This window comes from Argentina silus, assembly GCF_951799395.1.
Source record: "Argentina silus genome assembly, chromosome: 5".
Classification (NCBI taxonomy): domain Eukaryota; kingdom Metazoa; phylum Chordata; class Actinopteri; order Argentiniformes; family Argentinidae; genus Argentina; species Argentina silus.
Window position 1 is genome coordinate 18,834,375 of NC_139659.1, and position 72,089 is coordinate 18,906,463.

At 43.4% G+C, this 72,089-nt stretch overlaps 4 protein-coding genes across 5 annotated transcripts in view; 2 read left to right on the top strand and 2 right to left on the bottom strand.

Annotated features, from left to right (window-relative positions):
• Positions 1–727, top strand: part of LOC310805208 (polyadenylate-binding protein 1A-like) — a gene marked incomplete at both ends in the record, with an annotated part of 2,207 nt that extends 1,480 nt beyond the window's left edge. The window contains 3 exons of the mRNA XM_083670790.1: positions 1–105; positions 210–437; positions 519–727. The exon at positions 1–105 is cut by the window's left edge and continues 469 nt beyond it. Coding sequence (XP_083526916.1) covers positions 1–105; positions 210–437; positions 519–727 — 542 coding nt within the window. The remainder of the gene's footprint in view (positions 106–209; positions 438–518) is intronic.
• Positions 728–5,931: 5,204 nt separating this feature from the next.
• LOC310805209 (polyadenylate-binding protein 1A-like) lies at positions 5,932–8,217 on the top strand (the record flags this gene model as incomplete). The annotated part of the gene is made up of 4 exons (XM_083670791.1): positions 5,932–6,807; positions 6,940–7,594; positions 7,700–7,927; positions 8,009–8,217. The coding sequence occupies 4 exons, from the start codon at positions 5,932–5,934 to the stop codon at positions 8,215–8,217; spliced, it is 1,968 nt and encodes a 655-aa protein (XP_083526917.1).
• Positions 8,218–14,015: 5,798 nt separating this feature from the next.
• On the bottom strand, positions 14,016–34,911 carry ncs1a (neuronal calcium sensor 1a; the record flags this gene model as incomplete). The annotated part of the gene is made up of 8 exons (XM_083669491.1): positions 14,016–14,068; positions 14,466–14,582; positions 15,274–15,351; positions 16,188–16,276; positions 16,813–16,891; positions 18,073–18,211; positions 25,533–25,557; positions 34,848–34,911. 7 exons carry the CDS (start codon positions 34,909–34,911, stop codon positions 14,484–14,486), a joined length of 573 nt encoding a protein of 190 aa, XP_083525617.1. The 3' UTR covers positions 14,016–14,068; positions 14,466–14,483.
• A 6,395-nt stretch (positions 34,912–41,306) lies between these two features.
• gpr107 (G protein-coupled receptor 107) lies at positions 41,307–57,943 on the bottom strand (the record flags this gene model as incomplete). Of its 2 annotated transcripts, XM_083670376.1 has the most annotated exons (18): positions 57,818–57,943; positions 57,372–57,491; positions 57,050–57,100; positions 56,735–56,823; positions 56,481–56,653; positions 55,974–56,005; positions 55,696–55,758; positions 55,488–55,598; positions 54,733–54,866; positions 53,954–54,029; positions 53,794–53,867; positions 53,439–53,556; positions 52,889–53,019; positions 52,124–52,167; positions 47,830–47,879; positions 47,117–47,200; positions 46,901–47,025; positions 41,307–42,698 (listed from the first exon to the last, which is right to left on the bottom strand). In XM_083670376.1, exons 1-18 carry the CDS (start codon positions 57,914–57,916, stop codon positions 42,608–42,610), a joined length of 1,665 nt encoding a protein of 554 aa, XP_083526502.1. In that variant the 5' UTR covers positions 57,917–57,943. The 2 variants fall into 2 exon arrangements, with proteins under 2 accessions (XP_083526502.1, XP_083526503.1); XM_083670377.1 differs by lacking the exon at positions 41,307–42,698 and having other exon boundaries at positions 46,897–47,025.
• Positions 57,944–72,089: the final 14,146 nt, after the last annotated feature.

Sequence of the window (72,089 nt, forward strand, 5' to 3'; positions counted from 1 at the left end):
ACATGCCCAACACCATGTGTCTATCGGCTCCCAGGCCTCAGATCTTCAATGCTATGAAGGCCACACCCTCCCAGGTGCCCCGTATGATGACCTCTCAGCGCATAGGTCAGTATATTTAGTGAAGCAATGACGACACAATAGCGACACAATACCACAATGCCAATATTTGCCATGAATATTCCTTTGATTATGATGATCTTCCCTCTCAGCTACCCAGGCCTTGAGACAGCGCCCTGCCAGTGCAGATGCAGCTACAGCCAGGATCCGCGTCGTGCCCCAGAACAAGTACACAGCTGGTGTACACTACTCCCAGCAGCACATGGCTCCCCAGCCACAGGTCCTCATGCAGCAGCCTGCTGTCCATGTCCAGGACCTGGAGCCTCTGACTGCCTCCATACTGGCTGACCTTCCCCATGAGGACCAGAAACAGACGATAGGTGAGTCTGCTTGTTTGTTTCTATGGATCCCCATTAGCTGTTACTGTTACTGTTACTGATATTTATTCTCCCTGCCTCCAGGTGAGCGTCTCTTCCCATCTATCCACAACATGCACCCCAGCATCGCTCCCAAGATCACCGGCATGCTGCTGGAGATGGACAACTGTGATCTGCTCCACATGCTGAAGTCTCCAGAGTCCCTACGCTCCAAGGTGGATGAAGCGGTTGCTGTGCTGAAGGCCCACTGGGCTGAGGAGGCTGCACAGAAATCTGGCCACATCCCAGCTTAAGTTCCAGGCGGCTAATACATAAAAAGGAGATCCGGACATTGAAACCTACTTCACCATGAAAAAATATTTCAAAAGTTGTTCTGACCCTCGTCTTCCTCAGATTCCCCCGTCTACCTTCCACTGACCATTCCTGTGTTGACTACCCGCATGCCTACCTGACCCTGGACCGACCCTTGACTACTCGAATACCATTCCTGTGTTGACTACCCACCTGCCTACCTGACCCCTGCCTTTCTGACTACCCGCCTGCCTGCCGAACCCTGGACGACCCTGGACTACTCGACTTCTATTCCTGTGTTGACTACCCGCCTGTCTACCTGACCCCTGCCTGTCTGACTACCCGCCTGCCTGCCCCACTCCTGCTCGTCTGACTACCCCCCTGCCTGCCGAACCCTTGCTCGTCTGACTACCCGCCTGCCTGCCGAACCCTGGACCGACCCTGGACAACCATTCCTGTGTTGACTACCCGCCTGCCTACCTGACCCCTGCCTGTCTTACTACCCGCCTGCCTACCTGACTCCTGCTTCCTAACACAAAAAAAGCATATCCGGACTTTGAAACCTACTTCACCAATAAAAATATTCTTGCATTGAGAAAATATTGAAAAACGAATAAATGATTTCATTACAAAATGAAAATGATTGACTCAACGATGTCTAGAAAAGGGTAAGCTGTACCTCAATGATAAAAGTAAAAGACGGTTGGACCAGATAGACCAACAACAAGGCCTCCTAGACCAGAAATGCACATCCCAGCTGGGCATGAAACAGTGGATGTGAATGAACAACTAGATCATTAAACAGTTGTACTTTTATTACCCAGCTAGGCACATTCCATCAATTCCAATGTCATGATTTTGTCTTCACAGAATAATGTGAAAAGTATTTAGATAAATGTTCATAACTGTTAATGCATTAGTAAGGATATTGCGCCAATGCTCCTTTCTTGGTGACCGACTGACTAGGGACAAAAGTCCAGTTTTAATGACCAAGACTTTCAGGAAGTGAAAGTCAATATCGAGTCAAGGATAACTCTAATGCTATTGCCTGCGTGCGTGTGTGCGTGCGTGCGTGCGTGTGTGCGTGCGTGCGTGCGTGCGTACGTGCGTGCGTGCGTGCGTGTGTGTGCGGGTATGTGGGTATGTATTAAGGTCCTGGCTCCTGCTGATAACCTGTACTACCACTGGTTGGTGATCATCGCCACGGCCCTGCTGTACAAATGGTGCCTCTTGGTGGTCAGGTACGGTATCACACACCTATATCCCCCCAACCAGTGAATGAAATTATTTGTCTCCTTTTATGACATGTGTCTTCTGATCTAGAGAAAACCATGTAGTATTATCAGTAACCCTTAAATGACATGTCTTCTCGACAAAGTACCTCCATTACCCATAACCCATGATAAACAGCAGTAACCATAATCCATGGTAACCTAAAGTGAATCCTCAATGGATACTTTTTCCTATTGAAAATGGCTTAATCTGTGTTGGAGAAACTGGCCTAGGGTGTACAGAACAGCATTCCAGAGGGAATTTTAACATGTCCCTTTCTAACACAACATGGCTTGAGTAGTTACCATCTTGTGGATGAACCCCTGAATTTCTTTAGCATTGACATCTGACTCAGTGAGGGCTCACCAAACTTGTTGACGAAGGAGGCAGAGTAGTCCCAGATGCCACAGTTGAGGCCTGCCGAGTGATCTCTGAGCTCATACAGGATCTCCTCCATCTCAAACGCTGCCAGGACGTTCTCTATCAGCACGGTGGCCTTTATGCTACCCACAGGCAGGCCAATCTAGACAACACACACACACACACACACACACACACACACACACACACACACACACACACACACATAAGCAACAACAGAACAGGATGTACTTAAAGTTGAGCACAAAGTAAGAAACTAAATATTCTTAGGAACAGAGAGAGAAGAATAAACTCTTAAAGTATCTGACAGGCCTGCACTATAGTCAAACAAACCTTGCGCTCCGTCCAGACGAATATTTATTTTCTTCCATAGTCTTGCCTCCAGATAACCCTCAACCTGTCATGCAGCAATGGGAATGAGAAAAGGAGGCAGCTTTCCTCAGTGGAACATGAGGAGACCGAAATCAAACAGAGGGCCTGGAACCTCTTTTCCATTCACCTGCAGACACACAAAAGCATCACACACGCATCATCCATTAAAAACAAGCTGATGACTAGGACATACATCATTTGAGTCTATATTTCAAGCCAGTCAATATGTATAGCAGATGCTGAGGACTTCGGGTTAGAGGTCATCAGAGTTGGAACTCCAACTACCACCAAGTTGTGTTCCACCATGTTCCAGGAGCGTGGGCGGAGCATCAGCACAGGGGCCTGGGATATGGGTGGGACATCTGTCGGAGGGGTGAAACCACAGGACACACATTAATAATGTAGGCCTTCAAACAATCATCTGATCTGACTTTTGGATCAACTGATATAGCCACTATGCTTCCTCTTTTCCTCAATTCTATAAACAACTTACCCTGTTCTTGGCTGTCTGGTAGTATGGTAGTACATGTTTGCTCCTGTACCTGAAGGATTACCCACTAAACCAGGTCACCCTGGTCGCCCCCTCACATTCTCTATAGACCCCCATCTGGAGGGTAGGCACACCCCCCCACTCTGTACCTGTAGGCCCTGTGCAGGGGAGCTGAGAGCCTGGGCGAGGCGTTGGGCGTCACAGGGGGCCAGGTCCCCCACGTCCACATGCCTCCTCTGGAGCCTCTGAGTGACGGGGCGGACCCTCCAGGTGGGGTCACTCCCAATGGGGGCCGTGACCTCCGAGAACCATGGCAGGTCACCTGACACGTCCAGATGGGCCTTCCTCGAGATTCTGAGCCTCAGTATCTAGTATGACGGAGAGACACAAACCATTATGGTACAAGGCTACACATGGTGCTCTGTGGCTCAGTTGGTAGAGCATGTGCGCTGGTAATCAGGGTCGTCGCTACCATTGAGGACTTGAGGATATGACCTCTGTAGTTTTGAGCCATATTTCAACTGAGCCGATTGCGAGTTTGTGATGAATAATTGTCAATTCCACAGATTTCTTTATCGTGTCTCTCTCTCCCTCTCTCCCTCTCTCTATCTCTCTCGCTGTCTTGCTCTCTCTCTCTCCTTCTCTCCCTGTACTTTCACCTGCCTACAAATTGTGTAACATTGTGTGTATCAACTAGGTTTTTTGATGTTTTGGTTGACTATTTCAGCATGTACAAGCTTGCTTCTCTTCTTGAATGTAACCAGCAACAGCACCATCAGTATCAGTACCAGCAACACCACCAGCACCAGTACCAGCACAAGCCCTGGCCAACAGCTCCAACACCAGCACCAGCACAAGGACCAGGAGAGGAGCAACACCCCGCCCCAACAGGGAAGTTCACTGCACCTTCCCTCACACACACACTGCCTTACTAACCCCTTGCCTACACCGCCAGAGCAGCAGTGCACACACTCCACGACCCAACCCATCGACTCCAGATCAAGCCCCGGTCCCAGCCAGCATCACCAGCACCAGCCAAGGACCCTGAGATGATCAACACTTCCTTTCTACCCTGCACCTTTCTACACCTTCCCTACACAAGTTCCCTAACCCCCCCCCCTCCCACGATCTTACTTTTGCAGATCACCAACACACCAGCCACAGCCCAGGTTGTTTCCAGACCCAGCACCAAACCTTGACTCCCAGCCACAGGATCCAGTTCCAGCACCAACCCCAGGTTCCAGCCCTGAGACCCAACACCAAACCCGGCACCAACCCCAGAGTCCCCAGCTCCAAGACCCAAACCCGGCACCAATCCCAAGTTCTACATCCCCTGTTCCACATACACTCAGACACACAGTCCATCATATACATTTGCTGTACTGTTATCTTGATGACACTGTATCCTGTGTAAATGACACACCCCAGGGTGTGCACCTTCCATGTTTCCAGGTTGCAGCAGGATAGTGTTGGCGTCTGCGTGGTCCCCCCGCCCCCAGGGCGGCACTGACTGAGTTGCTGTCTGCTGTGATGTCACGTCAGATCGGGATGTCCCACACTCATCATGACAATTTGTATTTTGTACTTTTTACCTGCCCAAACTCGACATCTATTGCAAGCCTGACCGTCCTGGTAGGGGGATCCCACTCTGAGTAGCCCCTCCCAAGGTTTCTTCCATTTTTTATTTTTCCTATAAGGTTTTATTTGGGAGTTTTTCCTTGTCCTCTGCGAAGGTCTAAGGTTGGGGGGTGTTGTGTACCATCACTTATTGTCTTTCATATTCAGGCATTATGAAACCATTTTAGACTGTAACAGTGATTAAGGGCTATACCAATCAATGTGAATCGAATAGAACGGAACTGAATTTGATTATCTACGGCTTTCTATTGCACTATTGGTCCGTATTGCTTGGGTTTGACTTGAATAGTGCTTTAATTATCTATTACCATTGCTTGTATCATGTTAACATGTAGGCTACTGCTGTTTATTTATTGTTTTCCTATTTCACTTTTCTTCTATTGTACTATTGTTTCTCTGACTTTTTATGTACAGCACTTTGAGTTGCAGTCTCTGTACGAAAATGTGCTCTATAAATAAATGTATTATTATTATTATAAACCATAAAAGAGTAAAAGAAAAAGGGAAACAGCTAGAAGAAATATCTGAATGTTTGTCAATCCTACATCTGAAGCTCTATGTCTATACAGTGTTTGCAAAGTGTAGGAAAAAGTTATTTAAACATTTGACAATGTGCTGTATGTTTCTATGTTGAACAGTTGTTTAGAGAATCAACAAACAAATGTCTGTTAGTTCAATTTATAGTTATTGTTATGTTTTAAATGTTTCAACTTTTATCAAAACTTCCTATGAAATGATACTTTCAAAGAAGGCCCTGCCACCATGGTTGGACCCAGGGCCGTAGCTACAAAATGGACCCTGGCTGTGGTCTGTGAGGTAACAATGACTGAACTTAGAATTCTACTAACATATTACACACATCACATCCAGTCATTAAGGATGTCACAATTGACAATGTGATGACATAACAATGTAGAACATGCAGCTGGGGTTCTAGAATCCAGCTACAGTACTCCTGACATTCATTTACCTGCAATTCCTCTGTGTAGAGCAAGATAGGTAGATGTTATTTGTTCTTTTCACAACTTTTGCTGTCTGAAAGGGCCATCAGACATGAATCCTAGTGCGCCCATTCAATCAATGGCCTCCTTGTATGTAGGAGATCTCCACAGGGACACCACTGAGGAAATGCTGCATGAGAAATTCAGCCCTTGTGGTCCAATCATCTCTATAAGAGTGTGCAGGGACATGATAACACACCAATCTCTTGGGTATGCCTATGTCAACTTTCAACAGCAAGCTGACGCAGAGCGTGCCCTGGACACCATGAACTTTGATGATGTCAATGGAAGACCTATGCGCATCATGTGGTCTCAGCGTGACCCTTCTCTGAGGAATAGTGGGGTAGGCAACATCTTCATTAAGAATTTAGTGGAGACATTTGACAGCAAGGACCTCTACGACAGGTTCTCTGAGTTTGGGGACATCCTTTCCTGCAAGGTAGTGTCTGATGAGAATGGCTCTAAAGGCTATGGCTTTGTGCAGTATAATAGACATGAGGCTGCTGAGAGAGCTATTAAGAGACTCAATGGCACGTTATTAAATGACAAAAAAGTGTTTGTTGGACACTTCAAATCTCGCAAAGAACGAGAGGCTGAACTTGGATCCAGGGCCCGAGAGTTCACTAACGTGTACATCAAAAACTTTGGAGAGGATATGGATGACCAACGCCTTAAGGAGAGGTTTGAGAGATTTGGACCAGCCCTGAGCGTCCGTGTCATGACTGATGACACTGGTAAGTCCATGGGTTTTGGATTTGTCAACTTCCAAAGGCATGAGGATGCCAAGAGGGCCATTGATGAGATGAATGACCGGGAGATAAATGGGAGGCGGGTCTACGTGGGCCGCGCCCAGAAGAGACGAGAGCGCCTGACTGTGCTGAAGCGCCAGTTTGAGCAGATGAAGCAGGGCCGCAGGACCAGATACCAGGTGTGTGGATATGAAAAAAAGATTTTAAAAAAAAAGACTATATAAGAAAAAGAAGTTGATAGTCTTGGTAAACATTGTTGATGTATTTGAGACATGAAAAATATCTCACTAAACAGGGTTTCTCTCTACCAGGGTGTCAATCTGTATGTGAAGAACTTGCATGATCGCTTGGATGATGAGCAGCTGCACAAAGAGTTCTCCCACTTTGGAACAATCACCAGTGCAAAGGTGATGATGGAGGGTGGACGCAGCAAGGGATTTGGCTTTGTGTGCTTCTCCTCCCCTGATGCGGCCACCAAGGCTGTGACTGAGATGAACGGCCGCATTGTGGCCACCAAGCCCCTGTACGTGGCCCTGGCCCAGCGCAAGGAGGTGCGCCAGGCTCACAGAACCAACCAGCGCATGCAGAGGATGGCCAGCGCCGTTCGTGCCGTTCCCAACCCAGGCATCAACCTCTACCAGGTTGCTCCCCCACCTGGATTCTTCATGGCAGCCATTCCACAGGCCCAGAACTGTGCTGCCCCATACTTCACCAATCAGCTGGCTCAGCTGAGACCCACTCCTCGCTTGGCTACCCAGAGTGTGAAACCTCTGCACTTCCAGAACATGCCCAACACCATGCCCAACCCAGGCATCAACCTCTACCAGGTTGCTCCCCCACCTGGATTCTTCATGGCAGCCATTCCACAGGTCCAGTCCACCATGCTCAACACCAGGCCTCAGACCATCAATGCTATGAAGACCACACCCTCCCAGTTGCCCCACATGATGACCTTTCAGCGGATAGGTCAGTATATTTTCTGAAGCAACGCTGCTCATAGTGGTCTGACAACACCACTCGCCAAACATTTACCATAAATATCCCTTTGATTATGATGATCTTTCCTCTCAGCTACCCAGGCCTTGAGACAGCGCCCTGCCAGTGCAGATGCCGCTACAGCACGGATGCGCACCGTGCCCCAGAACAAGTACACAGCTGGTGTACACTACCCCCAGCAGCACATGGCTCTCCAGCCACAGGTCCCCATGCAGCAGCCTGCTGTCCATGTCCAGGACCAGGAGCCTCTGACTGCCTCCATACTGGCTACCATTCCCCATGAGGACCAGAAACAGATGATAGGTGAGTCTTTTTGTTTGTTTTTATGGATCGCCATTAGCTGTTACTTTTACTGTTACAGATATTAATTCTCCCTCCCTCCAGGTGAGCGTCTCTTCCCATCTATCCACAACATGCACCCCAGCATCGCTCCCAAGGTCACCGGCATGCTGCTGGAGATGGACAACTCTGATCTGCTCCACATGCTGGAGTCTCCAGAGTCCCTACGCTCCAAGGTGGATGAAGCGGTTGCTGTGCTGAAGGCCCACTGGGCTGAGGAGGCTGCACAGAAATCTGGCCACATCCCAGCTTGAGTTCCAGTCGGCTAACACATAAAAAGGAGATCTGGACTTTGAAACCTACTTCACCATAAAAAAATATTGCTAAATAAGTTGTTCTGACCCTCGTCTTCCTCGGATTCCCCCTTGTCTACCTTCCACGGACCTAGCCCATTCCTGTGTTGACTACCCGCCTGCCTGCCCGACCCCTGCCAGTCTGACTACCCCCCTGCCTGCCGAACCCCTGCTCGTCTGACTACCCACCTGCCTGCCTAACCCTGGACCGACCCTCGACTACTCGACTACCATTCCTGTGTTGACTACCCGCCTGCCTACCTGACCCCTGCCTGTCTGACTACCCGCCTGCCTGCCTGACTCCTGCTCGTCTGACTACCCCCCTGCCTGCCGAACCCTGGACCGACCCTGGACTACTCTGTATTGGATTATCCTTCTCTCTCCTACTCCTTTTCCCCTGTTATAATTAAATACGCCTTTGGGCTAAACCCCACCACCTTCTCTGTGTGCTGTCAATCTGGTTCTTCAGACGTTCACGGGTAACATGAGGAATGGTATGAAAGACACATGTTGGCATGGAATGGAATGATTACAATGAGCCCGTCCTCCAATTTCCACCTCTAGTCTCCACTGAGGTTATGGCTTCTCTGCATGTCTGTTCCCCAGGAGGTGGATCCTGTCCAAGACACCGCATGTGTGTGTGTGTGTTTGCCTCCAGGTGAGCGTCTCTTCCCATCTATCCACAACATGCACCCCAGCATCGCTCCCAAGATCACCGGCATGCTGCTGGAGATGGACAACTGTGATCTGCTCCACATGCTGGAGTCTCCAGAGTCCCTGCGCTCCAAGGTGGATGAAGCTGTCGCTGTGCTGAAGGCCCACTCGGCTGAGGAGGCTGCACAGAAATCTGGCCACATCCCAGCTTGAGTTCCAAGCGGCTAACACAAAAAAAGCAAAAAAAGCGTGTGTGTGTGTGTGTGTGTGTGTGCGCGCGCGCAGGCGGGCGGGCGGGCGGGCGGACATGCGGGTATGCGCATGTGTGGGTATATTTTCTACAACTTTAATATTACAGCGTGGTAATGCAATGCAGCAATAAACACAATTACATAGAGCTATGGATGCAAGGACTGACCATCCATCAGATAATTATAGTTTAAACCATGTTTTGAAGCTATACAGTGTTTGTTTACGATTGCATTTTTTACAACAATGAAGTAAAACAACATGAGGCTTTTATAAGTTACATTCTTCAAGAATAAATGGCTATATATCAACCATTTAAAAGTTCAAAAATAGATACATATACCCGATAGGCTTAAATTAGCTATAACATGTGAAATCCATACACCTGAAATGCCTCTACATGTGAAAAACATACCACTGATGACTCTACTAGCTCTGCTCTAACATGTGACTGCAACCAGAGATGCCAACAGCTCCAGTGAGAATCAGTAGAGGGACCCATCTCTGAGCCTGACGCTGTGTAGAGAGAGAGAGCAGCACTGCAGAATCACACTCACACCAGGCTCTGAAGAGGAGGACAATACTCTATTGTTGCTGCTGTGCAGCCAATCAAGAAACTCATTTTCATTTGACATGACTGTTCCCAGGTCGAGCAAGATACAACAATGCCAAGGTAGGAAATAACTTTAAGTTACGATCTGTGACCCTGGTAATCTGAAGAAGATGAGGGAGACATCTCAGAATGGGACCCTCTCTTGCGGGTCATTCACTGAAGCCGTATTCAATCACACCTAATAGGCCAGTGAGAGCTTTGCAGACGCTAGCCCCACCTTAGTCAATATAAGGCCCTGCATAGCCTGCACCTCCCCATTCTGTAAACTGCCTCTTACACGAGCTGTGCAAGACATTGCCACTCCTGATTCACGCCCTGGTTCAGCCTGCATATACAACTGGTAGAGGTTAAAGCATTGCAGACGCTCACCTAGAGGCTGCTTGAGGTTCATGAATCCACTGAATGTCTCTATCTGGTGGCCATGGCGGGAGGTGGTCCATGGACACTGGGGGGGGGGGCAAGTGCTGTCTGTCTTATTCCTGGAAAATCTGGATCATGTTACTCCAGGTTACAAGTTTAGATGAGCCCTGCACCATGAAAGTTGGCTTTGAGTCCAATTTCTGACAGAATAAATGAAATGCAGTATTCAACAGTCAGTGATGAAAAATGATGATGTATGCAGCTTTTTATTCAACAATAAGCATTTGTAACTGAGAACTTTAAAACAGTTGATATTTTTCACAGCATAGTGTCCATAAATGCTATGACAATTGCAAGGCAATTCTGACAAATCCTGTCCAATTAAATTATATTGAATAGACATAAAAAAATAAATCAATGCAATGCAAATAATGAATTCTAAATATGTTTCATTCATTAGGCATGCCGCATGCATGGGATTTCCCCAGGTGCATTATAGGAAAATACTGAATTACAAATCTGTGCAATTTGCGTCAATCTGTTATTGTGGATTAATAGCTAAAAATACCTGTGAAATACAACAGAACTGAGATGTAAACATTGTAATGTAAATTACAAATAAAAAATAAAATTGAATATCTCAACAGGTTAGCCAATGTATAAGTAAGAAGCCTGTATAATACAGCTGAGCAGAGTTTTTATAGTCTTGCATTAATGTGGCTTTCAAACACTTTCACCCTGGCAGAGAACTACCTCAAGAACATCTGTTTTTGTTGGTGTCCCACAATTTAATAAAATTACTGAGAGGGGCTTTAATTGCTTTAATTGGCTTTAATCTTTTCGTATGATCTTTTTGATCTCTGCCTTTTATCTGGTCTCTGAACATTGCTTTCAGAAGCCATCAACGCCAGCATTTACTGAAATTATCTTTGTGAAGGAGAACAATTTGTGTGCAGGAGAAAAATATAATTATTTAACTTCGGAAGTCATAATGGAATAACATGCAATTATGTCCTCGTCATTGTCAAACTGCATAGTCATTAAAATATGTTCATTATAGGGAGAGAAGGAGAGAAATAAGTTGTTTTGAGAAAATGCCAGTGTATCGTCTAAGAAGGGGAAATAGAAGAGCAGCAAAATAATTGGACAACATACTTACAAGCTGCTATACAAAAGAGAAGCTGCATGGCATACTGGACTGGACTGGGCTTCAGTAAAACAAGTTTTTGTGGTGATTATTACACTCTCAGAAAAAAGACTTATCCCTGTAGGAGAACCCTTCAAATAACCCCTTTTGATGCCATGTAAAAACCTCTCTGTGGAAATGTCTACATGGAACAAATAAGGGTTATTTAAAGGGCTCTCCTAAAGGGACAAGCTAAAGAACCCTATGTTTCTAAGAGTGTGTGGCAACAGAGCATTTAACCACCTCAGTAGATGTGCATGAAAATAATATATGTAATTAATTATGTATTTGAAAGCATTTGCAAACCCATCTATATTCTGATTTCCCAGGTTGTAAGCAACAGATTTCAAACAATGTTCAATTATGGTCCATACTCCATCATTCATTCTATCAATGATCCATCTTTCCTGTGTTCATATTTCAAGCTTAATAAATACATGTTTCACATTGAATGACCGTACAAATATCCAGTGATCATAGAATATAGAGAAGACACTGATTATAGCAAGTTTCAGACAAGAGGCGGAAGCTTCTAGGGTTCCATTTATTTTCTAGCAGTTTGGCAGCAGGCAGTGGTGCCACTATTGTTAATATTCACACTAATATTCACAATTGAATAAGAGGTGCGAGTGGCGTCCTTCCCTCCTATCAGATCCCTACTTGGTGGCCGATACATACAAATGCAATGGGGGGGGGCATAAGTGTGTACACACCTATAGCATGTAATTCTCAATATTAAAATGTAATATTTTTTTTAGGTTGAAAGCAGACCTGGGAAAAATCTGCATTTGAAATGGTTTTGATTATTTGGTATATGGGGTGTGCTTACTTTAGCTTGCCTTGCATGCACTTGAGACTATACTTACCTGCAAAAAGGTTCAACCAATGTAACATTACAATCTTAAATAAGTCCATGAGTAAAATATGAACCCAAAAGTAAAATTAGCATTGTAAATGTAAAAACTGAATGGTATCCAATTTTTGCAAATGCAATTCCTCTTTTAGGCCTCCAAATTCTCCTTATCATCTTCAACTTGCGCTTTATGTAAATGAAATCATGGTTTACAAGTTTGTAATGTTTTTAATGTATTTACATACAGACTTTTCGAACCTTCTTGGTCCCACTGAAACAGGGTTCAGACACGAGTCTAAAGTGAGCCTCACCATAGCCAGCTAAACCCCATAGGTACAGAGAGCTAAGGTGTGATGCAAGGATATATTCTAAAATAGCGAACGGAAATCGCAATCTTGATTGACCATGATCGACCTGAGATATAAATCTTGATCTTTTATTTTATTGTCGAAATGAACACGTGTCACACCTGCTTCGTCAGGTTCGGTCGTTCTTCAGCACCTTTTGTTTTGCACTAAATCATATATTAGTCCACTAGCATAAATGCCCCAACTCAACTCTCCTCAGAATATTTTAGCCAATCTTTGGTTTAGGTCATCAGGGCCCTTTTCATTACCTGTGCGATCAATCTGTAGCACTAGTTGAATGCTATTGAAGACACCTGTTAATTTATCATTTAAAAACGTGGCACCTAACTCTGGGTTTTGGTGGCTAATTGCTGTTAGTTTTATCTTTACAGTACAGTAATACATTTATGATTGAGATGGAAATGCCAAAACTCAAACGTAAATTTGTACAGAACTTAACTGAACTGTAAACCGTATATTCAAACGTATAATTAAAGACCAAAATGAATATATGTCATTGTAAGAAAGTGATCATATTTTTAATACAAGTTTTTACGATTACAACGCTGATTTTAACCTTTTTATTCAGCTCATACATACATAAATACTGTATAGATTATTTTATTTTTTTACGACTGCAACAATACCTTGGTTGAACCTTTTGGCAGGTATCTCCATACTAATATGACAATGCTTCCATTGCGCCTGCCAAGTTAAATCAAGTTTACATCAAGTTTTTCAAATTTATGAAACCATTTAAAATCTGTATAATGCCCAGGTCTGGTTGAACACATAATTTCTAAAATAAAATCACTTTTTTATGCACATCCCCAGACAGGCCTGTTTTGCAGCATAATTCAGTCCACTACTGTATATGCAGAAGAAGTATGAGATGGTTAATCTACCGTTCCTTGTTCTAGGGTAACAGACTGACATTTTTGTGATGAATGTATTGTCCTTCCTATGTCATTTGGCAACACTCCATAAAACAAAAAGAAAAAAAAAAATATAATAAATACTTAAAATAAATAAGGTCATTGCCCCAGCATTCCATAGACCAGAGCATATGTCCATATGTCTGTTTATGTCCTCAGTAGCAGTTTCTTTTAGTCCACTGTCCCATAATGTATTGATGCTCAGTAACACAGAAAACATAACAAAGATGGTGACTGCTTGGTTCCATGATCCGTGGTCCACAGCACAAAGATCATGCCGTGGTGATCAGTTCAACTGGTCTTTCATCCTTGAATGGAAAAGTACTTTTTCATTTCATTTAGTTTCTCAGAAAATGTTCTAGCAAGCAGGTCAACCGCATTGCAGTTTCTGTGAAGGTGATCAAGCTTGTAGTTTGTTTGATGCTTGTTTATCTAACAATCATGAAGACCATGGTGATGAGTGATTGACAGCAGAGGCACACCCTTGCCAGCTCTCATGATTTCCTGCTCCACAACTGATTGGCTGGCCAGTCATGGGAAGGCGAGACAGGCAGTGGAGTCCTGCTCTCAGACAACACGCTGATGGTACAGTAATCAACAGTCCATCATGGAGAACTGGGGGATGGTGGGAAGAAGAGAGAGAAATTAATAGAAAAAGAGTTGAAAACTGTTTAATTAAGAGTCTAATCAGTCGAATATGTTGGGTTCAAAATAGTAATGACATATTTTCCACAATTTGTACACACACATAAAGTGGTAGTTCATCAAAATCATGAAATAACTTCAGTTTCTGAACAAGGACAAAATGTGGGTTTGTTTACCTAGCCACTGTGACCAACAGCTAAGTTGAGCATCTAACCACAAATGTATACAATATTAGCACTAAAAGCACCAGGTTATCACTACTACCAATTCCAAGGAAACGCTTGATTCTGATGTCTGCAGAAAGTTTAAATTATGTACTGTACCCCCTAGAACTCAGTGTTTTCAAAGAGTGTGAGGCACTACTCACTGTAGGAAGAGTTGACTGCTACACCAGGCCATCATACAGTGACAGAGCCTGGACAATGGAGGGGTCTGCTTTGGAGCCCTCCTGGAACTCCTGCAGGGTCAGCATACCATCAGCATTCTGGAAAACAAGATGGATACGCACAATGAATCGTATAAATGTACAAGGGAGGTGATTTTTTTTTTTAAAGAAACATTAACATCAGGTACATTTGGCCCAACTGTACTGTAGGTGTGTTTGGCTCAAATTCCAATGCAATCTTCATTACATTTGAACCAGATTGCCATAGCACAGGAATATGTGAACTGTTAGTTATTGAATGCAGTTTCATTCTCAAACCAGAGGAGGGCACTCTAATACTCTGACTGTAAATCTCTCTAAGATAATGCCTTTTTTCAACAGTGGGTTCTTGTTTGGGTCTTTTCCAAAGGCTTTTGAAGATATTATCTACGGTATCCAAGGATAAATGGTCACTGAGAAGCTGGGAGAGAAAACACATAAAGTTTGTGTGTGTGTGTGTGTGTGTGTGTGTGTGTGTGTGTGTGTGTGTGTGTGTGTGAGAGAGAGTGTGTGTGCAATGTGCAATGTGTAATGTTTCTTAGCTTGTCCTTATCTGTGTGTGTTTATGAGAGATATCTGTGTGTGTTTATGAGAGAGATCTGTGTGTGTTTCTGAGAGAAATCTGTGTGTGTTTATGAGAGAGATCTGTGTGTGTTTATGAGAGAGATCTGTGTGTGTTTATGAGAGAAATCTGTGTGTGTTTATGAGAGAAATCTGTGTGTGTGCACAAGACTGGTCCAGGTTATTCTACCTTGTCCATCATAGCAAAGATGCGGTCCACTCTCTTCTCTGGTGTGTTCTCTTCCTCAGGCAGCTCCACCGTGTTCCCCTAAAATCACACACACACGCACACGCACACACACACACACACACACACACACACACACACACACACACACACACACACACACACACACACACACACACACACACAAACACACAGGTCATATGGCTCAAATTTGAGAGATACAAGTATCAACATGAGCAATTACCTGCAGGAAATGACAGAATGTGTCTTTATTGTCTAAATAGTAAGGTCTCAACTTTCGTTCTGATAAATAGTGCATGTAGTAACAAAATACTGTACCTGTAACATTCTAAATAGACTAGATGCACCAGTCCATTCAAAACTATTTTGAAAATGTGCAGGTCGCTAGCAACAGATTTCACATTGTTTAATTTAAACACATTTTCACATCATCTTCTCGTGGACATCATTAAAAGAGCGGTTTGTATACAGTATATCCCGGTTAAAGTATTGCGATCATAAGAAAGTAAAAGAATCCTCTGAAATTGTACGTTGCAGTATTGCATCCTAATTCTCCATCCTTTTCCCTGAATGATACACATGCCCACTTCCCTACCCAGATTTTGAAGCATAGGAATGGTGAAACAGCCCATGCTTACACCAATCCTACAATTAAATAGGATTAATCATCGAATAATTATTAAATCTGTGCTGGGGTGTAGACAACTGTTTACCACTGTACACTAGGGAAAAGGACGGAGAGTTGGGACGCCGGGTATGACTCACTCAACAACGGCAAGATACTTTCACATTGAAATATTAATTATGATGCTCTGTCCCCGTCACCTTAATTATGCAAATGAATATTAACTGGTATAAATATTTGATGGTAAAAACCCAGAGGGTGAGCGACTTACCACCATCTGGTAAATTGCATCCACAATGTTCAGCATTTCATCCCGAGTTATGTAGCCATCGTTATCCAGATCGTAAAGCTTGAAAGCCCCTGCAACAGCACATGGGGAAACTCTGTGACTCCCGTTCCATATGGTAGAATGGTGGACTGATAACATATACCGTACACACATAGTATTTCTTTCTACACACATTTTTACAGTGATTAAAATTCACCTTGACACCCCCTCAACACTAATCAACACATAAACCACTGTCAGCAGTTAATTAAATCCTGCAAAAGCCCCAAAGGGTGTATGTGTGTGTGTATGTGTGTGTGTGAAAAATGTTTGTATATGTGTGAAACAGCATGTACATGTGAAAAGTTGATCTACTGTAGCTCAACATTCTCCTTAACATTTATCCTTGTTACCTATTCAAACCCTGTACAATAGGAAGGGCCCTGCATTTTTCTCTGATCATGTGACCTGACTAGGACAAACTGCCCTAGTTAATGTTATGTGGTCAGAAATAATTCCTGGTCCTACCCAGCTGACATTAAACAGTTAGAGATTATGGAGACGGTATAGCTACAGTAGGTCAAAGTTCACAGTGAGGTGTTGTGTGTGTGTGTTCTCTCCATCTTACATCGGAGCTTCTCGTCCAGTGTGCCCCTAGAGGTGACTGACAAGGCCTGGATAAACTCAGCAAACTCAATGCGTCCATCCTATAGAAAGTGAGAGAAGAAGAGAGTGAAAGATAACAATAGAAAAGAGAGCAATAGAAAGATAACGGGGAGGGAGGAGATGGAGGAAGAGATACACAAAGAAAGTGAGAAAGAGGGGCAAGAGTAGAAACGACAGTGAGTGGGGGGAGAAAAAAAAGGGAGAGACAAAGAAAGTGTCCGTTTGAGAGACAGACAGAGAGACAAACTCTGACTGGGCACACAGAAACTATCCAACAGCAAAGACAGGAGAACCGAATTGATTCTCTTCACAGGGGACGGAAGGACATTTTCTTCACAAGAGAAAGAGAGAGGGCAAAGGCTATTTCCATTCAATCTAATCTCTGAAATGGCTCCGGAAAGACAGCAGGGTAAATGGAGTTGGTTTCAAATAGAAATGACTGTTGACAGAGAAGCCCAGCACATCAGCCATGACAACCTAGATAAACTAGCGTTTGCCATTCTTCCAAATAATTCACTATGGATTTTGAGGTATATCCTTTCACAATGCCCTAAGCCAGGGAAAGATCCAAATTGCTTTACTGATGAGTGTTTGTTTCTTTTCCTCAGAGGAAAATCATGAATTTGTCAATTTGGTTGTTTTGTGCCTGAGTATAAGTGTGAGCGTGTGCGTGTGCATGTGCGTACACGGTTAAAACAGAGGTGCAGACAAGATAGCTAATGAATGCTAATTAGGAAATAACAGCTTCCCAGTCTCATCTTGACTTTATGGACAAAGGTACACAGACACACACACACACACACACACACACACACACACACACACACACACACCTTGATTCCCCCTGCTGCCCAGCAGCACTATCTGCTGCTCACCTGCACTAGAGACAATTTGCAGACTCACACCCACTTCCATCATTGCTGCAATATTTATACTATTCATCTCTATGTATTCCACTATTCCAAGGCTACACCTACAGTATTGTTTGACTGTTACTATTGATTGTATATTGTACAGTATTGTTATTATTATAATGTATTGCTATTACTCTATTTATTTTATTCCTGTCCTTGTATTTCATTGCACTGTTGAGAGGTAGCTCGTAATAAGCATTTAATTGTACCGACATGCACACATGTAGATCTTACTCAAGGGACCTCAATATTTTTTTAGAGGCCATTAATAATTTGGGAAGATACTGGATTTTCTGTGGACCTGTTACCTTGTTCTCATCAAAGACATTGAAGACGAAGGTGGCAAACTTGGTGGGATCACCGAAAGGGAAGAACTGCTTATAGATCTTCTGGAAGCCAGCTGAGTCCAACTGGCCACTGGGGCAGTCCTTAATGAAACCTTTATACCTGCGGGGAGGGAGAGGAAAGGAGGGAGAGACGTAATTAAATACCTATGTTACTGTACTACTTGTAGTTTGTTTCTTTTTTTCCCTGTATATCACAAATGAAATAGCTTAAGTCTTTGTTTTCTTTTTAATCACTTAAATTATATTTGAAATGTTAGTGAGGTTTTAATATAATTAAATGTAATATAAGCCCATGTCGTGTATCCTACATCACCTGTACATGCACTTATTTTAATCAATTTTATTCTATATATAATATTGTAATTTCTTCATGTATTTGAATGAACTAAACTAAACTAAGGGAGGAGAGGAGGAGAGGGGAGAGGTGTATAACAGGTGGGGAAAACAGCATGAGGGAATGACCAGGGAAGAGAGGAGGGGTGAAGAGAAAGATGAAGTGAGAGGTAAATCGATGAACGGAACAATTACAGCGTTCAGTGTGATGATTCACTGACTCCACAGAGAGAGAGAGAGAGAGAGAGAGAGAGAGAGAGAGAGAAGGCTTGGATAAGATAAACAATTTCCTGCTAGCTGCTAAACAATAACATTCATAGATAAGATGCTTGTCAACTGGAACGGAAGCATGATGTGATGATGCAGCATATCCAAACAGTAGACCGTGGCCAGATGAAATGCACCTGAGGTAAAACAAAGTTCTCCTTCCATGACACACACATTTAGTACAGATGCTCAGTAGGGCTAGTAGGGAGAGAGAGGGGAAGGAAATGAGAAAGAAGTCATAAAGGGTCTGTTACCCCTCATGACAAAATAAGACTCAAGGATATAATCTCTGAAAATATGTAAATATGCTAAAATATGTAAATATTGTGTGAAGAGGCCATATCTGAAAGAGCACAGGCATAAAATGATAATCTTCATGGGGGGAAAAAATGTAATAAAGAACCTACTCCCTGTCACCTTAGAATCTGGCTCAGCCCTGCATAAAGATGCAGTCAGCTCATAAAGTAAACATGGCTGTGGTTAACCCTCAGTAACCAACTCAAAGCCAGTGCAGTAGGCTTTTATGTTTGGGGGTGATAGTGTACACAGAATTGCTACAGAACATACTCCTTTAATATGCAACTGGGTTAAGTGCTACGGTGGTTGTAGCTCCGTGTGATGAGTCACTTCACCTGAGACCACCCCAGAAAACAGCTGTTAGATCACATCTGTGAGTGCATGCAACTTTTTATGTTGTTTATGAGAAATCAAGAAACAATGATAAACTTTCTCCACACTATCCACACAATAATCTCTAATTCTCATTAATATCCACAAGTAATACTTTTCAGTACTGAAAATGTTGTTTGTCAAACATTAAGCCTTACTTATCATTAGCTCTTAAAACTCTACAGTAGGAAGCAAGGTTAATTTCTAAGCTATATATCAGCTTATCAGGCTTATAAAATCTGTTGCACTCAAAGTGTGTCAAATGAATAATTAGCACACTAAATGATCATTACGGTCATTATTCAAAGAACAAAATGTTGCAGTGAAAAATGGTTTTGAGGTAATTAGCTAACAGAGAGAGAGAAATCCTCCCTTACAAATCAGACATCGACTCATGATTACCAACTCAGCGGTATGTGGACATAAGTTAATGATACAGGGAAGATACATGGATCACATACATGAGTAATAGATCGTCACCATGCCAAGTATCAAATGCTATCCATTTTTCTACTATGCTTCAAAAAGGTTGGATTAAACAGATCCTTGAGTTTGGGACCCATGAGTCTGGCCATCCATTTCTTTAACAGAAAGAAAGGTTTTAATATGTCAATGTTGAATGTCCTTCTCCATAAGTCACACCTATGCGAAACATTAGTTAAGTGCGCCTGGCCATTAGTCGGTGTGAAAAATCAGTGCAAATCAAAGGGGAGCCATCAATAACTTTCATAACAGTAGCCATGGGCCCAGGAGTTAGGAAGGGAAAGGGCAAACTGGCTGTCGAGGCTCCTCTCTAAATGGCTCCCTAAGGTAGAGGTATTGATTGGACTACAGTAATTAATAGGAACAGATACGGGTGGTACACACCAGCATTAACCTCCCTCTCTCCCGTAAATGGTAGAAGGGAAGACCTCCCAGCGTCGGTCTGATAAAAGGACAGCACCTATTTTTCGCCAAGGGCAGTAATTCCGACTGTGTACACCTGTACCTATTTCCGACAGGGGATAGGGGTGGCTCTTACGGCGCTCCCTTTCAATAGTCTTTAGATGTGTTGTTTACCTATTCTGCTCAATAATAATCCCCCAGCATTGTGTTTGAAATCTCTCTCCCTCTCTCACCTCATTCCTGTCAGGTAACAATGTAAAATATTCTTTGTGGAGCACCGGGGGTAAAATAATCTTTGCAGTGTTAAGGGTTTCATGATGGTGGATGCCTTTTAGGAAACCAAATGTTGTTGCTTTGCAACCTTTAGTGGGTATCCCCATGGTTGCCTTTCTGAACCCCTTTCCGTTGTTTGATTGTCCATGTTTTTTTGTGTTAGTTTCCTTTCTTAATCGAATGGCCTGCTCCCCCTCTTGTAATCAGATGGCATGCTCGCATTCCCTTTCCATTTCAGCACGCTCACGTTCTTTATCCCTTTCCTTGTGATCGAGTTCCATTTTCATTTGCTCCAATGTTGCCTTTATTTCCAACTCTCTAGTTGCAACCGACAGGATTCTCAGAGGCACCTGGCCCTAGAACAGGTTTGGTCTCAGGCATCTCAGGGAGGACTTCCATCTTCACCAAGGCAGGAGCAAGAGTCTCTTTGACAGTTTCCTTATTCGTGGCAGATGACACATCATAAAGGTGTGCAATTTTGATCAGATTCCCCTTTGGACATGAATTCATAACTTCCAAGAAGGGTTTTCTTTGAAGGCTTTTAAATCAAACTCCATGGCTTGGACTTTGTGCCACTTTCAAACTGATTCACCTCAATCCTATAACCCCTATATGCTGGTTGTCAGTGTTAGAAACCCTACAACCAAAGTGTTGTTCATACACTCAAATTTCTGGGCAGTAGAGCTTCGGTGTAGGTGACTAGAGAGACACAACGACATGTTAAATTCCCCTAGACCAGTGGTTCTCAACTGGTCTGGCCTTGGGACACACATTTTCCCATGGTCATTAAGTCGCGACCCACTTTTATAGAATTCATATGTGCTCAGAGCCCAGGTCTTTGCACAGATTTGTAAAACACAGACTGTTCTTGGCACTCTGTTTAATGTGGTTCACCACTTTGATGACATCTTTCAATGTTTCATCAAGCACTGGCACCATATCCTTGGCTGCTAATGCCTCTCGATGCAAAAAGCATTCGGTGCCCTCTCAAGAATTCTCTTCACCACCCCTGAATGTTTCCCAGTCATGGAGGCAGCGCCATCAGTTGTGATTCCCACGCACTGTTCCCAGTTCATGCCCACCGAACCCAAGTACAAATCCACAGTGCTGAAAATGTCCTCTGCCTTTGTAGTGGTAGGGAGATCTCTACTGCAGAGAAATTGCTCCTGTAAGTCTCCCTCCCACACGTCTCACATAAATAAGTAAAATCGCATTCGCATCATTCGACAATGGTATGGTCTTCAGCTTATCCGCCGCCGATTGATCTACCACCTGTCTGACCATGTCCATTGCTGCAGGTAAGAGAAGCTCTCCTGCTATTGTGTGGGGTTTCTTGGCCTTTGCAATACTATGTGGTATGATGCGTGGAGTGCCTGTTCTTGTTTTGAACATGATGCTGTTAGGCACTTCTGCGATGCCCTCAGCTCATGGAGTCGTCTTTCAAAGTACTCGACTGGTTTGTCTTTGCACGTAGGATGTTTAGTTTCTAAATGACATTTTAATTTAGATGGCTTCATGCTCTCTTGTGCGAGCACTTCCATACATACCACACACTGTGGTTTCAGTTCCTTTTTGTCCTCAATGTATGTAAAACCATATTTGACATAATCGGGGTCATACTTGCGCGTCGCCATAGTTAGCTACTGCTCAAATGGTGCGAATGTGATCTTTTTCACACACGTCTGTCTAAATAAAAGTCTGACATCAAATAGCTAAGCACTAGAACTATTTTTGGCCTTTCTAGTGTTAAAATAAAAGTTTTTTTTGTTGTTGTTTTTTTTTACCACAGACTCCGTGACCCATTCAGAACGAGACCCACCAGTTGAGAAACACTGCCCTAGACCATCACCTCAAAGGTGGTCGCTCAAAATAAGGGAAACTACTACAAAAACACATGGACAATTAAACAACGGAAAGGGGTATGGAAAGGTGACCATGGGGGTGGCCACTGAAGGTTGCAAAGCAACCAAAATTCAGTTCCAAAAAGTCATCTACCATGGACGGCCCACTAGATTCGCTAAATTAGGCCAAAGTAATCTAAAAATCAGAAACTAAATGAAAGGCAGGGAGTAAAGTTATTCTGCTGAGTAGCAGGATGTAACCAGAGGGGGTTAGGGTTAGGCAGAGTGGGAGTTTAGTTAAGCATACATATTGGTACATGTTAGTCAGTATTGGTTTCAGTTGTGCTGTTTGCCTGTCTGGTGTAATTAAGACCTGCTCAGCTGGGGTTATTAAAGGCCCAGGGCCTCAGGTGAACTCAAGCTGCTGCAGGGACAACATCTCTGGTTACCTCCTGCTACTTTTCCCTGTGTTTGGTTTAGTTTCAAAACAACATATATCAGTTATCCTTTCATTTGGTTTGGGATTCATTTTAATTTGCCCTAATTTGGCAAATATAGTGGGCGTCCACGGTGGATGCCTTTTAGGAAGCCAATTTCGGTAACAGCAGTACCAACTTCGAAGTAAGCATTTCGATCCTATGATGCAAAATCACTTAAAAGGACACAAAGGCAGGAGGAATCAACGGGAGACTGTGGTTGGTGTCAGGGAGTATATGTGCATGCTGTCTCTTCAACAAAGCTCCCTCTCTCCCGACAATCTCTCTGTGTGTGATCTATGAGCTGTGCTAGAGGCTCTTAAAGGCCTCTCTAAAGGGTTACAGTTTTCAAACACTTTTGTGCGTGCATGTGCAGGTAAAGGCACTTCAGTTAAGCATATGCCAAAATGAACACAGGTGAACAGCAACAAAAAAGGATGACAGCATCAAAGCAAGCATTGTGTGCAAGTGTGTTTTGCTTATTAAGAATGTTAGTACATTTTCCTTTTCATTGTCCTCCTCTTCTACTTACTCTGACTGTGCCACTCATTCTTCTTTCGAATCAATAGCCTACTTCTCTATTTTGGTCTGTTAGGAATTCATTGATTCAGGTGCGATGTGGGGAGTCAAGTGATGAGATCAGATCACCAGTGTCTTTCAATAATTGATTACAATGTGCACAAGGAAGAGTTACAGCATACAGCAAAGGAGCAAGGATCTCTGAAGAGCCGAAGGCTGGTCTTCGGTTTTAAGCTAAATTACAAGCATATGAAAAGTAACAGAGACAGCAAATCTAATGACCTCGCTCAGCCACCCCCCTTGCTTATCACATGGGCAGCAGGTGGCCACCCCAAGGTTAAGGTGTTTACCATGCTCAATATGGGAATGGAACTGATCTGACATCTGTTATTCTAAAGCATCATGGAACTTAGTAGTCAACCAGAATCACTATTCCCATCAGGTCCCACAGTCTCTCCCTGTCTCTCTCTCTCTCTCTAAGCTAAGCTTCTCTACGGCCTGGGCACTTTGCCCTGTGTCAACAGCTCTCCGTCTGTGTTGTGTACGGGGTGTCATATGAGGGTAGGCAATGTAACTTGGTGCCCACAGTGGAGGATTTGCAGAGCAGAAGGTTATAAAGCGAGACAGTTGCAGGCTCACACTGGAGAGGTCTACACAATCTTACCTCGCCTGCAAGTTTCACTGGGTGTTCATGCATCTAGCAACACAGAGCGACAAAATAGTCGGAAATCAGTAATCAATGGAAGTCGGCAGCATCCGGAGCAATGAACGATTAGACTGTTGGGAGATGCGACCAGAATAGTAAGCGGTTCTATCTTATGCACATTTTCCCTGTGACTTCGATGACTACCAATCAGCGGAGGGAATGTCACGCTAGCTAGCTGCTGGATTGGCTTACACGTAGACTGTGTCGCCAAGAAAGCACACCTCCAAGTGGCAACTCGGCAATGTGAGAAACAGAAACAAAAATCAGAAACAGTGTGAACACAGTCTTGCGCTTCATTGGGGTGATGCAAGGCTACAGCTCTCAAAAATCCTCAACCATATGAAACGGACTATGTGTCTAGGCTATGTGTCTGAGCTGTGCTTAACTAATATAGTGCCGAGGTTGAATAAAGTCACCCAAATTGTCAACATTCTAGAGTGCCAAGGGTGACTTTATTCACCAAAAATGCATAAATTATTAAGTATTGTTGTTAGGTAAATACCACATAAAACACTCTGGTACCCTAGGTGGTGAGTGTTCCGGAATCCTTTGGAGATTAGTGAGTTAATCCAACCATGGCAACAGCCTCAGGGTGTGGCCCGCTGGCTCTGGGCCAGCGAGGCATGTCTGCCAGGGGCACTGGTGCCAACACAAGCCTGTGGCAGGAGGGAACTGTGCCAGCAGGCTCGGCTGAGGGACCTGGCCCACGCATAGATGAGGCCTGCCACCTACGCCAACACTCTGAAAGTCTGGGCACGGGGCCTGGCCAACAAGTTCAACCCACTATGCCTCACAGGGTGGGCAATGATGGATTGCTTTCATATTGAGCCTTCCACCAGCTCTCACAGCGCTTTCCATTGTATTAGGGCAACTCAGCTTATCCGCCATCGATGTGTGGCACCTGCTGACAGCTATTTTTCACAAGAACGGAGTAGGAGTGGGGAGTGGTTTTAGACAATTTAAGGTGGGGGAAAGTTAAAAGGCCATGACAATATGAAAAGATGTGTTTGGAAAAGCTTTATTCCCCCATACTCATCATAAGAGCCACAGGATATTATGAGTATCAGGACCTCCGTTTTAACCTCTCTTCCTAAGGAAGATGTGGGCCCCACAGTTCAACTCAGGAGGATCAGCTGAGAAAGCTGTTGAGGCCGATAGAGTCTCTTTGTCTGCTCACTGATTTCTCTTTCATTTCCAACCTGGTAAGAAAACATGGTGCAATGGGTTGGGTGTCCATGGCAACGCTGCCTCAAATGGAAGGTTGCTGGAACATATAAATAGTTGGTGGTATTTACTGAAAGGCATAGCGTTCCAGAAATACATTATGGTAGATGCAACACAGACAGAATGTCATTAAGTTACTATTCTGACCTGACGACCTGATGATGCAGAATGAACAATATGTACTGTTTGAAAGATGTGGAAACAGTTGAGACAATGAGAGAAACTTACCATTGCTGTACTTCTTTTTCTGTGACTGCAGGGAGAAAACAGAAGAAGGAGATTGTTAGAGAGTTAAGACTTAGCACAATTTGCAAGATAGGGAAAAGGTTTACTGTAAATTTCCTTTTGGATTGTTAATTGATGGTGATGGTAGTGAGATGGCCATACAAAGCATCTCTCTTGTATGTTTGTGCTACTAGTATTCTATTATCATAACTGCTTATAACAGTTTTTGTCCCTACATAAACAAGCTGAATGGTTGAGTTGTCAAGCAAACATGGCAGGTGGTTTGACCTTTCAATGATTGCCTACAACAGACAAATTGCATTTGGTCGGTGTCATTAACCTCATGTTGGAAGGTGGGAGTTGAGGCATGTCACTTGAAGTCAAGTGTCTCTGTTGCATAACTGCAACACTGCTTTAGTCTTTGTCTTGAAAGCTTTTTATTCACATACTTTTCCCACAATTAGTCAGCATCAATGATTGAGTGCACTAGAACACTCAGTTGCATGTTCCAAGTAATACATCCTAGCTTCCTATAGGCTATAATATTCTGCTCAAGGAGGGAGGAACATGATTGATGAACTCCAAATATATCTAATCCTTTTAGCTACCAAGGATGTCAAGCAGTTGTTAAGTCTACAGACATCTCTCATGTCCAATGATCCAGAACATGATTCTGTCTCCGGGTTTCGGGGAAATGCACGTACACTGGGCCTCTTAAAATAATCATGCAGTTAATCTTTTCCTATTCCCGGGCCAGTGTCTTGGCATTGCAGTAATGCGTACGTACATGTATTTTACCTCTGAGGATCCCAGGTTCGCCGCATGGGTCTGATAGTCTTAACTGTCGTCTCTCTTGTCTGCTACCATCTCTGCTTTCCCACAGTTTTAATAAATGTCCGAAATAAATGTTTCCAAAAGGAGAGTGGAACTCCAAACTCTTTTAAAGATAAAAAGTTTGGAGACAGGTTTGAAGTCAGCTGTCAACCGAGGTAAAACACAGCGGCAAAAAGAAAACAGCCCTATTCCTGTTGTTGTGTCTGTCATTTCTCTTTCCTGTTACCGTCCTGTGCCTGCACCTCCACCACCACCACTACCTGAGTGACAGGCTCTTTAGCTTGCAGCATCATTGACATGTTAGCCCCAACCGACACTCCCTGACTGCTACACTGTTCATACTGTAACTTATTTACTCTGCTATAATGCTAATGCTTACTCATATACTGCTTACACTGCACTACTTATATTATACTGCACTACTTACTGCTCATATATTGCACTACCTGTAAATACTGTTCATTGCACTTTCTGCTATTTTGCACTTCTGGTTAGACGCTAACTGCATTTCGTTGTCTCTGTACTTGTACTCTGCACAATGACAATAAAGTTGAATCTAATCTAATCTAATCTGACTTGTACAACCCTGGTATTTACGCTTTCTCCCCTTTGGGTGAAGTGTACCAGCTCTGCTGAATTGCTTCTCTGGCCTGGCGTAGGCCTTCCTAACAATGCCCCCTGGGGGGGGGTGTAAACCATTCAGTTCAAAGGTTGCCCTCCAATTGAATAGCCAAAGGAAAAAGGATTCCTCGAACTAACATAAAGGTCCTGTGACCACCCATACACACACACTAAATGTAGGGCAGGCATTGGCCTCCCCTGTGTGCACACACACACATCCGCGTACCCACACACCCATAAAAATGTGAGTGCGCACACACACACACACACACACACACACACACACACACACACACACACACACACACACAACTCCAGGCCCTCCAGAGTACCAGCTCTTTCAGCTGGGGCAGTGAAGAGCGGCCATAGGGGTGTAGTCATTATCAGAATCAGTGGAATCATGCAAAGAGGAAGGTACGGAGGTAGGTGAGAGGGGAGATAAGGGGGGGGGAGGGGGGGTGAAGGAGGCTGTGTGAATGAGAAGAAAGGTCAAGTCTGAGGGGGAGAGGGAGAGAGAGTGTGTGGGGGGTATGGTATTCCAGGGAACAAACAATTTTCCCTCTCATTGCCCAGAGCATTCAACACAAGAGAAACAGATGACTCGATACTGCTTCTGTTAAGCTGTTTTCACTGATGCCTGAGTTTTACTCTTGTCCTCTGTAGAAAGGTCAGTAAACAAAACCCCTATTTCACTCACTGAAACGCATGCACGCACACACGCACGCACGCACGCACGCACTGTACTGAATGTGTGCAAGGAGAGGAGACAGTCTGGCTTGGGTGTATCATGTCCTCCAGTCTAACAAAGCACCCTTGTCATTCTCTTTGAACAGAGCACTACAGCAGGGAATTCGTTTTTTGGCTGAGCTTTAGTTTTAATCATATTAAACTGTCAGTAAAATATCCATATATTGAACAGGTAGGCTACTGTGTAGATCTTTATTTTACTATCACTTATAATGCATAATCTTAGAGAGGAGTGGATTAATGCAGCAACATAAATAATGTGGCATACATTTATGGTGTCCTCATAGTGGATATTGTTTTCTGACATAGATTTTATATGACTAACAACAGGCTGAATGTTTTTAAATACTTAGCCATCTAGATGCTCAATCTATACATACATATCAAAGTTGCTATTAACCTACTGCCCATTGCCCCTGTACCTAAACTAGCTTTGAAGCTGTTTAAATTTCCAGGTAAGTGTACAAATGTGCATTATAAATGCTTACAGTAGTTGCAGTGCAAATGGAGATAACATTACACTCTTTAACAAGTGATCATCCTGCGATCATTCGCTGTCAAAGTTGGCAGCAATTGGCCCAATTGATTTTAAAATGGGTTGTAATTATGATGAATGACAATAATTGGCTATATCCGCTTTTGGTGGGACCTAGATTGTATGGATTTTTTGACTTTCCATCAATAATTTGCTCCATAAAATGATTACGGCATATAATCATATAATCAATTCATGAGCTTGTTTACATTTTGAACGTTGTTTTTGAGCGGGATGACAAACCCCAAGCAACCCACTCCACAACCTCCTAACCAACATGACCGGCAATAACATTAGAATGAACTCTGACTCCGGCCTTGGACCCTTCCAACCCAATCCCCTGTTTCCACGTGAGTTCCGCATGAGAAACTCTCCCATTACACCAATGATTGTGAAGATGGGTAACTCAGACCCAGAGGGGGACCATGAAACAGCACTATACTGTACTGTCCTCTGCCTGTCTGATGCTGGGGGCAAAGGTGACTCCACAGCAGAGTCAAGGTCCAATGATGCCATGTGCAGTAGGTTCGAGTACAGAGGTTCTCTACATGGTTCTACACGGATGAGCTAGCTTGCGCGCTTTGCCGTGGACCTCCAACATGAGTCCGTTGACAGCCCAGGCTCTGTGATGGAATCAACTTGATGGGCTGACCGCATTCCTCAAACAAATGCCTCTAACATGCAAACTGGGATGATAGGGTTCATAATCCACACAAGATATCAGGATCCATCATCTACTAGGTACTTCTTCATGTTATTATTATTTATTTTTATATTTATTTATTAACATGGTAATTTATGTCCATTATGGTATATTTGTATTTTTCCTGTTGTACATGCTAAGATATATTCCATTTTAATTGGCATAGATCTTTCACCTTTCCCAATACAATACCATTTCCCAATACCTTTCACATCTCACCTTTCTCAATACACCACCCTCTCTTGGTTCAATTGTGCTGTGATGTCTCACGTAGCTCCTGAAACTTTTTATTCTGAGAGCTTGCACAGATTTTAAGATGAAAATGAATCTTTTTGCTAAGAGTATGATTATGTTGATTAATGATTGTCCATCTGATACTAAGTTACCCAATCGTGCTTTTTGTAAGGTTATTTTCAGAATATAGTTTTTTGCCAGCCATTCCTGAACACAAACAGATGTTTTATTGCTTTAGTTTCCTTTGCATAGTGGTGATTGTTCAATGCCCCATATGGTGAGCATTCCTTTGGCTGCAACAATTGTATAGAGTATTTTGTTTTTAAAAAATGTACTGATGAGTCAGTTCTTTTGATATTGATTCATAAACCAGATGGCATGGGATAGGAACCAAGTCAGGGTTTTTAAATCTCCATATATCCACTAGTTCTAATGCATCCATAATAGTTGTGATCTCTTTGTGCATGAGTGGGGGATAATTTACAGTACGATTATCTTTACAGTCCATTGATGTACTTAAAACTGTGTTGTAGTCCCCTACCATTAAAATAGGATCATTTGTTGCTTGTAAGCTCAATAGATTGTTATAGATATTCTCAAAGAAGTGTGGATCATATTGATTAACAAGCCAAATCAGTTTATTGTCCAGCAGCAACTTTAAGAGGATCCACCACCTAATATCGGCACCCCTTTTAAATGTTTTTGCCCATGACAAAAGTACATTTCACCCCCCTAGTCCTTTCTCCACGCTACTTCATCTAACACGAATGGGTTTCTTGTAAACAATACTGATCTGATTCTCCTTTAACCATGTACTGTCTTCTTTTCTTATGATCTGCTAAACCGTTACAGTTATAGCTAGCTATACTTATCTCACCAATTACCATAATAATACATAGGCTTCTGAAATAATTATCACTAATCCTGCTAATTTGTACCAGAAATTGATAATCATGATAATCAATGATGATAATCATACTGCTAGATATAAGTGTCCCTGAGGTGTACTAGGTACCTAATTGTCCTCCGTTGTCCCTCCCTGTCAAAAGTTTTCCCTTTCCTGAAAAAAGCCCCCAAAACCTCCCATCCTGAGTTACCCCTCTTGCGTCATTATGACTTTCCCACCACTAAGTGCGTAATACTCCAACTGTCCCCTTTATAACCATGTTTGCCTCCTTCTCTACGGTCACTAGCCTAAAGGGCTGATGTTATGCCATGTTACGAGGTGAATTCACGTGTCAATAACATAGCAACAATAGCGAAGGGCAATAAGCAGAACACAAACCAAGAATAGCCAACAAGGAAAAAAATTATAAATGAATCACAAGAAAACAAAAGGGAAAAACAATATCAACAAGCCTAAAAACAAAAACCAACAACAACAAAAGTAAACAGTAACGACAACAACAACAAAGAATAAATAAAAAAAACACGAGACAATATCACTGTCTTGCTAGTTACCACAATGATAACAACAGCTACATTGACCTCAACGGCTCAACAGCCTATGATACATTCCGACCACTGCCACTGGCCTTTTTGGACCCTGTTATTCAGGCCGGAAACAAATGGTGTTTCCCTTTAACTTGAAATTGTCACTCATTTTGTTCTAATGCCCATAGTGTACCGAACTGTAGATAGAAAATGAAGTTGCATGTTAATAGCAAAGTAAAGTGTAACCACAGCCTTAGAAAAAATGTTTTCCCTAATCTCCTTCACACAGTCCTTCTGGCAGAAGAAAAGATCACACAACTTCATTGGACATCAAACATCAAATCCACTACTTTGGGTCTGGGAAATGAGAAATGAGAAATGCAAGCTGATAAAAGCATTTCATCTCCATGGAGACCAGAGAACATGAGTTTTCTGTGTGTTTTTGAGCAATACAGTGTGTGTGTGTGTGTGTGTGTGTGTGTGTGTGTGTGTGTATGCAAGCGTGTACATGAGAGGGAGGGAGTAAGAGGAGTACAGATGAATGTTATATTCTTGTTCAACAACAGCCCGTGCCTTATCCAATACCCACCCTTGGACAAGGCATCATCCATGCTCGTGCCAGATATATGCCATTTAGCTGACGCTTTTATCCAAAGAGACTTACATTGCAGTGAGTGCTTACATTTCAGTACACTGTATATGGTCCCTGCAGGAATCAAACCCACAACCTAAGCGTTGTTAGTGCCATGCTCTACCAACTGAGCCACAGAGGACCCTGGGATGATGGGCTTTCCCTCTCTTCCACATCATGTAAGAGGAGGAGAAGGAGGAGGAGGAGGAGGAGGAGGAGGAGGAGGAGGAGAGTAGGCTAACTGATAGGGGCTATGGAGGAGAAAGAGGGAAACGGGATATAAGAGAGGGATGGGTGTAAGGGAGAGGAGACAGTGAATGAGCCTTCCCAAGCGAAAGGGGAGGGAGATAACAAGCAACAAAAGCAGACAAGCCGCAATCGGGCTGAAACTAATAGGACGGATAGAGAGAGAGAGAGAGAGAGAGAAGGGGGAGGGAGAGGAAGCGGAACGAGGGATGGACAGAGAGGGGAGAAGAACAAAGGAAGTGTTGGATGAAAAGGGAGTAAGATTGAGGAGCAGAGTGTGAAAAGTCCATTGAAGTGTAGCAATGAAGCAGGGCCATTAAGCTATGGGCAACTGGAGGGCTATGTGTGTATGTCTGTGCTGATGGATTTTCGAAGTGCAATCTTTTGAGCCAGTGTGTACTATATGTGTGCGCAATAAATGTGTTTGTTGACATGGAGTGTGTGTGTGTGTGTGTGTGTGTGTGTGTGTGTGTGTGTGTGTGTATGTATTGATGGCTTTAGCGGAGGGTGCCCCATTCAGCTATGCCAATCTGACCCTAATTACATACCAGTCCACTTCTCAGTCAAAGGGAGGCAATTACAGGGTAGAAAGAGGAGCCGGATCTAGAAGGAGCTTGCATGATGAACAGCAGGATAACGCAAGACTTTGATTTCAATGCTTAACCAGTTCACCCATCACTTTTGCAGATCTACAATACTTTGGACTAACTGACCGCAAGAGATTTGTGACACATTAGTGGTGGCTTCTCATCATCTCTAAATCTGCCATTTATATCTCCTCAGGAATGAAGAGACATATGACTGCCATGCTCCTGTCTCAACAGCTCATCTCTCATCATATCAATATGAGCAAGTTATGAATATTGGAACGCCGACAGTGAGGCTGAAGCAACGAGACTAAATGGAAGTGATCTGAACTGAGGAGAGATGTCTCCACCACTCTCTCTGACAGCGCCGCTGGCGTACACACTCCCATAATGAGGACACGCTCCATAAGCCACAGTGTGAGAGCAGGAAATTAGCCCCTGTAACACGCTTGCTTCCTTTCACAGCAGGGGGCGTCTCTACTCATCCAGACACGTACACACACACACACACACACACACACGCACACACACACACACACACACACACACACACACACACACACACGTACACACACACACACACACACACACACACACACACACACACACACACTCTCAGAAACGCAATAATACACAGTCAATCACACACATACACGATACACACTTGCTTCTCTTCATGGTTTATCTCTCTCCATTACACACAAATACACACTCACATCATCGTCTGCTTATTCCTGTGAAATCTCCTCTGAATTCTAATTAGCTAACAAATTATTGGAGCAGAGTGGAGACGCTTACATATGGCACAATATCAGCAGGATATGTCACATATCTGACCACGCTCAAGTCAGTAGCCGTCTCATAAGAGCCAACAACTGAAAACATAATTAATGACATTGAATTAATTTAATTAATATGAATTAAATTAATCAACCCCCTCGTATTTATCTAAATAGGGTTAGGGTTAGGGTTAGGGTAATTTCTGTAAATATGTTGATATTCTGACTATTAATACCCGTATTTACCAACCCTGAACAACAACTGGTATTTGTATTTATTGTTTAGTCCATACATGGTTCAGGGTAAGAGCTGTGAGGAGTTGATGAGAGAGGGGCAAAATCCCACCTGAGGCATTGCAGACAGGACCCTGAGTTTACGCCTCCGCCTCCGCTTGTGACGACTCCAAGGTCATCATTGTGGGTCTTTAGCCTAATCCATCCAAACCCTCAAACCCAAATGAGAGCTGCTTTAACTGAAGAGACCCCTCAAGCCCCAGCCCTGCCTGACCATCACTAATCAGTGTGTGCCAACACCATAACAGGATTTGTCTTTAGCATCAACACAGTAAGCAAAGGTAAGAATAATGTAAACACTCTGTGGTTTCTGAGTAGGGATGTGATCATGACAACAAAGAAAATCAAGAAAATGTGTATATTTGTTTGGAATTTATCAGGATAAAGGAAGGGAGGAAAGGAAGTATGGTATGTGTGGCTGTATTTTGAGGACTGACAGGAGAGGCAGGTATGACATACAGAGCTGTTTTTATCACATTCATCATTGCTCCATAGAGTATTCATTGAAGTTTTGTAGAACCTTTGGCTCCTCTAAGGTCAGAGTTTATCTTCATTGGTATGAGGTGTGGGATTAGGCCGCACACTGTCAGTGAAAAAATTCCTGAGACACCATATACACCATCTCCTGCAAAGATTTAATTTTTAGGACAAAATATTTTTGTTGGGGTAATTTTTGACCCAACTCCATTTTGTGTAAAGATATCACATTGTTCTGGTACATGTGTTCACACTAACTTGCAACAGAAGTGTTACGTCAATCAGGGCTAAGGCAGGCTTTGAGCAACCACTGAGTTCAATGTGTGTTAGCTCTCCTCTAGGGACACTCGTGTGGAAAGCAGTCTATTGAACCTGAGAGAAAAACTCATTACAATGGTTACTGTGTACCAGCCTTCTAACCATTTACAGGATCGCTATCACATTCCCTCATTGGCATACCTCAGTAATGCATGGTTAAAAATGTTGTTTCTTCAGTTGGGGCTCAGAGATTTGCTAGTGAGTGTCTTTCATAGTGCGGTTCTAGTGTCTAGACCCCCCAAAAAGCTCCTTGCATGACCAGAGGAAAGCTGCACTTCAATGTCCCCATCACACAAGTTTAGCAAATGTAACTGTAAACAGGTGTCTTGCAGATTCTTGCTGCTTTCTTCAGCAGCTATTTTTATCAGCAACAATGCTGGAGGAATAACAATTGGAATTATTAATAAAGCATAAACATGTGTGCAGTCCGATTTTCTTTCCTTCAGCAGCTCTGCCATTTGCTTGTCTTACAGAGGCAATCAATCATTATTATCCAAAACTTGGACAAAGCACCAGTTGATGATCACGTAGACCAGTCTCTCAATAGGAGAAAGCTGATACATTCTAGTCTAGTGAGGATATTTATAGAAAATAAGGCAAGACACATCATTTAACCTGAGGCTCCATTGGGAAAGGTCAGATTCAATTAGACCAGATTCTCAATACAGTCAAATGTTAATGATTCAAAGACATGGGTGTCTAATAGCCATGGTTAAAAGCTTCACTAGCCACCACTTGCTTTTGCTCTAAGAGTAATTACAGAGAAAAGACAACAAAGTGGAAATGAATGAAATGGAAATTAATTAAATAAAAACGGAATGGAAGTAGAACAAAGAAAGAGGGAAAGAAAGACTAAGCCAAGGAGTGTGAATACTTACAGTAGGTCTTCCTGGTCAATTCCTCCACCACCTCAGGTTTTAGTTTGCTGTTGGACTTCCCCATAGCTCACTGTAGCTAGCATATGCGTTTGTCCACACTCCTTAAAAACACTCCTGGAGCTCCTACATACAATCCCATAAATAAAAAAAAAAGGAAAAAGGAAAGTTCTGGGCACTTGCTCTTCAGATGGCAGTCAAATTAAGGGGAGTTGAACAAGAAGAAGAAGGAGCAGGAGAAAATTGAGGCAAGAAATGCGATTGCGGAGCGGCTTCAGTCCCTCCTCGGGCAGTGGAACCGTAGAGGCAGGGCAAGTCTAGAGAGAGAGAAGGAGCTGTAATCCACTGAGCAGTGTCCCTCCTGCTTCCTGCAATCCTGTCTCGCCGCTGCTGGAGCTCCCCACAGGGAATCAGGGAGGGAGGGAGGAAGGGAGGAGGGGGGTCTGCTTAGCGTCCAGGCCCAGGGAACTCACTCCCGCCGGGGGGTCTCGCTCCAGTCTGGCTGGGGAGAAACCGAGGTGACACAGCTGGCTTAGAGATGCAAGCTCGCTGGCTGCCTCACCACTCTGGAAAAGGGTGCGTGTGTGTGTGTGGCCGAACTACGTGTTGATGCTGTTGTCCCTGGCAACAGGAGCCCCTCCTCCTTCTAGCTCTCTTTCTCTCTCTCTCTCTCTCTCTCTCTCTGTGGTTAACCAATATTTCTGCTCAAATAAGATCAATGGCTTATATTCTTCAGCACAAGCAGACCAGTTCTTGTGCGCAAGCTCCCATCATTTCTCTCTCATCAAATCCTCTAATAAATCAGCATGTGGTATACTCTTGAATTACAAGAAATGCAACTGAGCATAAGCCACTTGAAAACACATTCAAAAGTAAGCATACAGTATGATGAAAAAGACATAAAATGTGGTGGTCAACAGCATATCTGAGCAAACACAAAATGTTCTTGGCAACTTGTAGTTACCACACCATATTGGAGAGGAAACATGGGCTAGACCAGTTTTCTTATCTTCTAAAATGCAGAATGACTGATCCCAACTGAGACTTGTACTCTGTGTGCCTGTGTGTGTGTGTGTGTGTGTGTGTGTGTGCCTGTGTGTGTGTGTGTGTGTGTGTGTGTGTGTGTGTGTGTGTGTGTGTGTGTGTGTGTGTGTGTGTGTGTGTGTGTGTGTGTGTGTGTTTCTTTACTGATCTGGGCAAAGGGAGAGAGAGAGGGAGCTGAGGGAGAGAGAGAGAAACAAACAAGGTTGTGGTGTGATGACTGCCGTTTAGCAGGAGTTGTCCCCCACTGATGATGTCGCAGTGGCCTCGCTTGTCCCCTGCTCAGGTCACTTACTGCCTGTGTACTGCATTCCCTGCAGTGGTTTGACCTTCCTGTGGTGCAAGGTTGGAGACGGGCAGCTCCTGCTATCTGTTGAAGCAAGGAAGTAGGACGTCAGCTCCCTGAAATGCAGGGCGGCAGGCCCATCAGCCCTTGCTTGTAGTGCTAGACAGAGGAGATCTCAAACTAATGATGCAGCTGTGGCTTCTCGTTGTCTGCAGCCGGAGAGCTTTTCAAGACAACAGAGCCCAATCTGAAACCGAATGGACTTTGCGTATACCTGTATGCTTTTGGTGTACTTTACACCATCTTAAATATGTTTTGGAATAACTACTATATAATGAACAGAATATACAGTATGTGGAAACTATCCTGCCAGTCAACTCCCTTTGAGGGATGGAAAAATTAAAACATTTTGTATTCGTAAAGCCCACTTTAACTATTCAATCCCTGTGGTGCGAGTTGATGCATTGCTGTTCCCCCACTGAGTGCAAGCAGCTTGCAGCAGAGACAGTGAAAGATGAAATCCTCTCTCTGGGTTTTTTTTTGTTTTGTTTTGTTTTACATAACCAGTCATATGCACTCCAAAATACATTTTACCAAGGCCACTGTTGAAGAGAGGATCATCACAGCGTTTTAGGATACCAATATCATGTTCCAAAAAAAAACAATTGAGTGTGTGACACTCATTTTAAAGTGGCAATCTGAGATTGGTACATCCCTTTTTTCACTTTTAAATTAATGATATATAGCCCTTTATTCTTTAAGAATATAACTTATATAACTTAGAAATAAAGACATTAGTAAGATATGAATGTCTTTATTGATAATGTATATTAATCACAACTTTAAAAGGTCAATATAGCACTCAATATAGCAATATATCTGCTCTAAATTATATCTGCTCCAAATTTGCCAACATGGCGGGGGGCTCAGACTGACTTTTGCCAGTGGCCACCAACATTCTAAGTCCACCAAAGAACATTGACAGTGGTTCATTATTCATTTGAACATCAGCTCCTCCTGAGATGCCTTTGTGCCTTTTTTCAAGCCTTAATTCCTACTTAACTTCCATTAAGGAAATTACAACAGTAATCATCCTCTACGTTCATCGTCCCTGGTGCATATTATGGAAGCAGTCTCAGCATTGTTGAAACAAATGATGAAACAAACATTCAGTCGATGTTTAGCAGAGAGAGAGAGCGGCTGATTAGAAAAGGTTAAACACTTTCGCAATATCAGGCAATTGCTCCTGATAATGTTTAATGTGCCCAACGTTACAATCACCCCCAGTGAGGCAACTCTACACGTAGGCTCCACTGAGGTAATTTGTCTGAAATAACAGCCAACCCAAAATACCTTTCTTCCAGTTATATTTGGCATCACATATAGTAGCAGGAAACCAATGAGTAATACTGTATTTGTGCATTTGCCCACCTTTTGTAGATTTACCGCTAGGCCCAGTAGCTCTTGTGGGCATATCCCTAAACTGGTATAAACAGTAACATAATCTTTCCCCTAGACATCAAAAACCGCTTGAGATACTCGTTATCAAGCCATGCAGAAAGCCATTTTTCTAAAGTAGCTTTTGTGGCATCCCCTTTCTCTCTCTCTCTCTCTCTCTCTCTCTCACACTCTCTCTCTCTCTCTCTCTCACACTCTCTCTCTCTTCATCCCAGAATAATCCACTCTCACATATCCTACATGAAGACTTACTGTAGTTGTTTTTATTTTAATATGTCCCACCTCTGTATGTAGGTCACTGAGTGAACAATGATTTATAGGGGTTATAAAAGAGACTTAGAGAGATAGACAGTGTATCACCTGATGAGTGGTTCCTGTGGACCATGCTACTAATGCAGGCTTCCAAAGGGTGGGTGTAGTTCATGGATGGGCATACTAGTCAACAGCTGCCTGTTAAAGCGAACAGATTATCGCTGCAGATGTTCCTGGTATTGGGACAGGCTTCCTTGTTCTCCACTCGAAATGTGTCAGTTTGACATGATTCATGGCAGGACATAAATGCAAACTATACACCCTTAACCACAACATGATGAGTAGGTCCATCTCTGCCACTGAGCCACTTCACTGGGTGACCTCAACCTACTAATCCACCAATGGCTCTCTCCAAGGGAGCTAGTTGCCGTGGTCAGTGAGGTCAAATCTATAATCCAGCCTTGCCGAGATATAGAGAGAGTGAAGCACCACCACTCCCCTCTGTCAATAACCCACAACCACAGCTGACAACAGACGCTACTTTACCTTGGTCTGAGCTGGTTAAGCACCACACACTTAGTGCTCTAAGAAGATGAGTACACACTTTGCACAGAAAAAGAGAAGAGCAAACTAGGTTAATCCTACCATCAAGACAGACATGCTCTTCATGAGCTTGAGGAAAGAAATCGTTAGACATTAGGGGTTGAAGTGAAAAATGTGATTATTACTTATTGTGTCCATTGATAAGAGGGGTTAAATCATCAACTGTCAATATAACACATATCAATTGCACCTAGTTCAGTACATTTAAATGAGATTTGGGAGCTGCAAGTCGATTATTATTGTCGATTAAACGTTACCAAACATCAAACACCTGTGGATGTGTCTGTCAGTAGCCTGAGCCTCTCAAATAGAGAAGGTTAACCCACGCATTGCATATTATTCATTGGTTCCCTTAACCTTTGCTGTTGTCATACGTTTCACATTGTTTGCAACATTGTAACATATCGATTATGTTTATGTTTTATGTCTACATCATTTAGCCTATCACTACAGTTAAATAAGAAGTAAACAAATATATTTTAAAAAGTCTAATTTCAACACACAGGTTAACATTACTGACACTTACCCTACTGTTTACTTCTTACTGGTTCGAAAATTGAGAAAAATTATGGTAGCATGTGGTTTCCCTCTTCACATCTGAAGCGGAAAATTGATTTGTATCAGTCATTCACTTCGGTACCTGAAGCGAAGCCTCCACCTGCCCCTCTCTGTCTCGCCGACCACAGCGCCAGTCCAAATAAGTCCGATCTCAAGCGCATCCACTTGTCATCACACAAGCGCTCTCAGAAAATTTAAATAATCTTTAACGCTTTGTACGCCGTGCATGACTAGCCTGCATGACGGCCGTTTTTTTCCATTCTTACTCATCATCACTCTCGAATTTATAGTTAGATCAGTTAAAGCAGCTATCAGTGATTTTGCATCCAGATTCACCAACTACAGTGCCCTGTGTAAGTAATGGCACAGTGAAGCATGTTTTCTTCTTTTGGCTCTACACTCCAAAAGTTGGGATTTGAAATCAAACAATGACTATAAGGTTAAAGAAGAGATTCTCAGCTTTTAGTTGATGGTATTGGTGTACATAACCCTTGTTTCAAAAGTAATGGGACAGATTTGTGAAATGTCCAAATTAAGCACTCATGTTTAGTATTTGGTCTACAATCATTTGCTTGCAATAACTGCCTGAAGTCCGCAACCCATTGACCCCACCAGACGCTGGGTATCTTCTCTGGTGATGTTCTGCCAGGCCTGTACTACAGCCATCTTCAGTTGTTGTTGAGATATTGTTGCCTAAAATCGTATCATCAGGAAATTAAATGCATGATTGATTGGATTTAAATCTGAAGAATGACTTGGTCAGTCAAGAGCACTTTTTAAGGCCTGAAATCCCTAGTTGCTATGTCGGTATGTTTGAGGCCTTTCTGCTGCTGCTGTCAGCAGTAACATCATAAATTACGACAAGTTAGCCAGTTCTTGTGGCAGCTATACATGCCCAAAACATAGCACCCGCTCCACCATGTTTCACAGATGAGGTGGTATACTGTAAATCTTGGGCAGATCCTTTTTTCTCAAAACGTTCCTCTTGCGATCACTCTGGTACATGAAAATATTCATCTTATCTGTCCACAAGACCTCTGTAGGCTTTTTAGGTAATTTATTAGCAAACTGTAACCTGATCATCCTTTTTGAGGATAACTAGAGGTTTGCACCTTGCAAGTTTGGCTGGTGATGTATTCTGCAGATGGTAGTCTGTGATACATTCACGCCTACCTCTTGGAGAGTGTTCCTGATCTGTGGGACAGTTGTTTTGGGTTTTTCCTTATTTTTATATATATATTTTAGGGCATTTCTGCTTTTATTGGGACAGAGATAGTAGAGATTGACAGGAAGGATGAGTGAGAGAGAGGAGGGATGACATGCAGGATATGTCGATGGCCAGAATCGAACCAGGGACCTTGCGATAATATGGTATGCGCCTTAGTGCGCCACTGAGCGCCCCTGGTTTTTCCTTATTTATGGTGAGCATTCTTCACTCACTGTAGAAGTCTTCCTTGGCCTGTTGCAGAATCATGCAGATTTTTCTCAGTAATGGAGTGTTTCTACACAGTTAGCTTTAACATTTGTTCATTTCATATGAACTATTTTGAACTTTTTATTTTCATCTCTCTCCATTGTTTGACCTGCTCGTGACTTAATTTATGATCTACTTGTGAGACCACTCCAATGTGTCACATGACAGGTTGTTCCAGTGCTCTCCATAACAAACGATTGCAATTTGTGCTCCATCCCATGTTTTTGAAGCAACCTCACACAGAACATCTGATTAAGCCTTACTAATTTTAGTCAGGGACTCCATAGTCCAAACATCAATAATTTCCTGTGACCTTAACAATTGATTGCAGGTTATGCCAACACATAATAATGATGTCCAAGTGTATTCTAATCACATAAAATATGCTATTTTTGGTTGAATTCAAACCTCAAAACACTGCAATATAGTCTACAGGTACAATACAAATTGTTTGTCTTCATACAAAATAAAAAATATTGTCTTATTTATCAAATCATAGAGGTTAGTATGATTCTTTTCAGGGGACCTCACATGGGGTTCCGACGTTTTCTCCCAAGATGGTGATTTATATTCTGATGTGAACAAGACAGAAGATCATTTTATTGCCACACAACCTAGGTTGGTAGAATTAGTTTTCAGGTAAGCTCTACATTCACATTAATGAAGACAAGACTATGCCTTTTTTTCTTCCAGAGACTGCATGTGAACAACTCACAATAGAATATATTCCTACCAAGTCTTTAAAACATTTCAAAATGGTTGAATGCATTCAAGACAGAAATCAATTAAGGAGGGTCAAAAATGGACTTTATGAACAAAGGATATTTACATACTGTTGTTGTATTCCACAATTTTAGCAATCTTTACAATTGATCTTTGTATGAAGTCTTTCAACAAACAGCTTATGTGCAATGCAAACCACAAAATGAAATAAACTAATTAAATAAAAACAACAAAGAGCTGTGATCCACTTTATTTAGTTATTGTTTGACCCCACTTTCTGACTTAGAGTTTTAGATTATTGTACAAAATATACAGTAGTACTGCAACATTTTAATAAAGAAATACTGTCATCATCCACCTTCCCTCCCACGAAAGATGTGGGCCTCCGCTTTGGCCATATCGATTTTAATTACATTCATTCATCTGTCATCTCTGACCGTATGGAGAAACGATAAAAAGCATTATATTTTCTATAGTGTAACATTAAAATGTTTTTAAGCAGAATTAACCATTACGAATATGCTTCTAAGGCATGTTTCATCACAACCAGAAAATAAACTGAGCAGGCTGACAGACCTTCCCTGAAAATTACTGTTCAGCTGACACGATTGATCGCAAGCCACAAGCTAACTCATCAGGCAGGAAACTTTGACCCACTATGGCCAACTTGAAATGTAAACATCTCACTCACTTTTTACATAGTCACAGTACTACTCCACTACAGATGAAACATCACAACCAAAAGGAAGAAAGCACAAACAGCAGAACTCAAAGAATAGCTTATCAAGTGAATATAAAATAAATTAGTCTGTTTATTTCACATATGTTGTGAGAACCACAATTCAAGTCCTTCCCTCATTGTTTCTGAGAAGGGATACATATACAACGTCTCTGTAACCACAGGATTTCAACAATGTGTTCACATTGCAGTTCAGCTGCTTCTGAACTCTAATGTGTGTGTGTGTGTGTGTGTGGCAAATCAAATGAGATGTGTTGTATGCACGTTCAAAATAAATAGAAATTAAAAAAGTAAAACTTGATCAAAAAAGTATTGATCAAGCAGCCCTCCAAGCTTATCGATTTAAACAACCAAGGACATGTGGACTTGCTTATTGAGCCCCCAGATGACTGTAGCATCAAAGGGAATCCAATTTCAAATTCATAACACCTTTGCATACATAATATACATTTATACACGTACAGTTAGGACCACCATTGCGTAATAGTTGTGGATCCCTCTGTTGATATAGGGGCTGCTACCCACACTCGGGTGAAGCAGATGTAGAATTCCCATCTGGGCCAAGAGTGTCCGCCACACCTATAGTCCCAAGGTCCAGAGATGCCATGTTTCGCGAAAGCATCTCCTCATCAGGCCATGCTCTCCCTCTCCTCTGACGGTCCATTCGACACCTTCTTCACCTTCTTCACTCCGTCACCCATTGCCGTTGACGTGCTTATTCTGAGGAGGCCACAGAAAAGGAATACACACCATTTATTGTAAAAAGCCATTTTCACTTTCTTCAGTGAAACAGTACAGGTGACAGTTTGACGGCAGCTAAAAAGGTGTAAAAGCGACATATTATTACAATGCCTGCCAGAATTGTAATTAAAACCTCTATTTTTAAACTACGTACTCACGAAAAGGCGATGACAACTTATGCAAATTAATAGTAAACTGTGAGAATACTGTATGTGATACAGTAAAGTTATGGTATCAAACTTTTGCCTTTAGTGTCGCCCCATGTATTTAAATTTGCCAACACATAATAAAGCAAATTTCAGTTTGACCATATTTTTGACAACTTTTTCCTTAGAGGTTGAGTGAAACCGAGAACCTTCCGACCCCCCCCAAAATGGGCCCGGAGTCTGGATAAGCCATAAAGATTTGAAATATTCAGAACGTTCCACTTTCCTTCAGGCTGCTCCACAAGCATACAGCCCATCTTTAATTCATGCGCATTCATTGGTGCCGCCGTTGTCAACAAAATGTATTTCCTAAAACTGAGAGAGAGTTCACATCCAGGCAAATAGGAGATAGATATAGACGGCGCTCTCTAGACAGTTGTAGGGAAACCCCACACAGCCCCAAACCCCAAAGCGAGGCACGCTCCTGCTACCAATCTCACTAGTCTGGAGTCTCAGACCATGTCCAAATAAACTTCTCTGTTATCTTCCCCTCATGATCAGTGGAAGGTTAAAGGAACAGACATACTTAATTTACACACATCGGTAACAGCTATACAGTGGACCTGTATAGAACTAGAATGTGATTTTATTTGTTCAGTTCTTTCAGTTTTTTCACATCTACGTGTGTGTGTGCGTGTGTGTGTGCGTGTGTGTGTGTGTGTGTGTGTGTGTGTCTACTCTCCCTGCAACTCGCAGGCCTGTGGGTGGGATGCCAGCTCCCTAGGCTTGCGACCCAGTTCTGGGCATCCAGGCAGGAAGGACAAGGGATGCTGGGAGGCAGAAAGAGGAAGAGAGGGGGGTGGGTGGAGGGACAGACTGGGAGGACGCAGCCTAGACCCAGTTTACCAGCAGCACCTGACACTCCTGCTTCTTGTCCCATAGAGCAACCAGCCAGAGTCTAACCTGTATCAGGCACCATCACAGACAAATGCCATGTTTAACATGCAGTGGGCCCATTATTCTTTTAGCCCCTGGGCCCATGTCAGTTTTGATTTTAAGTTATATGGGTGAAAGGTACGAGCTTAGTGAAAGCTGGTTAGTGAAAAATGCTGTTGCCCTTAGTATCAGGTCAGCAATGTGGAACAAATCACACATTTATTGATGCATCTGTCTGGCATCTTTAGAATTCCAATAGAATATTGTATTCCATTTCAGGGGACACCTCCACAAGAATACTAACCACCTTTCCTATGCTCAACCTGTAGTGCATGAAATTGCTTGCACACGTTTAAGAAAGCAACAGAAGGAGAAAAAAACAAAGAAGAGGTAGAGGGAAAGGGGGGGCAAGGACATACAGTGCCACCAGCGAAGGTTATTTCTGGAAAGGTTCAGAGAGCAACCAAAAAATAAAAAAAATAAAAAATGGGGGAAAGGAGGATGGTGTCATGGTAGAGTTCAAAACGAAGTGACGGGACATGGGAGGGACGGGACGGGAGACGAGAGGGACGATCTCTATTGTGACCCCGACAGAGAGAAAAAAAAAAAAAAGATAAATGGAGAGATGGAAAGATAAAGAAAACCCAGGAGGAGGAGAGGGACATTGATTAAGTATCTCTGGGATGTCAAGATACCAAAGCTCTAAAAACAGATCTTGGGGTAAAAAAAAAATGAAAAAATGAAAAAGAAAAAAAGAAAAGAAAGCTAAACGGAAGCAGGACTGAGGCTGTATATAGGCTAGAGCAGGTGCAGTGACTAGCAATGTCCCGGTAATTGGGTTGCCTCCCAGGGTCCTAGATTCAGAATGGACAGAGAGGAATGCATTGTGTAAAACAGCTATGACTCTCTGTCAGGTAGAATTGGGATCTGCATATCAGCTGTACATATTAAGATTTACAGTGCCTTCGGAAAGTATTCAGACCCCTTCACTTTTTCCACATTTTGTTGTGTTATAGACTCAATTTAAAATGGATTAAATTAAAAGAATTTGCCATTAATCCACACACAATAGCCCAGAATGACAAAGCGAAAACACGTTTCTAGAAATGTACATAAGTATTCAGACCCTTTGCTATGACACTCTTAAAATTAGCTAAAATGCAAAAATGTCATCAACAAATCACTCAATAAGTTGAATTGAGTCCATAATGCATGGATAATAGTTAATGTAATTTTTGAATTTTGTTTTTATAGGGTCTCTGATTTGTAGATGAATCAATTACACACTGTGTAGATTAGGATGTCACTCCCAACTCAGGGAATTTCATAATTTTCTCTTGACCCTGACAAACTCCCCAGTCCCTGCCAGTGACCAACATACCCATAACTTGATGCAGCTACCACTACCACTATTCTTCACATGAGAGATGGTGCTGGATTTGCACCAAACTTAATCCTTTGTAGTAAAACCAAATAAACACATTTCCAGCCACTTTCTTTGCTGTATCACTTGAATTCATTGTTGCAAACACAATTATGGATATGAGAGTTTATTTTCCATTAAGGGATTATTTTTGGCCACTTGGTTATAGATCAATTTTGTAGAGTGACTGATGTTGTCCCATTGACTGTGCTTTTTCCGCTCCACCATTCAACTTTGTAGATTTTTGTAAGTCTCCCCAGGCCTCAGGGTCGCATTCCTGAGTAGTTTTGTTCCTCTCCATTTGCTCAGTTTGTAATGACAACCTGATCCACATAGTGTGTAATTGATTCCTATGCAAATCAGAGACCCTATAAAAACAAAGATATTAATTCCAAAATTATATGAACTTGCATTAAGTTGAACTCAATTCAATTGAGTGATTTGTTGATGACATTTTTGCATTTTAGCTAATTTTAAGAGTGTCATTGCAAAGGGTCTGAACACTTATGTACATGAGGTATTTCTGTATTTAAATTTTAATAAATTCACAGAAATGTCTAAAAACCCGTTTTTGCTTTTCATTCTAGGGTATTGTGTGTGGATTGATGGCAAATTCTTTTAATTTAATCCATTTTAAATTGAGTCTATAACACAACAAAATGTGGAAAAAGGGGTCTGAATACTTTCCAAAGGCACTGTATATCGGCAACAACTGAAGCCAACTGTATACAGCCATTGTCTCAGGTGCTAGAAGCTGTGTTTTGCTCTCTCAGGGGTGTGACACAGGTGGCACCTGAGTGGGCAGAAGCAAAGCCACACAGCTGGAGAAGTGGAACAAAGGAGTGGAACAAAGGGCCTCTGGTTCACAGTGTGAGGACTCTGACCGTAACCTTGGCTCCCAGTCTCCCAATCGAACCTTGTTCAGAAAGCCTGGGGAGGTTTGAGGCAGACATTCTCTACAGAGGAGTGGAGACCTCCAACATGCTTGCCATACACCCAACAAGTCAATAGGCAGCTCAAAACGGAACAGCCAATCATTTTCACTGATCCCCATGTTGGTAGTGTTCCAACAACTGAATTATAATTCCAGGAAAAATAAGATCACTTCAGCAATGTCCATTTTCAAAAACATAGCTTGCTAGCAATGTTTGTTAAGTTGATTGGCCAACTAATTTGCTCTTCTCAAGAATAACAGTTGTTGTTCTTGAAACATAGCTTCTGCACAAAGCCAATCAAAATGTGAACTCTTGCAGCCAGCCGCTCACTGCCAGCAATCCATTCCGGAATTGGCTAATACAAACTTCTACTGACCTCCAGAGGAGGTGTGCGAACAATGTAATTGGACGGTAAGGCTACTTGAGACTAACAAGACTGTAATAGTACTTTCTTACTTTTTACTTCTACCTTCATACTAAGTGGATTTCGACTTCCTCTTTCCAATACTTATGGAGGGCACTGTATAACTGCTCTTTGTTGTCTAAATATCCAATTTGAGCAAATAAGTGAGAAAATAGCCTTTCACATACATTCGTACCGTGATCTAGACAACGATTTTAAGGTCAAAAGTGTCTTGTGTGGAATATGTTCAGTTATAAGTGGCTTTTCAAACCAGTCACATGGAAAACAAAATATGACTTCTTCAGCTTGATTGAAAGTTCTGACGTGTTGCTACTTACACATCCTCCATCTCCAAGTCCTCCTCATCCTCCACAGACAGCAGCAGGTAGGGGTTGTAGGAGGCCGGACGGAACTTGTGGCCCGTCAGGAAGAAGAACGCTAACGTAGCAAGCTCATCCAATAGCTACCGAGGAGGGAGGGTAGATTGTGAAAAGACAAGAAATCCAAGAGCTAAAATTAATGCTGTTCACAAAACAGTGTAAAAATTAACTCACCTGGTACAGCCACTTCCACTGGAAAGGGACGATGAACTTGATGAGAATGGCTATTATACGGGTAAAATATATATAGCATACAATCTGCAGGAGAGAGATAGAGAGAAAACAAGAGGACAATGATTATCCCAAGGGGTAGCATGGAAAGCAAATACATTTACAAGCTACAATCAGCGAGGTTGTAGAAGCAAGCAATCTCAAAATCAATACATGTGTGTGTGTGTGTGTGTGTGTGTGTGTGTGTGTGTGTGTGTGTGTGTGTGTAATACATCCTATTTGGACTGCTGAGTGGTCATTACAGTAAGAGCATGAAGAAGAAAATGAGAGCAGTAATAATGTATAATGTAATGTAATAATAACAGCTTCATGAAAGGATTTTCATACATGACTATTCATGAATATCAATAGAGAGACAGACATCTGATAAGGCCCATGCATATATACCCTACAGTAAAGAGGTACTGAGAGATGTAGACACAACCACACAATGGACTTGCAGATACACTTAAAAAAATGTGTGTGTGTGTCTTGAAATATGTATTTGATGTGGCTGTGTATGTGTGTGTATGTGTATGTGTATGTGTATGTGTATGTGTATGTGTGTGTGTGTGTGTGTGTGTCTATTCACTGATCTAAATCTGTGTCTTGGTGTGTGTGTGTGTCTTGGTGTGTGTGTGTGTCTGTGTTTTCAGAGCATGAAAGAAGAACCTTACCATCACATAGTAGTGCCTGAAGAGCTTCAGCTGGGCAAGATTGATGGCAGCTTCAAAAAGGACAAAGAGAAGCAACGTTAGTTAGTCACCCGGCGAGTCCTAAATCCCAAGAGAGCTTTTCAGTAACGTGTGTGTGAGTCTGACATGGTCCATCAACTCCAAAAATAAACTCAGCTCAGCAGTTAGGAGGAAAAAAGGATCAAAGTTTGCTTTAAGTAGAGCATCTTCAAAAAAAAAAAAAATACAAAAAGAATAATAAAAAATAAAAAAATCTTGCCTATTTGCTTATACTGTACTTCAAGGGATAGTTTTCAGGACACATATTTAGCATAGTACAGGACTATAGATCACTTTCTAGAGGGCCTAATCTGGGTCAAGGAAACTAGCCCAAAAACGTTTAAAGGCGCACTCCATCAATCTCTCTTTCCATTCACAGTAAGGGCCTACTGTTAACAAATGGGTGGGTCCTGGCAAACAAAACTGCCACAGTTCCACTGAGTTAGTTGAATTCTGTGGTAATTAAAATAGCTCAGTGGCAGTTACATTTGCCAATACCCACCCAACTGTACACAAACATACATTGGCCCGATAAATGGTTGAACGACACAAAGACCCATAAGAGAAAATGGAGTGTTGAATATAATGACTGTGCAAAAGTGCCCTAATGCATTCTGAACTCCTTCCAACAAAAATGTGACTGCAGGGGGGAAATGGAGGACATATAGTCATAGTGAGAGAATGATAAATGACTGTATAACTCCAAAAGTGGAGCCTTCAAAAGTGGAAGCTGGGTGTGAAGTGTGAATCTCATACTGGCCTAGTTAGGACCTAAGGGATATTTTACAGATGCAGTCTGGCTATGAGACGCAAAAATGAATACAAACATTTTGGGAAATTTAAACCATGAACACAAAAAAACATTGTTCTATTTAGGCAGTGCACAATGCACTCACAAAGACCTTCACCCTCAATGCTGCCAAGTGAATACCTTTTATATAAAAACAAATGGAACAGCAGATTGCACCTTTTAAAGCAGTGAGAATGCAGTGACATTGCAAGCCAGCACATGCCATTGCCTATTCGGAATACTTACCATAAAGAGAGACTTCTGAAACGGCTCTAGGTTGGTTATTCAATTCTAAATAATTAATCATTCTGATCCAGATTAAAAGTTTTGGGCCTTGGGTATTGAAATATATATTTAGTCTCCAGACTTTTCTCACTGTTGCCTGGTCTAATGAAATCCCGCGAGATTGAGTAGAATGGCCAATTAATGAAGGAGCCTACACTTCAAATAGAAAAACATGAATTATATATGGTGAACATCTTGGGAGAAGGAGGGAGTTCAACAAAACAACTTCAGAACAAGATCGTAAAATCAATTTGTTGTCTCAGACACAAAAGCAATGGCATTTAGAACCTGGTACTATTGATCCTTCAACAGAACGGACAACGAAAAAACCAGGGGCAGCTGTGAGGCCGAAAGGTCACCTGCTACATACCGAGAGAGGACTTGCACTCGGCCATCATTCACTGACTCAGGGCAGGCAGCGAAAAAAGAAACCAATGACAGGTCACAGGTGGCCATGTCACAGCCTAACAGAAAAAAGTCGGCTGACTTAATTGAATAGTGTTGAGTTAAAACCATCTTTCTCTACTGCCATGTCAATCTTTGTTAGCCCTTCGGAGCTGTAAAAGCAATTTAATTAGAAAGACTAACAGCGGAGGAGACTTTAAAGATGTGGCGGTGCACTTTCACGTAAATGCTGCCCTTTTCTTACTTTACTTTGAGGTGCCGGAGGAGAAGGAAAATGTCTTCATTTCTCAGCTGGCGAATAAATTCCAATTAAAGCCTAGGGTTGGTGTCAATCAGCAGAATTAAGCGCAAGTCGACTTTGTGATTAATTAAACCATTGTAGCTAGGCCCTAGGGTGTCTGGAGTTCACAGGCAATCATCTTAGTCTCCTGAAACGGTATTCCACAGTGAGCCAGAACAGACACTGCATAATGATAAATGTCAACATCAAAGTCTTCCAGTACCAGTCGAAAGAGTTACGTTAGGAATCGTCTAATACAGACAACATTCGGATGTCATGAGAAAATTGGCAATTCTTTGTGTTGTCTTTCAAAACCTCAGCATTTCAATAATTTTGAATTCAATAAAAACGGCCTTGGACTACTTTCATTAACGCACCCAAGGGCATCACAATACTTTTTTCACAACGTATTGTGAGTTCCTAGGCTAGAGGATTTAGGGCAGGGATATATAAAGACTGCTGGCCATGTTTCATCTTTTACTGAAGAATAAATGGCGGAGGATGAAAAAAAACTCATTTCCTGACCTCATTTCAATGAAGGACAATTAAAGAAGGGAATGTGACAGCATGTCATGACGTGTCAACTAGGGTTCAAACCGCCTATGACAATCATCATGACAAGTAGAGCCAACAGATATTTTCATAAATGTTCATGCGAGTGTGTGTGTGTGCGTGGGCTGGTGCACAAGCATGTGTGACAGACAGATCGCTCCTGCAGGTGGATCTATAAATACTAACAGTGCAAAAAAAACTTGATTAAAAAAAGGCACAGGTGGTTTAACAGCTACTGGATTACCTCGGTATCTCTGTGCCACAGGAGAAGGCAGTGCGGAATCAGGAGGCATCATGCAGACGTACCAAACCGTGAGAGTGGGCATGCTATGTTAAGTTGGGCTAGCGGCACTGCAGCGACCACGCACTCAAATATGGACACTGCATAGCCTCAAAATAATACATTACTATTATATTTACTCACTATTCCTTCCTATCTGACAGAAGAATAACCTCTGGACAACAATCAAGATTTAGGACCAATTCTACAATTCCGTGTTGAAAGGGTTAAAAAGGTCTAACGAGTCATTGTAACTTCAAACAACTTTATCTGGTAGAGGTACACCATTTCACTCCACTACGACGTGTTTATTTTCTCTTCTCCAATGAGTCAATAGAGATCTGTTGCCTCTTTGGGCCTGCTTGACATTTACAGGATGGCTGGCATCTGCAGACTATATGGTTGACAGACGGGAAGTCTGGAGGAGGCCAAGAAGATTTGGCAGGCACCATCATAGGGATCAAGTGCTCAGTCAGCTTTCAGTCAGTTCCTTTCCAAGCAAGTGGTGAGACTGCCGTTTTTCACTTAAGGTGATCAAAGTACATCCAGTCACTCTTTTAGGATCTCTGCATGTGTCAGCTCACTAGCAAAGCTAGCTAACTGATCGGTAAATATTGCAGACAGCTGAATAACAAAGCTACAAAGAGGAAGGGGACAATCAGTCAAAATGTCTGTCAATCAAAATGCCAAGACAGTCATGTCTGTTGGCTTTAGAAATTGTGGTTAGAACAAAAGCTACTTTTGGTCTCTTTGATTGCAAATAATTGTATTAAGTTACTTAACTTCCACCCAGAAATGACTTGATATTTAAGGTCTCAGAGAAGGTTCCTCTTCCAGTAGGCATAATTCTCTACTACCCACTTTTTGGGTGCAGATATCAATCTCCTTAATAGCTGATCAATGTTTATGACGTATCTGAACTTCTATATATAGTAGGAAGGTATAAAAGTATGCACTATGAAGCACGGAACAGCGAAGGTTAGAGCGATGAATAAGTTATTATTCGTGGAAGCATCCAGCTATGACAGCACAGCTTTCACTATTCAACTATGCTTTTAGGGAAGGGAAGTTAAAAATAATTCTGGCCATGACCTAGATGTGGATTTAGTGTCTACCCTCTCCCTTAAATATTCACAGACTGATGTTTTTTCACTTAAACGGCCTTTCCAAAAACCTTTGGAATCTCTTAAACTTTTATGAGTTGTTGCTGTAAGAATGCATGGGTTCCCCAATAACATTTCAATTTCAAGTTTATGGTAGGAGTGGAACCACAGAAATTTTGCTGATAGGAGGATGATTTGAGTTCAAATGCTGTGTGAATTTGAATAAAGAAAAGGCAACCTTTCCGAAACGTCTTTGTCCACTTTCTCCTGTGTGCAGAAAAGAAAGCTTTCTATATTCTATTTGTGCGTGTACCACACTGCCTTTTTGTACATATGGAGTCACTGGTTTTACGCATCAACGAGAACTCTTTAACCTATACAGAGCTGGGAAAACGTGGTAGGTCTTCTCTGATAAGAGAGACTGAAGTTAACCCTCACTTATACTGCAGTACCATGTGCTGTTGCAATATGGGACCCATCTGTAGAGTGGCACACAAATTAACACACAAAATAAATGGTTAATAAGTGAAAGGCAGCCTTACCTTTGCCATCTGTGGCTGAGGCCTCTTGTAAATGTCGGATCGACCTGTGGACCAGAGAAAGGAGAGTAATCCCAACCAACCAAAACTGGAACAGGGTGGCCAGTTTCTAATGGCATTACCATTGACTTCTTATTCTAATCTGGGGGAAGTGAAGTAGTGTGAGGTACTATCAGACATGTGATGACATTATCAAAGCCTCTTTAAAGGAATATACAATCTCTGACCTTATGTATAATTGTATTTTTGTCTTTGAAAAGGTTAACATGTATTGCATTATGAGGTTCTTAACCAGTTAGTGGCTTTCAGTGACATACATTGCAAGCATGCACCCGGTTGCAGTACATATTGAATCAAGTTGCGTCACAATAATGTGTTCATCATGAAATGCATTAATGTGTATATAATTGTATAATCAAGTGCAGAGGCAAAATTAAAGGCAGCAGAACAAGGCTATTGACTCAATAGTGGCAACACATTTTTGTACAACCTTGCCTTTAAAATGCAATACAAACGTATGTTTTTGTATGACTGCAGTCTCTGTAATGTATAGTAAATGTTATTATTAAAATGTTGTTTTACAGACATATTGATGTACAACCAGGCAGACAATGTTGATGGTTTTTTTCTATCATTCATGACGAATAAATAAAACTAAACCAATATAAATTACAGATGCCATGGAGGCTGATTCGGGGGCCTCTGCGCCTGCCCGAAATAAACAATTGCGGGGGGGGGGAGGGAATGCTAGCTGTGGACTCGACTTACCAGACCACGGGGAAGAGGATGGCCCCACAGCAGAGAAGATCCACCAGGAAGAGAACCTCCTTCCACAGGCCGTACTCGGTGGTGCCCTCTTCTGTCGACTCGATGATGATGTACGCCACATTGGCCAGCACCTGGGGGGTCAAAAGGTCACAGCTGGGGTGCGATCGGTGCTCCGGGTAAAGGTTGCCCTTGGGTGGGAGCGACTAAGGGGACACACTACACCTACATTCCTAACCCTTACCAGGACATCAGTTTAAGTGAAGGTCAATGTCAATAATGTAAGATTAGGAGGTTGATGTAGGAAAAATCACATATTGGCAGATGGAGGAAAGTTAGGCATAGTTTAAGTGCATAACCATTTGAAGGAAGTAAGTAACCACTCATCTGTGAAGTTTGAGTTTGTAGGTTGCCGCAAGCAACACAAAATGTTTTACCTCACATTGGTGCTAAACACTGATAATGGCTAAACTGAGTTCCCTATTTACAATGTAACCTGTTTTGAGCACTTCAAAAAGTGCTGTTAGACAGACCTTCATTAACAGTGTTTTACCTGTAGTGGGATGACAATCATAAAGATCTTCTTGTCCTTATCTGAGAGGATATGTTTGACAAAGGCCCAGCCAGTCCCTATCAGAGCAATGGTGATGAACAAGAGCGCCCCCTTCAGTCTGGATGGGGGAAATACATTTACTGATCATATCATGTGAAAGAACTTTGTGGTTTGATAAGGAGAAAGAAGAGTCACAACAATGACAAAAGAGTTACTCATTCAGATATTCTGACTCACAAAAAGTGTATCATTTCATAAACCACCTCACATTCTGAAGTAAAACCTTATCTTTTTACACACTGTTAAGTGGATAAAAGGTGTATTTTAAAGGTGTTTATTTTGGAGTAGGACTTACAGGTGAGTTATATAGTAGACCACGGCCCATCCTTCAATGGGAAAGCCCTGATTTGAGATGTAGTGGTAGTCAATCTGGAAGAGAAAGTGTGATGAGGGTATGAAGCAATTTTTTTCAACACCATCAAAACAAGGTAGTACAAACTACTGTCAATGCTCACTGCGTGGAAGATAAGCGAGAGACACTTGGTGAAAGGCAGTGTCGCCATGAGCCAGTGGATCTTATAAACATCAGCACTGCAGAGGAAAACAAAGAGCAGAGAGAGAGAGAGAGAGAGAAAACGAGGAGAGAGGGGAGAGAAGCAAGCCATTAATAAAGCATATTTACTGAACTTGGGAAAGAACTGTCCCTAAAACGTCGATACAGACCCCCAAGCACCATCTCCCAAGACTTTGCATACTGGAGGCAGGATTGGATAGGTATAAGCAACATCGCAAAGCTTCCACCTGGCCTATGAGAGGGCAAGGAGGAGCTTCTACCATCTGTCTGATACCTATCCGGTCCTTTCAGATCTATTCATGTGTCTAGGGTGGAGGCCAGAGAGGCTGGGGGGGGGGTTCATTCTTTCTACATCCCATCTCCCCATCCTTACGAGATTAGTTTGACCTATGTGATGGACCACATCAACTGTCAGCATTCATTTTCACCATATTGCTTACATTCATCCCATCGCTTTCAGATCAGAGAACACGAGAGAAAAAGGATGGAAACAAGGAGGCCATGTTAAAAACTAAGTTAATTGTCCTCTGGTGAGTCCTAATATTTTATTTTCTGTGTCACAGAAAACGCCAGCGCACACACACACACACACACACACACACACACACACACACACACACACACACACACACACACACACACACACACACACACACACACACACACACACACACACACACACACACACACACACACACACACACACACACTTCTGCTCACCTGCGTGTGCGGAGAACATGAACCCACAGGGTACCGATGAGAAAGAAGAACATGGACATGATGATGTAGAGCTTGGGCAGTGGGATCTCCCCAGCCGACAGGTAACTGTTAGGGTTCTTCTCCTCGATGCTGATCTGGAAGTAGCATAGGAATGGGGAACGGGGAAGAGGTATCTACTGATGAAGGTACATGGAGGCTAAATTGTTCTCTGTAATTGTTTATTCAGTAGGGAATAGGGATAGATACAATAAGAGTCTGATGCATTGCATCATCATCATCATCATCATCATCATGCAGAGGTTAAAGCAAGAAAAATCCCATGACTGAAATGTATCTTAGGCCAATTTTGTCATGTGAACTTCCCCTTTTAAGAAGGCTAACCCACCAAAGATTGACAGAGTTTGAAGGGAAATCCTTAGCAATTGTATGTAGCCAACTCTATTGAAGGTTTATTTGCAATACATTGTCTATCTTGACAACATGTTCAATATGCGGATTTCAGAGTTGATATGGGGTCCCTGGAGAAATGATTCAAATTATTTATATTGATCATGATAAATTAATAGAAATACATTTCGAAGAGGTTTCCGTCTAACCTGACCAGTAAAAACCTGTTGAGAACTTGTGAGGAATACAGGCCATTTTCCTGGTCTGGTTATTTGGTCAGGGATATATCCTGGTCCTACACAGGACTTCTCTAGGGGGCTATTTCCAAAATATACAAACTACAAAGAGGTTAAAAGAAAGAAACTCACCTCAATACTGAACCGGAGTGGGTCAACCATTTGAGTGTCTTTGCTGTAGCAGTTATGAAAGTAGAAGTTATACAGGCCTTGCTGGTCGTCTGTGCTGACATTGAAGTGAAACTTTACACAGAAGAAGAAGAGGAACACATCAGTGATCTGTTGTGCAAACTAAAGATAAGAGAATCTGGCAGAACTCTTGTCGGTGAAAAAGCTTTACCTGAAAGGAGTATGCACCGTTGCTGTTTTTATGGAGAGGGTAAGTAGGCACCTCAACCTTTTTCTGTGAATGTAACAAGAGCAATATCAGAAACCAACTTTGGATGAAACAACAATAGGCAATAGGACAAGATATCAATCATTAAAATTGCTTAATTTTGCCTTTGATTAATAACATGGGAAAATCCATTATCAGAGACAAATCCTTTGGGACTGACATATCTGGCACACCAGGGGACATATTAAGTCAAGTATCAATACGCTGAAGAATATTCTCACCTCTGAAACATCCCGCTTTGTTTTACTCTCACCTGAGTTTGAAAATACATGGAGAACAACGGATAGAAACAAAGGATCAACATCTAAGAACATCTGGATACAAACACAAAATGGTGTGTCATCTAGACATTACAAGTTAAGTATCATCATGCACATGCTCCCATTGCTCCACTTTTGAGACATTTTGCGCATTATTTGCTCAATTGAGTGAGTGCCTCTGCTCCAATCATTGCTTCAATGTGAAAATCAACTGGGGCAGAGGGTAGGCAATCTGCAACTCTCTGAGTAAGAATGTAGGACAATGCTTACATTATCTAATTCAAATCCAGACCATACTGCCATGCTCCATTCCTACTGAGACAGTAATTGTGCTATTGATAGTGAGCTGAATGTGGCATTATTTACTTCAACTTTTGCATGAATCTTTGAGTTTGTTTGTGAGTGTGAGTGATGAATGAAGGAAACAGATCAGCGAGAAGGTTGTGGAAGGCTGTGGAGAATCCCTACCTTCACCAGTGTCAGCCACTGGGTCAGGCTGAGGGTTGACATCTTCATTCCCCTGGACAGGTTTCACTTGACCAGCTCCAGTCTCGAGGCCTGCAGTCTCTCTGAACTTGGGGAAGCCGGGGATGATGTCAGGGAACACGTTCTCCTCCTCAGCTGACATTTTCATCCTCACCCTGAGTCACATACATGTGTTAACAACACTACAGGGATTTAGGATGGTGCCAAAAATTATGCGGTAATCAGTCAGTACTCACTTATTGTCCTGGAAGTCAAACAGCAGCATAGCCACGGCAACCTCACTGCTAGGGGTCTTCTTTAAGACACAGTAGTCGAGGTCCTCATCCTGTATTCGAGCACATGTATGAACCAAACAGACACAGACACACACACTTCCTTACTCCTAACTGAGCTACTACTTCAAGTGAATACCGAAAGAGTTAGAACAGCTACCTTACTTCTAGCAGTAGTCTTGAGCCAATTTAATTTTCCACAAACATTTATGAACTGACAACTGGAAATGCCACACCTTTTATTGTGTACTGTGAAAATCGAGTAAAGTGAATACTTACCAAATACGTGGAGAAGCCATTACTGCTTGTCCTATCTAGGCTAAATCCAATCTGAAACAGTAAGCAGACATAAACTTAGGATTCTATCAGTGATTTGTGCATGCAGGGTCACCAACAAAATGTAAAGAGTCGGGAAAATAGCACTACATACATGACCTGTGTTGTGCCCGAGTGCAGTATTGCTTTTCCAACCATGATTTAAAACTATACATAATTTGTTTACAAAATCTCCTGTCATCAAACACATAAACAATACAGTAACATAACTAAGTGAGAGATGAAGACTTCACCCCTTACAAAAACAGATCACAATGTGTCTTACCGTGGAGCTGTCAATCTTGGTGACATCCGCAGAGAAGGCCAGACTGGACATATTCACGATCATGTAACCATGCTTGTAAAAACCGAAGGTGTTCAGGTGGACTTTCTGCCGAATGTCATCCTGAAATCGTAGAGAAACATGTTGAGGTCATCAACGCTGTCAATTGTTCATCATTTTGCCTGATGAATAAGAGTGATCTATCATTCCATGAATATGGCCTAACGTTAGCTAACACTTTCCTACAAGGTAGCTCTGACTGTACCAGAGACAGAGAGCTCACTAACGTTATGAGTCTGGGTCAAGGAATGGAATACGGACTGATCGTTTGCTCGTCTCCATCCCGGCTAGCCTGCTGAGCTATGATGTGCGGTTAGCAATGGAAGCCCCCAGGACTAGGTACTGAGATGCACATAGCAATAGGCAATATAGGACTCTAAACTACATACCTTAAGTATTAGGTGATGCAACCTACAATGGCTTTCGCTGAGAAATAACATAAACAACACAAAAACACACGTCAACATATATCTTTTGTCGGTCGCCATTTTTCTAGAGATGCATCCTTGATTCCACTTCCGGCATAAATGTACGCATTAACGCAACAACATATGACGATGGCACGTCGATTTAAAAGCCCTGATTTGCTCTGACCAGAGAACACAGGATTGGTGAAATCAATGTATTGATATACTACCTGGAGCCGGTTGTTCAAAACTTTTTTTGGTTATCCAGAATTAAATCAATCCGTCGGATTTAGTTTTTAACCAGTTGTTCAAAACGAATAGCTTGGATCACACTGATCCAGATATGAAATGTTGAAGATGACCAAATCCGGATTACCAATGAGTTGAGGCCCATACATTACTGGGCAGGTAATGATAATGAACTGCATGATTGAAAGAGCAACATAAGTAATTGATCAGTCAAGACCTTTCCATTTTTTGGCTCTGAGTAACTCCCTAGTTACTATGGCAGTATGTTTTGAGTCATTGTCTTACTGTATGATGAAGCACCATCTGTCGCCGAGGGCGAGTCTAGTATGGCCTTTACCCGGCCTCAACCCCACACTCAGAATTACCCAGGCTGTAGTAAAAAATCGGAATATGTGCTGTGGGAATGTACCCCGGAGGAAATGCCTAAGGATGGGGGAGCCGGGGTACATTTGAGGAGGCTATGTTGCAGACCCCCCCTCCCGAAGAAGCAGCATCGGGTGAGATCGATCTCTCTGACATCTATGAGTTCTTCCTGCCACACATTGAGATGCCGGACATGGAATTGGAGGAAGGGATGGATCCTTTCATCGGCCCTACCTTCCTGGATCACGTAGACTGATAAGTTGGCAAAGGAAAAATATATATATATATATCCAAAAATTGCTTAAAGAAATTATAGTGATTTGGAAGTAGTGCAACAATATATAACTATATGCTTAGCCTACAAGTGATGAGTTGGTTGGAATATGTGTAAACTGCATAGAGCTGTTTGGAACTGACTAGGAAGTCAGGGCGTGACCCAGAGTCACTGTATCTGCTTGGGCCTTGTGTACAAAGTGGGCCCACTAACAAAGAAAGTGCTAGAAATAACCATGTTTAACTGTGTGATTTTGCTCAGAGTTAATCGCTGAGACAAGGCAATATATCTTTGAAAAGTTGACGTCATGTGTACAAAGGGCAACGGCTGTAGGAGAGAAAATGGGAAGTGAGACCCGTCTAAAGGTCAGGTCAGGTGATGGAAAGTCCCCAGCTGGACAGTGCCATGGCGTCCAAAATCAAGTAGAAATATGCTGTGTGAAGTGTGATATTATTAATATAAGGAATATAGCGATTGCTGGTTTTAAGGCTTTTAACATGATTAATTACTATATGTTATACGATAGGAAAATGCGTTGATAATGGAGCCTGGAAGCCATACTGGTTGGGGGAAGGGATAACGGCCTCACCACAGGGTTGCTACATTTGGAGCTACAGCAGCCCCCACCTTCTTATCTTTTGACTTCTGGAAAGGAAAACATTGCAGGCCTGCTGTGTACCAACCAGAGAATCAAACTATGTGAAGTGTGTAATAAGATGTGTAATAGTGTAATAGATGCACTGTAACCAAGGCATAGATGTACAACAGATAGAGAAGTTCTGCATGCAAAACATAGATATGTACTGTGCAAGCAGACCTAGACACGCAATATCCAGATATAGACAATGTCCAGACATAGACCCAATGATTCAGGCTTAGGCCCAGTGATTCAGACATCGACGCAATGTCCCCGACAGGGAGGTACCTTAGCCAGGGTATAAAACATGCTTCTTGGGGCATTTCGCTGGGCGCGCACCCCGCTGCAGAGCGTAATACTTGAGGCATTGGAGCAGGATTGAGTGTGTTGGAGACCAAGCCCGGAGCTCATACTCTGATTATATTCTGATTTACGGATTGATTTACGGATTATTTTCAATTTATATCATTTTTCTATTATCATGTTAACAATTAATCAAGCTGTCTGTAACCCCATTTATTGATATTTTAGCTATGCTGTAATGCTTTGAATTATTAATTAAACATCATATCCTGCATTTAAAGCAACAAATGCCTTTAGTGGACGGATGGGAGAGCTGGGCACCTGAAATATGGGACTGGATACAGTCAATAGTAAAGAAGGGAGAGACAGAGGAGAGGATGGATCTACCAGGGAAAGTGAAAAGCTATCAGAAAGGTAAAGGAGCATATGAGGTAAGATACAGGACAGAACATCAAACTGATGGGAGGTTACTAATCTATCCCAGCCCGCTGGAACCCGATGCCCCATCAGCGGTGCAGGACTGGCTGGAGTGGTGGATAGAGGTGTTGAAACAGTATGGAGGAAACCCACAATACAGGTTCGCCTGCTTGGCCAGTCCACATGAGAAATGGGACGCCATAATCAAAATGGTGGCTAATTCATCGAAAGTAGATTGTTTACTGAGAGTGGCAGCCACTAGGGCCGCCGTCAGGAAACCCAGCACATTAGGACTGAGAGAAATTATCAAGAGCCTGGAACAGGACATGAAGGGGCCAGGAGACGGATGGCTGCACGCCACTGGGGGGGGGGGTGGATAGTTTAAACGATTCAGAGGAGGACCTGGAGGAGGAAGAAGCCCAAATTGAGGTTAACCGACCTCTCACACCACTCAAAATCAAAATCTTACCCCCTTACCCACAGCCTGTGCCCACCCCTACACGGGAGGAGTCCACACCGGGACCAGATTTGGATCTCGCAGGTACAATTCAGAGATTGCAAAAAGGAATCAGGAGGCTTTCAATTGCCAGGGAGCTTAGGCAGGGTGGAGCAAAACAGCTTGAGGACCCAGACCCAGGGGCAGGGAGAGAGGTAGGCTCCCCCCAATGGAATAGACTGGGGGCAAAGCCTAAGACCATGTTAAGAGAACTACTCTCACCCTCAAAGGACCGAGGAGGAGGCGAGGACGTGCTCCAGGAGTCCCCGGAGGAGACACTTAATAGCTTACCCCGTTTAACACGAGGGCTCATGACTATACTGGGGCAGAGGTGTCCATGACCCGCAGGAAGCTAAAAGCTAAAGGACATCTCAAAGTAATGTTGGCGGATGGTACTATGAGGAGAGTGACGTATGGAATTTGTAATGGAATAGTATGGATGTTAGGCCCTCAGAATCTTATCACAATACAGGACATGGAGGAAATACATGGAGGGAATAGGCAACGGACCCCATTAGGTAAAAGGTTACAACAGTTACATGCCAGGATGGTAAAAGCAGGCCCAACAATGCCTAACTGGTATAAATCAGTAAACGTGCCGGAGGTCATAAAAGAGAAAATCAAGGAAAGTGATCTCTCTGCCCAAGGGAAAGAGCAGCTGGGTCAGATGTTGAATGAGACGGAGGTAGCATGGTTTAAAAATGACTGTGGGAAATTGGGAGCAGAGTATACACATACAATTGAAGGAGGAGTACACCCTGAAGTGAGACAGTATCCATTAAATCCAGGAGCAATACAGGAAATGGATGTAATAGTAGAGGAGCTCTTGAAATTAGGAATCCTTCGGTTTGAACCTAATCCCATCACTAACAGTCCTATCCAGGCAGTGAAAAAGCCTGAAGCAGCTGGAGGAGGCTGGAGGCCTGTTATCAACTTTAAGGCCTTGAATCGATGTACAATAGCTAACAAAGCCAGCCTAATTAATCCACAAGGTACATTGAAGACTCTAGCGGTCAAGAAATACAAATCCTGTATCGACTTGGCTAATGGATTTTTCAGTTTGCCTCTATCCCGAGTTTCACAGGCCAAAACAGCCTTCACACACAGAGGACAGTCATATGTATGGCAGGTCTTACCACAGGGGTATAAAAACTCCCCTAATTTCTTCCAATCAGCTGTGATGAATGTTTTAAAGGGCATCGAGGCAGCAGTGTACATAGATGATATATTCATAGCAGATGACACAGAGGAGGAACACCTGGAGCGGCTGCAACAGGTGATGAAAAGACTGACAGAAGCAGGCCTAAAGCTAAACTTGAAAAAGTGTCAGCTGGGGAAATTCAAAGTTAACTACTTGGGATTTGAGGTGTCAACTACTCTGGGATTGTCTGAAGGATATAAGGAGAAACTGGCACTGATACAACCCCCCACCACAAAAAAGGAGCTTCAACGCATACTAGGACTCTGTAATTATGTGAGAGACCATGTAGAGGGCTATCAAAAATATGCACGGCCTCTATACAACAAACTAAGGGATGAAAAGGACTCTGAAGGGAAAGTAAAGCCGAGCAAATGGGTCTGGGGAGCAAATGACCAGGAAAACCTGGAAAATCTACGTAAGGTCATACTCACAGCAGTTAGACTCGAGCCCAGAAGCCTTGAGGGCCGCCTGGAAGTGGAGGTGCACTGTGAGGATGAGAATGCAGTAGTAAGAGTTAAAAATGAAGGAGGAGGATTAGTAGCATTGTGGAGCTACGTGCTACCTCCGGTAGAGCGTAAATACCCATATGAGGGTATTTACTTAGCCAGCACCGCCAAGGAGTTGGCGGTGCTGGCTAAGTATTGGAAGCACATAAAAGAGCTGGCTCAGGGTCAAGGTATAAAAATAGGCACACAGAGCCAGGTACACCGTTTTTTAAGGAAAGGAACCGTGGAAAGCACTAAGGCTACCAACACCAGATGGGCACGGTGGGAAGATATCCTACTAGACCCAGACCTAGAAATTGGGCCTATAGATGCTGTGAAACATAAACCAAAACAACCAAAAACACCCGAGTCGGTGAGTGAGTCATATGAGTGGGAATTGTACACGGACGGCTCTAAGAAAGGAGGAGATGAGTGGGCATACTGGGGATACATTCTCAGCAATAATGGCAAGGAGATGTTTCGAAAAAAAGGTCGAGTAGCCGGCACGGCTCAAACCGGTGAAGTAGCTGCAGTATTGGAAGGACTACTGGAGCTAGAACAAAGGAGAATAAAAAGGGTGAGATTAATCACTGACAGTTATTATTGTGCACAAGCTCTAAAGGAGGATTTGGACATATGGCAGGAGAATGGTTTCGAGGGAGCTAAAGGCAAGGAGGTAGCTCACAGGGACCTATGGATGAAAATAGCTGAAGTAAAGCTGAAAATAACAATGGAGGTGGTGCACCAGCGAGCACACACCACACAGAGGGAGCATTGGCAGGGAAACGCGGAAGTGGACCGCTACGTGCAACTGAGAAGAGTTATAATGGTCGGTAGTAGAGCGTGGGAGGACTCACCAAAAGGAAAGGTGGTCCCACAGGAGAGCGTGACAGAGGTAGTGCAGGCTATGCATGAAAATGTAGGCCATGCTGGTCTGCTGCCTACACGCAAAGAATTGGAGAAACTGCGACTGTGGATCCCCGAGCGCCAAATCCGTAAAGTCCTAAAAAGCTGCGATGTATGTGGTCAGTATAACGCAGGCAGACGAGGGCAACGGGTGGCCGGGCAAAGTATCAAAAGCACCGTCCCGTGGGGATCTGTCTGCATGGACGTAGCAGGACCCATGGGGGTGAATGGAAAGAAGGGAGAAAAATATCTCCTCGTATTAGTGGACTCAATGTCAGGATATGTGATAGTAAAGGCCGTCAGAAGGGCCAATGGGAGCAGCGTGGTGGGAATGCTTGATCAGACCTGTGGGAGTTTGGGAGTGCCGAAGGAATTGAGAACAGACAATGGGTCTCATTTTCGTAATAGCCAGGTGGACACCTGGTGTCAGCAAAAGGAGGTAATAAGGATTTATTCACCCCCATACACACCCCAAGCAAACGGAGTGGTGGAGAGGACAATAGGTCTGGTAAAAGGATGGATTGCTAAAAATGCTAACTCAAAGGAATGGAGCATGAAGGCGTTAGAGCTAGGGGAGGCTCTGAATGACAGATGTCGCGAGGGCCGACCCACTCCTGCTGAAGAGTTAAACCGACGCCCCTTCCGATCAGAGGAGGTCGGGAGGGGCACTCTAACGGATAAACCACTACCCAAACCAAAAGTGACATTCAAAGTAGGACAAAGAGTCTGGATCAGAGCCAAATACCACCCCACTGGCAGTGAAAACAAAATATGAGAAGTCAGACGTAGTTGCGCAGATACTTGACAGTAACACCGTGTTATTACAGAACGAGGGGATCCAAGGAATGGAGCAGTTGAAACCAATTTTTTAGTCAGATAAAAACTAGGATTCCAAAATGGCCACGAATGCACAGAACCTACCACCCTGGGTCCGTGTGGCCACGGTTAAGGGGGTGGTTGTTACCAGGAGAGACGCGTATGGGCTCAAAGCAGGTAGAGCCCGCCACCTATTACAACTAGCAAAGGATGGCTTCTTAACACATGAAAAGGAGGCGCTGGAGTGGAGACGGATTGGAAACGTATGTGCAATCTGTTGGGAACCAACCACTCTGGAGGAGATATGGTCTGGGCCTGGTAAGGACAAACCAGTAAGAGTGGAAATTAAAGATGCTGCTATGACCGAATTATTGATGAAACCAGTAAAGGTCATCGATGCTTATGTGTGTGGAGAATGCCGGTGCAGGGACCTGGGCCGGATGAAATTCTTTGCACAATGGGATGAGAGAACATGGACAGGCCGTGAGAAATGCTCATGCCAATGGGACGGAGCCTTACTGAGTAAATGTGCTAGTTGTAGACTGGGAATTAAAACAGGACAAATAAAAGAAGTAGCTGAAGCTGAGGGATGGCAAGTGAGGAAAGTAGTGGAACCCCTGATGACCTTGACCCCTTTTGATCCGAGAAGTGTTGGGCCACCCATGCCAGGTTATGAGAGAGAGGAGGAATTACTGGGGAGAAACGAAGGGCCCACGGCCCCTGAGCTCAACCCTGATTGGTGTGATCTGTTTGGCCCAGGAGAGAGGCTGAATGATAAGTGGAAATTAGCCTTGAAAGCATACTGGCCGTATACGGAGGGAAGCGTGGGGACTGTGCCCCCTCCTATGTTAACCAACCAGACCCCATTGGTATTTAGGGTCTTTCGGGACCCTGCAGATCCCACAACCCCACCAACAGCAATCTTATCAGATGCACAAGGAGCAAGAAACCGAGATGGAGGATGGGATGGCCTCTGGGAGCTAGTTACTTGGGGAAAACTGATAGAGGAGATATTCTTAGACTCAGAGATCCCTGTTGCACAACTGCGGCAGGGAATTCCCCGTGAGGAAGGACGAAGGAACACAAACTTACTCTATAGTGTCACCAGCCTGGATGGCTATGGATGCACTAGGCTAGTAATGAAGGAGAAAAAGGCTATCAGGTGGGTCAGCCCAGAGGATTGGCGTAGGAGAGGACAGATGCAATTCCCAGGAACCCATGTATCAAGGGCAGCCACCCCAGCTCACCCAGAGGAGACCAAACGTGTAGAAATCACCGTGATTTCACGGGCGTATATTCTCTGGGGGCGGAGATAAAGCCAGTAGAAGTGATAGATCCTTGTAAGTCTTTGTTTGAGAGCTCAGAGGGAGAGACAGCGAAGGCAATAGGACACGCCACCCATAAGTTCACGGAGTCAGCAAAGGAAACCACATCCTCAAAACCAACTAAACCTAACAAAAAAGCAACACCCTGGAGACTGGGGAGATTATTCAGTAAAAGGAAGTGAACAATGGAGGAGAAAACACAAGGATCAGGGAAGGAGTTATTATATAGGGATGCAATAAAATTACAAATAGAACAGTATAAGGAGGTAGTTGACAAAGGATTCATGGACGTACAGGGGGATACGGTGAGAAAATTCCGGGACAAATTCCGGGACAATTTGACCCGACAGAAATATATGAAACTAGACCTAGGCGATTGGGTGGAGCAGTGGTATGGAATTATCGGCATCAGCAGAACACCCCAAGTTACTTTTGTAGCCGATGGACAGAGGAAAGGAGCCCAATACTTAAGGAGGCTAGTAGTATTGAAAGAAGCCCGCGGAGGGGCCCAGCTTATTCGGTATACGCACACTCCGAGCCAGACGTATGGGAGCGCAGGGTGGAAATGGAAGACCCGAATTTGGATAGAAGGTATGGGGAAGGACGTATGGGCCCCTACCCGGTAGTATTAAATGTACTTGACCGTCAGATAAAAATTGGAAACGACATGTGGGTGTCGGTGAGGGTACGTTGGGGACCAAACTATGCAGACATAATACAGGGAGAATATGTGGAAATTACCGCTGGAGGGAGTCTGGTGTGGACTAATAGTCCCTACATGAGGAAATGGTTAGCTGGAGGCAGTGAGGAGAGAGTGATCGAGGCTGAAGAAGGGAGCCGTGAGAGGCCCTGGGTGCAGATTACTACCTGTAGGGTAGTTGCGAAGCAAAGCTGGAAAGGGCTCTATAATTGGGCAATGGGAGACGGGAAGAGACAAAGATGGGAAATGTGGAAAAACGATGACTCGGATTTCTTCCGACCATGGGCGATTGGTCCGGTAAGAGGAATAGATTTTGGAGACCAATGCTACCTGGTAGAGGTGTCACACCGGGACAAGCCCCTGGTAACACTGAAGGCACATGTGGTGGACAGGCATCCTGAGAAAGCGTGCTGGCAGATCTATCGCTTTAGACTGGCATTCAGGCCACCCCGCCATATGTTGGGGAGGGAGCCTTGGAGAGAGAGAGGCACACCAGTTAAAGTCTCTGTGATAACCTGGATGTGGGTGTGGCAAAGGTTTGATAGTCCTAATGGCACTTATAAAGATGACCTCCGGCTGGAGGGCAAACCACTCGGACACGCCAACTGGGGAGAACACTTGGAGCGGGATCTACAGATAGGAGCCTCCCTCATATCAAACTATAAAGAATACGCACACCAGAGACAAGAAGAGGAAACTATGGTCTTTAGCCTGAGAGGCACTCAGGGCTCGTATTTATAGGACGTCGGACATTAATAGGGTAAACCTATTACAATTTACTCACTGGCACGACAACGGACAGGACAACGACGATGCACGGTTTTATAGGGGTGACTTTTCAGTGCATTGGAAGTGAGTGAAGGAAGATTTGGGGGAACTATGGGATTTTTAGGCTGTTAACAGCGGAGTGAATCTAACCACCACCAACCTACACCGGACCCCTATGGTCCAAACCTGTTACTAGAGGGTTGGTACCGGAGCCCTGTACTGGGCTATGAGTTCTGGTTGTGAATTTTATATTTTAAACTGGAACTCAACTTTTGCCGGGAGACAACACCCAGGAGATGGAGCCAGACTCAGCTGAAAGCAAGGCCATAGATACTAAGCCGGTAAGCAGTGGACGAGAGTTGAGACCACGTCCAGCTGGGGTGCCACGACAGCCTAGTGAACTGACCTCCACCACTGATACTGACACCGAGTCGACTGACTCTGGATCTGCTTCTGATGTTTCTGAATATAGGCCAGGGGCTAGGCCCAGCGGGCAAAGGTTAGATAAACGTATGATACGTCATACGTTATACGTTTAGATAAATGTTAGATAACGTCACATGCGTAAAATGGATAAACGTATGGGTTTTAAACCTATTGGAAGGCCACCTAAAAGCCAGGGGGTTCAGGAAAGGAAGGTGGATACACCACCACCCCCACCAGGCTCACCAGCCTCCTTGGGCACGCCCGAGGATTTAATCAGACACCTCATATACCACCCCGCCGTGGGGGAGGAAATGGAGAGTGTAGAACTGCCACCCGGCTGGGTGGTGTTAGATGAAGTAACCTCCCGTCACGGTTCACCTGTCCAAAACAATTGGACTCGGGATACACCGGCTGCGACTGGACCCCCTAGTACCCACTTACTTGCCTCTCTCCTCTATCCTCTCTCTCCTGACCCACCTCCCCCTCTCAAAAATGGACTGGTTAAAATGAAAGAAATACAGGCAACTGTTGTGTCATTTGCGGCTGAGGTCCAGGCTGCGTTGCAAGCCCCTATTCCCTTAACGGAGGCTGCCTTACAGACCCCCATTCCCGAGAGAGAGGTTACTGTAAAAGCGGAGACCTTAGAGGAGGCTATGTTACAGACCCCCCCTCCCGAAGAAGAAGTGTCTTGCGATATCGATCTCTCTGACATCTATGAGTTTTTCCTACCACACCTGGACATGCCGGACCTGGACTTGGAAGAAGGGATGGATCCTTTCATCGGCCCTACCTTCCTGGATCAGTAGAATGATAAGTTGGCACAAAATATATATATCCAAGATTGCTTAAAGAAAGTATAATGATTTAGAAGTAGTACAACTATATACTTAGCCTACAAATAATGAGTTGATTCGAATATGTGTAAACTGCTTAAACTGTTTAGAAATGACTAGGAAGTGAGGGTGTGACCCTGAGTCACTATATCTGCTTAGGCCTTATGTACGAAGTGGGCCCGCTAACAAAGAAAGTGCTAGAAATAACCATGTTTAACTGTGTGATCTTGCTCAGAGTTGATCGCTGAGGCAAGGCAATATATCTTTGAAAAGTTGAAGTCATGTGTACACAGTGCAACTGCTGTAGGAAAGAAAATGTGAAGTGAGACCCGTCAAAAGGTCAGGTCAGGTGATAGAAAGTCCCCAACTGGAAAGTACCATGGCATCCAAAATCAAGTAGAAATATGCTGAGAAATGTGTGATATTAATCATATAAAGAATATAGCGATTTGCTGGTTTTAAGGCTTTTAACATGATTGATTACTATATTGTTATACGATAGGAGAGTGTGTTGATAATAGGGCCTGGAAGCCATACTTGTTGGGGGAAGGGATAACGGCCTAACCACAGAGTTGCTACATTTGGAGCTGTAGCAGCCCCCACCTTCTTGTCTTGTGATTTCTGGAAAGGAAGCATTGCAGGCCTGCTGTGTACCAACCAGAGATGCAAACTATGCGGAGTGTGTAATAAGATGTGTAATAGTGTAATAGATACACTGTAAACAAAGCATAGATGTACAACAAACAGAGATGTTCTACATGCAAAACATAGATATGTACTGCGCAAGCAGACCTAGACACACAATGTCCAGACATAGACACAATGTCCAGACATAGATGCAATACACAAGATAGGGAGGTACCTTAGCCAGGGTATAAAACCTGGTTTTTGGGGCATTTCGCTGGTCGCACCCCGCTGAGGAGCGTATGAACCTGAGGCATCGGAGCAGGATTGAGTGTGTTGGAGACCAAGCCCGGAGCTCATACTCTGATCATATTCTGACTTATGGATTGCCACCGCTGAACAACTTTTGGAGACGAGTTTTCTTGATAAGTATTTGGAGCCCATTTTAGTGACTAGACCACAATCTGAGAACTCCACAGCTCCTCTTTCAGCACGAGGCTAAACCCTTAGCTGTTGGGGCTGTGGCAGTAAGCAACACCAAGGAGCTATTATCACAGGTTTTCACTCTGAGGAGCATTTATCATAGGTTTTCACACTGAGGAGCATTTATTATAGGTTTTCACACGGAGGAACAATTATTACAGTTTTGTTCTTTTCTAAGTTTTATTGTTTTCAGAGGAACACCTTTGGATATAGTATTGTTACAGGAGTTCTCATCGGATTCACGGATAATACTGGACACAGGATTTCAGGATCATCTGGATTTCAGGATCAACCGGAGTTCCAGATCATTGAGAGTTCAGGTTCGTCCAGAATTCAGGATTCTTCAATCAATTCCAACAAAAAAATTTTTTAGTAGTTTTTCTGGATTTTACTCGTCAGGGGCAAGGCTGAGGCCCCCCGCGGGGAATCAGAGCCTCTTGGCTGGGTAGAGGAAACTCGAGCTTACCACAAACACGGCGGATAGAGGAAACGGATCTAACTCGACGGGGTTTGGAATCGGAGCCTCTCCAAATCAGTATAAGTCATATTTCTCTTCCTGGTAATGTAAAAAGTTATAGGCTACTGTGCATGTGATATCATAGGATCTGAAAGGTTATATCTGGCCCATAATTTTTACCTCCATTGGGTATATTGTCCATACCGATAAATCTTATATCCGCAACCACACCAACTGGCACTCATTAAGGTTAGAGCAGCCGTACAACCATAGAGGTCGCCTGCTTCTGTGCACGGTTTTATAGGGGTGACTTTTCAGTGCATTTGAAGTGAGTGAAGGAAGCTTTTATGGAGGAACTATGGGATTTTTAGGCTGTTAACAGCGGAGTGAATCTAACCACCACCGACCTACACCGGACCCCGAGGTCCAAACCTGTTACTAGAGGGTTGGTACCGGAGCCCTGTATAGGGCTTTGAGTTCTGTTTGTGAATTTTATATTTTTAAACTGAAACTCAACTTTTGCCGGGAGACATTTTTGGCGCCCAACGTGGGGCTCTCAGGAGGAGCTATAAGCCCGCATTCATTTGGAGCGGCACGGCTTAATCTTGGCAGCTCTTGACCTAGGACTGGAAACCTCAGGACTCATTTGGGATTCAGGATTCTCTCTCAGGAAGGGAGGACACATTGGATACTCATTGAGGACCGTGGAGGAACAGTCTTGAGGAACGTCGACCCGGGAAAGTAAGGAGGAAGGAGAGAGACAAAGACTGGGAGCACCCTGGTAAGGGGGCTCAGTCGAGACCAAGTGTGCAGACCACTGGGAACACTCCGGAAACAGAGCCCTGTCTGTATGCTAATCACAGGTAGGAACACCCTTGATAGGGCTACCTAATCTAGCAGAATAGCCTACAAACCCTCCACGGCCGGCCTAGTGGTAACTAGGAAGGGGGAAGAGCCAGCCTGAGAACGCCCTGGTAAGGGATAGCTCGGCCTGAGTTTGTGCGACATTAAAGGGAATATTAAGGGGAGGTAACTGTGACCAGGGCCTCTCTGTCCCGAAGAAAACAACCCCAACAGCAGTATTGGATCCGGCATCAGCCCGAGGAGATACTTTGAGTAAACCTGGGGAGCTAAGGCCACGACAGCTGGCTAAGGGCTCCAGGTATTCCTGCTATCGACCATACCTAGACCTAAGCGGTCCAAATATTCCTGGTAAGGAAACTACTGAGGAGGAGGAAATATTAGATACAGTAAACCCAGCATCAGCCTGGACATGTATGTAAGTAAGAGACGGGTCTAACAAAGAATTCTGTAGTCTAAAAATCAGTCACCGGCCATACGACAAGAAGAGTGGGACAGAGACTGGACTAGCAACCCAGTGAGGCTGGACTAGCGACCCAGTCACCCACCATTGTCAACACGAGTTGCAGGGGGGCTATTTAGGACGAGGATCTCAGTTTAAGACCTGTCGCCTGCCATAGTCAAGGAGAGCTGCACAAGGTTACACCCACTATCTTAAATGGAGGAGGAGAGTGCACCACCCAGGAGACCCGGAGAGGGTAGTGTTATGAGTGACACCCATTCTCGTATCTCGGACAGAGAAACCCCTGAAACCATGGAGGGGGAAACCACATATGTGCTACCTTTAGTAGATGGATGGGAGAGCTGGGCACCTGAAATATGGGACTGGGTACAGTCAATAATAAAGAAAGGGGAGACCCAGGAGAGGATGGATCTACCAGGGAAAGTGAAAAGCTATCAGAAAGGTAAAGGAGCATATGAGGTAAGATACAGGACGGAACATCAAACTGATGGGAGGTTACTAATCTATCCCAGCCCGCTGGAACCCGATGCCCCATCAGCGGTGCAGGACTGGCTGGAATGGTGGATAGAGGTGTTGAAACAGTATGGAGGAAACCCACAATACAGGTTGGCCTGCTTGGCAAGTCCACATGAGAAATGGGACGCCATTATCAAAATGGTGGCTAATTCATCAAAAGTAGATTGTTTACTGAGGGTGGTAGCCACTAGGGCCGCCGTCAGGAAACCCAGCACATTAGGACTGAGAGAAATTATCAAGAGCCTGGAACAGGACATGAAGGGGCCAGGAGACGGGTGGCTGCACGCCACTGGGGGAAGGTGGATAGTTTAAACGATTCGGAGCAATCTTGGATATATATATTTTGTGCCAACTTATCATTCTACTGATCCAGGGAGGTAGGGCCGATGAAAGGATCCATCCCTTCTTCCAAGTCCAGGTCCGGCATGTCCAGGTGTGGTAGGAAAAACTCATAGATGTCAGAGAGATCGATATCGCAAGACACTTCTTCTTCGGGAGGGGGGGTCTGTAACATAGCCTCCTCTAAGGTCTCCGCTTTTACAGTAACCTCTCTCTCGGGAATGGGGGTCTGTAAGGCAGCCTCCGTTAAGGGAATAGGGGCTTGCAACGCAGCCTGGACCTCAGCCGCAAATGACACAACAGTTGCCTGTA